The sequence below is a fragment of the Mya arenaria genome, chromosome 5 (genome assembly GCF_026914265.1).
Source record: "Mya arenaria isolate MELC-2E11 chromosome 5, ASM2691426v1".
Taxonomy (NCBI): domain Eukaryota; kingdom Metazoa; phylum Mollusca; class Bivalvia; order Myida; family Myidae; genus Mya; species Mya arenaria.
Window position 1 is genome coordinate 64763832 of NC_069126.1, and position 72089 is coordinate 64835920.

The 72089-nt window shown below is 35.7% G+C and overlaps 1 protein-coding gene across 4 annotated transcripts; it reads left to right on the forward strand.

Annotated features, from left to right (window-relative positions):
- The first annotated feature begins 10770 nt into the window (after nt 1-10770).
- On the forward strand, nt 10771-53839 carry LOC128234572 (zinc transporter ZIP10-like). Of its 4 annotated transcripts, none has more exons than XM_052948866.1 (11): nt 10771-10955; nt 21806-22948; nt 23972-24200; nt 24652-24821; nt 36705-36887; nt 37217-37334; nt 37977-38012; nt 45514-45714; nt 47482-47646; nt 50012-50199; nt 50509-53839. In XM_052948866.1, the coding sequence occupies exons 1-11, from the start codon at nt 10920-10922 to the stop codon at nt 50653-50655; spliced, it is 2616 nt and encodes an 871-aa protein (XP_052804826.1). In that variant the 5' UTR covers nt 10771-10919; the 3' UTR covers nt 50656-53839. The 4 variants fall into 4 exon arrangements, with proteins under 4 accessions (XP_052804826.1, XP_052804829.1, XP_052804828.1 ...); XM_052948868.1 differs by lacking the exon at nt 10771-10955 and adding an exon at nt 14435-14635; XM_052948867.1 differs by lacking the exon at nt 10771-10955 and adding an exon at nt 18066-18200.
- Nucleotides 53840-72089: the final 18250 nt, after the last annotated feature.

Genomic DNA, 72089 nt, shown 5'->3' on the forward strand with positions numbered 1-72089 from the left:
ATTGTAATGACTCATGTTTTGTCTACAATCCTTGAACTTCGAATTTGCTGATTGGTTTTGCTTGTTTTTGTATTGCTATTTCTTTCTGATTGATATTTTTCTAGTAGTTTTTATTTTCTGCTCGTATTTGCTAGAGACAATACTATTACAAATTTTTGATTGTAATCGCATTTTTATTTAAAGTGACCACAAGAAGATATTATCCATATTATCACATGAAAATATAATCATATATGAAGTACTTCAAAGTTCAAATTACATGTATATCAAGCAAGTACTATTAAATACACAGTTAAAACACGTTCAATAGTTCGGGCAGTCGGCTACTTCATCAAGACGCCTTATAACAGATCCGATTGAGACCTGAGAGCCCTGAGACAATTTTGAAGTAGAAACCACTAAATTCACATAATGTGTGTGAAGCTCTGTTCCACCTATCATTTGCTCTTGACTGAGTGCAACCATCATGCCGTGGGCGATACTGTTGTGACGGAAGACTAGACTGAAGTGGTTGCTGTGGGACAACGGGTTGCATCTAATTGTAAACGTTCCCATACTGATGAATATGTGGCTGCATCTGATGCTGTTCCTCGAGTCTACGCAAGCATTTTGTCTCCGTTACATAGAACATGAGGGTGTCAAAGCTTTTCCTCAGATAGTCCTCCCATAGATCCGTGTGTTTGGATGGATGCATTGAGGCCAGGTACTTAGTATAGGCTGTACGTGAATTTTCCATAGCTTGGATCATCTCAGTCACCTTCTCCCGCATCTCTCGACTGCCCTCAGCCCCTCGGTGAGCTTGCTTATAAACTCAAAAAGCTCGATGTCTTAGGATGTCTTCTTTTTCTTTCCCGTTGGGAGTGCCGGTGACGGATGCAGCAGCTGTCGACTGTGTGTGCCCTTTTCTACTCTAGTGGTCGATGGGTGGATCAGATTCATCAGAGGGCGGGGCTGATGTGGTGGAGGAGGTAGGGCGACCAAGCTTGCCCTTCAGGAACCAAGCCTGTCTACTAGCCATCCGGTCGATGTGGCACTTCAGGAACGCAAACAAGAGTATAACCAACCTATCTCGGTCAGTGTAATCATGGGCACCATTACCAGATCTCTTCTCGAAATGTCAGTCAAACTGGGATCTCATTGTCTTATACCACTTACGAAGTTGAGCTTCTGTAAATATATAACGGTAATACAAATGCTAAGTAATAAAAATGATTATGTTATAACAGTTAATAATTGAATTACAGATTAGTAGAGGGAGCTTTATTGTAAATGAGTTATATATTAATTAATAATTACAATGTATCAAGAAATTATCTATTTCAAACTTTTAAGTATCAATTTTAGTGTATTTATCATAATACAATATTGACAGTTATATTTAGCAAGTTGCTAAATACCAGGAATATCCAATTTTACAACATATTACAGGCTCTTGTTGTACAGTAAGGGGTTATCCTGCAACCGTTCCACCAAGAATGCATCTTATCTGATTGTGAAATCGTTATATACCTATTTTTCCTTTGGTCTGACACCTAGGCTACGAGGATCACCAGATTTCTAGATTGTAATTAAAAGTTGATGTTCGTGCTGGAGGTGGTGACTCAAACCCATCATCTTGTTCCAAAGCCAGCTTCTGTTTTAACGGAGCCTTTCCCTTAATTTATCTTCGACTTACACTGAGTTTTAAAACTTGTGAAAAAATTGATTTTGAGTGGTTCTCCAAGGAAAATGATGCTGTACGTATTTAACTCGCCGGACACCGCAGAAATTTCGAAGACATGTCGAAAGGGGCACGCGCAAACTCAAAACAATTCGAACGAATCTCAAGATCGTATCAACATGAATGCCCCATATGTCGCTGCTGAACTCGTAGGGTGTCGAGGGACAAGAGAAGGCACGCCTACCACAATTGTTCGAGTTAGACATCCCCATCGCATGTCTTCGATATATTGACGAGACGATTTTTTTAAACCGTTTAATCTTCTCGTCGCTGCTTCCCGAATGCTCTCCACTTAAAGAGACTTCTCTTCGACATGAACGACACGGCTTTGAGGCCAACGCGACACCGTTCAGGAGACTTGAAACTCGCCACAGCTTGTAGCCGTAAAAATGCTACAGTTTGACACGGGCTTTACCAGTATGTCAAATAAGTGAAAAATGTTTTCACATTTTTTAAACTTCAAATATACATGTATTTATTTCCTTAATTATTTAAGGGATCATACGTTTGACTAAAAGCAACACAAGTGGAAGCCAAAACGGAACTCAGCACGTGTTCTTATGATAGACGAGCGATTCAAATGAACACGGCCTGTCCAGAAGCTTCACCGTACGGATTCATCTAAGAGTTTGCCTCACGGGCGATATGGACTAACAGACATTTAATGTTTCGCGTTAAAAATGCGACTAATGAACTTAGATAAACGTTATTGAAACAGCCTTTACAATGCACGTGTAAGAAAATATAACATAAAGAAATGTAAAATGTGTACACTGTAACAAACATTCTCATCTCATTGCTTGAGAATATTGAATACATCTTCTTTGTGGCTACGTTTTGCCTTACAGTTGGGTTTAATATTTGTCTGCTTGATCCCTCTGTAATGCACACCCCGTCCCATTTCCTCCACCCCGCAAAGAGAAAAAGTATAGGAATAACGTTTAATGATTCCACGAAATTAAATTGAAGAAAATAAAGAAATCGAGACAAGCTGTACTTTGATGCTATCGTTAGACAAAAATAGTGTCCAAAGTGTTCCGATTTAGGTTAACACTCAGTACGTGCTTTTGCCACACTGGATTTCTCCACAGTTCAAACTTTAAAGATGCACCCTTACTCCCAAATAAGATTTACCACAGTTAAAAGAATTGTTTTAATTTACCAAAAAAGATGAATCAATGTTGAAAACAATGGTTCTTATGAAAAATACCGAGTTTAACTTGAAAGAAAGGTGCAGAAAACACGGAATTTCTACTTATGACACGACAGAAGATCGCAGGAAATCTTTTAGCATTCACCAATATTAAATATCTTTGCGTTTTCACCAATTACAAACACGGTTATAATCTTCTTATCAGTAATTAATATTTTCCATAAATGCATTATTTAGTAAGTAGTTAAAGGTTTATCAGTCAAAATTGATGTTTGTTATATATGTGTTTGTTTTGATATTGAAAAGAGTGTCACTTTAAGAAATAAATGTACATTTATGATGTATCAATGTATTATCATGACATGAAAAATGTTTGAACTATGTTTATTACTCGTATCCAAAATATAACGTATACATCCTTAAATGCAGCATGAGTTTCATCATTGTTGCTTCGAAACGTGTATTAATTTGTTTTCTAGTTAATCAAATGCGAAGTCAAAGGGACAACAAAGTTTAACAGACAAGTTTAGAATGTAACCGTCAAAAGATTCAACATTTAAGCTCGACATAAATGTATATAAATTCACAGTGGACTAGTTGGTGTTGATTAAGTCTCTATCAGATACGCTTCTGCCACAATTTCTTGAAACTTTTAAAGTCTCTTATAACAGGATTTAGTTAAACTCACTATTTGTGTTTTTCATTAATTTGCATAATATTTACTTCTTGAAAACTTTTTATACATTCAACCATTTCTCATTAATCAAAATTCAATTTAAGTATGTATTTTAGCTAATTGAAATAAATCTACTTAAGCCTGTTAAAGGGGCTGTACTCCGTATGATAAAATAGCGAGAGAAAAAGAAAATTGTCGAAAACTGACATAAACTTGGCATCGATGTGTACAATGCATTGAAACTTACTAACTGAAGTACCACATAGTTTACAATTAATTTCAGTTTAGCATTTATTCCGTATTTTTCCATTAAAAAGGATTACTGGGTATGTCTACCAGGTATAATTCATTTTTTATGCGTGATTGGCTAGTCAGTGTTATCACGTGATATTACCGAGGTATGTTTATATCTTAATTATGTCACCAAATTAGTGAGTAAGTATTCATAGCTCAGTGGATACGGCGCTAGACTGCAATTTTGGCGACACGGGTTCGAACCCGGTCTCTGACACAAAAAATTTGTATTACATTTTGGTACTTTTTTACAATTATGATATCAAAGCGTAACACATTCTATAAGATAATTGTCCTGAGATTCGTTTCAGAAAAAAAAACTTTTTTTTGTGCCAATCTGGTGTACAGTCCCTTTAAGCTTAAGAAGTTTCGAGAAATTGGGGTCTCTTTGTTAAAGAATTTATCTGTGTAGTTAAATAAAGACGATTCCTCGAATAAAGATACCTGAATCTTCAATATCTTGCAATATACCGTGACCCTATTAATACAAAGACGTGGCATTTGATATACAATCGTCATACAAACCAAGAATAATAATACGAATAGTTAATTGTGATTTTTTTAAACAAACAAAAAACAATGCATGCGATAACTGAACAAAACGTTTACTGATATAAACGATAAAATCAAGTGGATTATGGGTAAAAATGGATTGATTTTCATTGTACAAGCTGAACGGATGGGTCGTTTGTACATTATATTAAGGCAAAAGTTCGAAATCTGTAGGAGTTCTTTAAGGATATGTAAAAAATGATGCAACAAATGTACCACCTATCTATGTTCCTCTATTATCGAGATAACTTGAAACAACTTCAAAAAAACATCGATTAATTCGCGGCACCGGTTGTCCGGTTAGCGCAGTGGTTAGGGCACTCGCTTCTCACCAAAGCGACCCGGGTTCGATTCCCGGCCTGGGCGCATGTGAGTTTGGTCAGTGGTCACCAACCCGGACAAGTGGGGTTTCGCCGGGTACTCCGATTTTCCCCCATTATACAAGACAACACTCTCGTGCAACATCGTGCCAACGAGAGTGACTTGGTATAAGCTATCATAGCTTTCTTCACAATCGTTGTAAAATGTATAATGTTTATACAGGTTCTGTGACACAAAAACTCGTCATTGAACTTGTTCTCGTGTTTCATCGTTGGAACCCGTCTGTGACACAAAAACTCGTCATTGAACTTGTTCTCGTGTTTCATCGTTGGAACCCGTCTGTGACACAAAAACTCGTCATTGAACTTGTTCTCGTGTTTCATCGTTGGAACCCGTCTGTGACACAAAAACTCGTCATTGAACTTGTTCTCGTGTTTCATCGTTGGAACCCGTCTGTGACACAAAAACTCGTCATTGAACTTGTTCTCGTGTTTCATCGTTGGAACCCGTCTGTGACACAAACACTCGTCATTGAACATGTTCTCGTGTTTCATCGATGGAACCCGTCTGTGACACAAAAAGTCGTCATTGAACTTGTTCTCGTGTTTCATCGTTGGAACCCGTGTACCCACCCGATTTTGTCAATACCTTATGCGTACACATTTTAGGTGAAGGACGAGCAATAAAACGTTTTAATACGTCAAGTAGGTGGGCGTCCTTTGTAATGATTTGTTTTTCAATCAACATAAACGTTATCGTTTATATTGAGGTCTTTATGAAAATCAATCGTTTGTCTAGCTGAGCTGGAGTTTAATGATGACCTCAAAATAAAGAATAATCTACATGTGTGTGTTCTCAAATTTGCGTCATTAAATATTACATCGTCATTTTAACAAAAAAGAGACATTTTAAGGCTATGGGATCGGTTCTTATTTGTTACACCTAAACTTCGATCTTTATGATAGAGGATGTAAACGAAAATATTATTATATAGTATTATTCAACCAAAAATGAAAACAAACAAAGAAAACAACTTTTACTTAAACTGTTATGGTTAAACATGGGACGATTTCTATATGAATGCGTCCAATATGACAACATAAATACCACCGGGTCCTTCCAGTCTAGTGTTAAAAATGTTGAAGGTTGACTGATGGTCATCAGTGTACAAATCTGGTGTTTGCTTATGGTAGCATAAGTTTGGTGGTTATTATACGGACTTACCGGCCATAAGTGTTTTTTTCTTAAACATTATTTCCACAAAGTATGAGCAATACCACAAAATATGGCACAAGATGATCACATAACGATAGCGTTTGTGTTTGCAAAAAGGCATGAAAACAAATACTAAGTTGGACGAGCAAATGTTTTAACATTGTCAAATGTGCTGTTTACATGTGCGTATGTACTAAATCTCTATGTGATTATATATACCTTGTATTTACTTCTATCGCTTCTCGGACCTTGTCCAGTTGAAAAATATCCGAATTACGCATCATCAAATTACTGTTTAAAGATTGCTGTATACTGTGAAGTGATCGTGGATTAATCGAGCTTGTTTGGATTGAATTAAATTATTCTTACATTTGGATTGATCTTTTCACTGTTTTTGGTAAGAATTTATTTTCAATACGCATATAACTTTAACCAAATAATATATCAATGGACAAGTTGTCCTACGCATATTTTTTCGTAACACAGTGCCCATACTTTATTAGTGGGATAAAGTGATATTGGAACTATCTATGTTTGAAGGAATCTCTTTTACGGCAGTGTTAAGCCATGCTTTAAGTAATATATTTCGTCTATGGTATGATAATTTGTCCAGTTAAAACGTGTCTATATGTTTTATATACAAATCAATATATTATAATTTATGATACCCTGATACATGTCATATATATAATTTCAGTCATTAGAATCTGTCTTATTTCTTTTATACAGCAACTTTTTATAGAATTAATAATTTAGAACAGTACATTTGCCAGAAAAGTTGTTTATCTTGAGCACATGTGCCTTAGATTACATTTACATGTGGATGAACTATCTAATAACAGATCGTAGATAATTTTATTACCATTACATAACATAAAGTTTTATGGATTCGTACAGTATGCATTATGCAATTCCATTAATTTCTAAATTCATAAAGTTTAAAGCACTTATCTCGTCTAGTTTTTTTTTTTTTCGAACAAGTATTGTGAATCCTTGGTGTCGCGTCAGGTTAGTCGGGCGCCTCATTGCCGGCAATATACAAACACTTTAACCTACGCCATATTTTTTAAGGATTGAAAAAAATTGCGGGGACATTCATGCGATCTTGAATGCCCCACTCAAAATGGCAATTCCCGTGAAGCGCATGAATGCCCCGAAATGATTTACAATCCTTAGTTTATGATATTTACAAGTTTTCTGCACACTAACTGTAATACAGTTTTTTTCATTATTGAAAAAGGTTTCATTTTGACATACGAAGGGGAACTACAGGTTACAAAAGAAGTGAATGGAACAGCGAAGTACCGCTCCTTTTTAACCGATTTACACCCATGTGATTTTATCATTACACAGAAAATAGCTGTATTATTTTGTCTCGTATTTTTATCTTTTTAAACCATTGAAAGAAAATTTACCTCAAATATTTCATTTAGTAATTGCTCATGTTAAAAATATTTCATACTTTTGACATACTTCAGCTTTTACTAAAACTCGACAAGTCATTGTGTGCTCGCACAAGTAAAATAAAAATTAAAACCCCGCTAAATGAGTTTATTCCCTTAAGGTACGTAAAACATTTATATACTTAAATATTATGCGTTACTTTATTCAGTTTCAAGACAGTCCAACTGTGTTTTTTTTGCAAGTTTGCGGTACAGTATAATTCTTAAAGTTTACCTTCACTCCAGTTGTGTTTCTGTCACATTTAAGCTTCACTACGATGAGAAAACTTACTCTCAAATTAAATGTAGGTTTGGAGAGCTAGCCAAGTCGGAAAAAGCAAACAACATTGTGCTTCCAATTTGTTTTCCATCATTTCCATATATGTGTTTGACACCTCCACAAGTCTATCCGAATTTGCTCAGAGCGAATCACAGAGACTTGAATGTATGATGCAGATCCCAACAGCTACACCTGGCTTACTTTTAATAGTTGCCTATGGCCCCACCTGGGTAAAATCAGTCTTGATCCTGAAAATGAAAAAATACAGCATTTTGTGGGCTGCTTATCACGTCATGGACACAATACAACTATTAATCATGATTTGTCGACGATATTTCAACATTCTATAAAATCTAAAAATCCACTACGGTTATGTAATTGACGTCAATTTTAATCATTTCTTTATTAGAAAAACAGTCAATCTTCAAAAATGTTTATTTTAAAACGTCAACTTGTAATAAAATATTTACAGTATTTTGTCAACATAAATATATTACACGTATATCATGTCGAATTACTCGCGTAAGCTACAAATAAAGCTCAGTAGCGAAAAGTTTCAACATAAACCCAGTTAAATGCACTGGGCAAACAACAAAGACATTTAACAAAAAATCACAAAAAAGAAACATGGAAGAACCGCAAAAAAACTCCACAAGCATCACAGTGCATACATACTATATATAAAAGACTAGGTATATTTATCAAGGATTGTTAGGTACCGCCTTGGAACGGTCAGTAAAATATAAACCTCACTCTTATCCCAACAATCCTAAGTAAAGATAAAACGCAAAAGGTAAATCTTATCAAAGTAAGCAAGACAAGTCTTTTTACGTGTATTTCTAGGGACACTGAACATTATTTTCTTAGAGATGACTTATAAACATAAGTACCTTACTCTCCAATCATTTTTTACATAAGAAGCAGTCGGAAAATAATTCCTGTGTTGCTTTATCACTGCTTGGGGATGAGCCTTAGTGTGACAAATATGGTTGGTTTCTTTGGCAATTAATTTGGGATAAGTAAAACTATGTTGTTTCAGTGTTAGCACTTGTTTGTAGTAAATCTAGCTGTTTAAAGACCCTTTTCGCGAGTTTTAAAGCATATACTCTACTCGTGAATTAGGTCGAAGTAAAAATGACGTTACGAAGGAAACGCCTGCATGTAAAAACAAAAATGGCCACGAATCAAGCTAGGTTTGTCGCGATTTTAGGGACTATCAAGACGATACTGCATTCCGTACATTTCGATTTGAAAGCGAAAATTAAATTCACATGAAAACGTTCCACAATGCGCATGTGCTTAACGGGCGGTACTATTTCCCGGTCTCTCCTCGTAAAATCCGGTCTCATAATTCCCTGTTCATCGCATCTTATTGCAATTTTCTATAAACCTTAATATTGATAATTTCAGTTTTAAAGTTTAGTTTTATTGGTCTCATATGATGTTTCGACAAAGTTTGAAGGTAGTACTTCACAGTCATGGGAACAGGGATGTAAGAATACATAAAGAACTTCAGCGAACACGTTGTATATTACCGTTTTGGATGTGTTCGCTGAAGAGAACGCCGTATCCAAACCCTACCAGAATTCGTGGCATTTTTATGTCACGCTGTTATTTCACTTGTATGCATTGTATATACAAAATAACTGTATCCTCAGGTAAATGAAGTCAAATGTAGTTCACAAACACATTTTCAACACCAAAAAAATACTTCATTTAGCATTTCAATAAATCCTATTACAAGCATTCCTTAACTAGGTCATAGTTGTGTTCAAATTTAATCACGTGACACCCAAGATTTTCAGAAAATACCCATGTGACCTACATTTGACCTCACACATGTAGGAATAAATCAATTGTTTTTACTAATCAAAAGGTATTTTCAGCCTTACTGCAATTGGATTCAACTAAATGAACAATGTGATTCCGATACTATAAATGGAATCCATCGACGTCATCATGGTCATGTGATTGCATTGCATCATCACACTCAATTGATTCTGGTTGACTTGACTATGGGGTTTACGCCATAACTTTAATGTGTTGTAAACATAAAAAAAAAAAATACAAACATAAAATTATGAAAGCCAGAACTACATAAAGGCCAATATATATAGAGAGAATATATAATATGTATAATAATATACTCGAGACACTATGACCTTTATATAAACCATTTGCTCTCCCTGCATCCCTGGTGGATAGGCAAGAGTACCGCTCTTACACGGCAAAGTGCTCATTACCATGATGGTGTAATGTTGTGTTCCGGTCACAAATTTTAAAGACATTCAGCGATAAACGAGACAAGCATATCTGCATTCATAAAAAAGAACAATATGTGTCTGTTCTCTTTAAACCGTTTTTATTATTATTATCATCATCATTATTATTATTATTATTATTATTATTATTATTATTATTATTATTATTATTATTATTATCGTACAGCAAAGACTATCATTATTATTAATGATAACAATATTTCATGATACATTAACATTAATTAATTTCGCATCAGAATGAAATATCATTTCTTGCAATTGGTTTTAAATAAACCTATAAAAATTGATATGGGTAAAAACAAGTGCAGTCTTAATAAAAAAGCAACTGTCAACGGTGATCCGGACCAGTATACTTGCTAGCCAGCAGTGGTATCTCATGATCGGCTTATTTAAACCGTGACGTTCGGTAGTAGATCAAAGACGCTGGTCGCCTGTCCTTAGGACAAATTAAGGGTCTATTTCCTTACTAGGCAACATTAAGACTGTGTTGATTGAAACTTATGCAGCTTTAAGCTCAAATGATGTTTGTACCACATCGAAAACTTGGAGTAGGATTTGTTATTGGTCCCAGATCTAGTTTCAAGTTTCATGTTTTTATTTACATCTTTGGAATGCATATAATATATAAATACATGTACTGTATAGAAACAAGTTTGAAACAGTTTAAACAAAACAGTAAAAGAAATATCAGTAATAACATTATAAAAAAACACAGTGAAGAGAGTGTTTACATCACTTTAGGTGAGATCAAACCGAAAATGGTATTCACAACAAAAACAATTATGGATAATATCAGGATATGTTATTTAATGTCGAAATGACTAAGAGCCAAGGGAGGTAACCACTGGAAGCGTAACGTGAATCCTCACGTGGTTTAATAATGTGAAATGTGGCGATTTCCGGAAGTTGCCGAATGGGAATCTTGGTTTTGATTGGCTACGATTGATCCGAGTGAAAACGGGAAAGAAACGCCATTTTCTTCACATGATGACATGTGCACACGGCACCAATGTTTATACGGTAAATATTCATTTGTTCTCTTACATTCCATGCGAAATGTGATAGAGAGAAGCGTAAATTGAGCTGCAGAAACATAATTTGTAGCAAAGTTGAATTGACTTTCGCACTTGAATGACTTATGCCTTAAATTACATTATGGAACGATCAATACAGGTCTATCCGGCTCATTCAAGCCCCCATTCAATCATTCCAGTTCGAGTCGGTGTGACCTTTTAACAGTTCATTGACATTTTAATAAGAAAAGAAACTTGTAAATAATACTTTAAATGTAGAAAGAAATTTGGAAATAATACTTTAAATGTAGACACAAATATCAAACCGGATGGAGTAAAAAAACTGGACAATTTGTAACTGAGACAAAATGACACCATGCTGCAAAATTATCAGGTCTATTTAAAGCTGCACAGAATGAACATTACGACAACTTTTTTATTTTTTGTCTTGGAACAAACAAATTTTTGCGTAAATAATCTGCAAACCATTGATAAAAGACTGCTGACAAAATGTCAGATTGCAGCTTTATGCACCGATCAATTGTAACCCCCCCCCCCCCCCCCCCCCCACACCTTCCAGGTCGCCCTGCAGTGCCAGGTTAATTCGGGTCTTGTCTTCGCGCCGGGTTAATGCGGTGCTTTTGTCTTCGCGGTAAATTGTTTTGTCTTCGCAACCCCCCCAGGTCCGTTGAATAGCAGGGACTTTGACTCGCTCCAGCCAAGCCTGGGTAAAATCTCCCTCCTGCTGGTAATACCCCCGCCAAATAACCCCGCAACCCAGGAAGGCCCATTCCTCGTTATTTTTGGCACGAATACAAAACCACCGCATTAACCCGGCACTGCGGTTCCACCTGGAAGGTAAAAACACAGCCCATTTCTCCGGCTATCCCCGGTATACCACTGGACCTGGGGGGACCATGGTTACAACTGACTGGTGCATTACATATTTCCGTCCCAAAAGTAATGTTTTATGCATTTTTCTTAAACTATTAGTAACGGTTTAAGCCGTAAAACATTAAATTTGGAATTAAAATATGAAAATAATTCCAAATTTAATGCTAACCTGAGTGATGAAAAACTGCTGACAAAAGTTTTCTTGAAGTCTTTTCTTCAGTCTTTCATCACTGGTTAGCAGAACATAACGCATATCCAAGACAAAAAATAAAAATGTTGGAAAAACAGTAAATATGTGATGGTGCAGCTTTAAATTTTGATAGCTAATTTTCACAATATCCCTTAATCAAGTTAATGAGTAAATCGCTAAATGCCACTTATAATTAAACAAAAAACCTGTTATTTTCTACCTGACAAATCTTTCAATGGATAAAATATGATTGTATAAAGCTCAATAAAATGTTAGTTTAGGGTCGACATGATAAATCAGAGGCTGAAACATGGTAAAGCCTGGCCTGGCCGTTGCGTGATAGTTGGCCCAAGTGTCTTACATGTATTATGTTCTGAGACATTGTCGTGGGACAATATTAGAATGAGTGCATTATCCCGCAATGGCCAGCTATGTTCTAAACTCTGAAATACATATGTTGTTAATTCTTTGCATCCTTGTCAATTAAAAGAAATAATGACTCTTAACGACCTACTACCATGGGTGAAAGTTTTTGCCTTAGTAAACCAGATTTCCAGTTTATGAAAGGCTCCATGGATCATCTTTCCAAACCGTGTAAATGGGGTGAGTTTTTCCAGGTGTGAGAGGGTGGTGGGGAGTGTACCCCTATTAATTTGTTCGCAATAGTGATGACAGACTTCTCTGTTTGTCAGTGATTATGAATGAAACTCGTACATTTGATTCTACTACTGAATATGTGTCACACTGTACGCGGTCATCTCCTGCAAGCAACTTGGCATAATAGCTGAATAATTTCCAATAAACTGCAGAGAACTTCCTTCACATTAGCCAGGTGCGCTTTTGTTATAAAGTAACAGTTAAATGTCATGCTACGAATCGAACAAAATGAGGGGAGTTAATATTTGCGACATCGGATGAACGCTTCTCGTTCAAAAATGTAAACAACAGATGAAAACAGGAAATGAAGTTTTGACACTCTCACTCTGTTGTCTTCAACAATAAAGTTTTAGAAAGGGTCTCAGAACTACCCGTAACTAATTGTATCACAGCAGTGATGCCCTTTACAAATTCTCAATTTTCATGGACAACACACACAGGACTCATATTTTTAAATCTTAAATGCAATTTGTGTTTCATTATGTATCGGGTGTAAAAATTTATTTAAAATTTGTCCACTAGGTTCTTAGATAAAAGACCTTCAAAAAATAATTTTTCAAGAGCTTTCTTTGGGCTTTGCCCTCTGGACCCTAAAGGGGCTTTGCCCCCTGGACCCAACGGGAGGTTTTGCAGCCCCCCGCCCTCAGAAATCGTTTATGATTTGTCCCAGCTTTCACCAATTGATGCACTACTTTCGCTTAAAAGTTTCAGAATTTTACTGGAAGTAAACAAGACTGAGCGCATAATGGTGCCTACACATCTTGAATGTGAAATGCTATGAATATTTCTTATTGCACGCCTTTATTTATGTGTTTATGGAATAGAACTTGAATCATAATGACGGCTGACATCAACAACTCGAGTTTTTTATTATTATTACAGTTCTTCTTTCTAGATCTACCTGAGTTTTATAATGCAATGACAGTAATGTCTCTAATGGTTTAATTTTGTGCATTGATTGTGCCAGTTCTACGTATTTAGGCAGCATTTTAAAGGTAAACAAAATGTATGTTACATCAAAGGTACTGTTTGTTTTATGAAAGCACTAAAAAAAGTCTTGATACTAGTTCCCAGAATTGTAGTTGGAATTCTTACAATGTTTGTGCTTTCATTAATATTTTAGTTTTTCAACTTTTTGGCAATTTTTATGTTTTTAATTTTTGTTCAACGCAAAAATTCGGGTGATAGATTCAGGTTTCATTTACAATTTTGCTTTCATCCAAGCTTCAAGAAACTCAGTCAGAATATTTTTCAGCACGACTTGTGTGGTCCCCTCCAAACACACTCCACATTAATAAAATAAATAAATTGTACATTTGTTTCAGTTTACATAATCATAATGCTGATATGGTAAACAAAATAAGCATTAGTTACCTACATCACCTAGAATGCACCATTTCAGACTGAAATCAGCCTTTTTTTTTGGGGGGGGGGCTTAACAAACAGGGTCCACTCAAATATAATCCCTAGACTTGAACCCTCAATTTCTAGACCACATATTTGTTCAATTTAAATAAGCCAATCGCTTGAGGGATTCCAAGATTCTTAGAATGTTTGTATTGACCTTACCCGAAGTATATGAGACAAAATTTTGGACAATTCAAATGATGCTTACATTAAGCTAAAATAGGTTAATGAAGTATTCGTTACAATTATGTTGAATTTACCCCGTAAACTTTAGTTATCTTGATAAATGCTGATAGGATTAAACTGCAGTGTTTGTGGATATGAATACATTGCTGCATGCAAAGTTTACTTAAACTCAGATGCATTACTGCATATTTATTCAGGCAAAATTATTTGGCTATCTCCATGCATTATTTATTTTTTTGTATTAATCTAGAAGCAGCACTAGGATTATTATAACAACTATGACATTTTCTACTTAATGCCATAAAAGTTTAATTCACCTCTGCATTATGTGGAACTTGTTCACATCGTTGTATGTAAGTATCAATAATACATACCTTACATTAAGGGAATTTTAGAAGTATATTACACCAATGTTGTGCCTTAAAATACCAAAATGAAATGCATGGAAGTGCAGAAATATTCAGTTATATTGCTTAAGCTGCCCCGCTAAGGGATTGCAAGTAAATGAAATGTTCATTATTCAAAATTTGCGTGTTTTGACTACATTTTATTGTAACTTTTTTTAGGTATCTTGTTCTATTGTATTATTTTCACAAAAGTATAGTGTTCTGAAAAAAAAAACCAAAAAACTACTGTTGTCTTTGTAGACAGTCACATTTAATATAGGTATTGAATTTCAAATGATATATATGAAAAAATGATATATATGAAAAACTCTCAAATTTAATGTGTACGAAATGTAAATACTTAAATTTTCAAAACCTAATATATTTAAGAATTGATGATTTGATAATAATTTGATATTAATTCTAAATTGGCAGGTTGAAGTGAAATGAATAAAAACTGTGCATTAAGAATATTTGAGATACGGGAAACGAGCCTCGTCAGTACTTTTAAAAAGTACTGAAGAGGCGCGTTCCCCGTAAATCGAATATAATTAATGCACAGTTTGCATTCGTTTTTACGTTTTTGTTAGAAGTACATACATGTACATGTACCTATGTATCATCACTGACTATAGCAGTTGTTTTTCTTTGATGTGTGGCAATTCTGATGCTGCACTCCATTAATTCTGATGCTGCAGTCTCCATTAAAACTTTGCTTGCTGTCTGGATCTGGGTGAATCAAGCTTGTTTATTTGCAAATAGAGTAATAATGTTAGTGAGGCATATAAATTACTTATGTTATTTGTTTCTGTTCATATGACTTTTGTTACATGCATATTAAAGCTGCAAAACCATTTTGCTGAAAAGCTATTGCTGATTATAAAAAATCTGGGTTGTATCCTAAACAGACACTAAGGTCACATTGTCAATTCTAAAGCTAAAAGGGGCAATGAAAATATGTCTGAGATGGGGATTAAAGTGTCTCTCTCCTGGTTTGTAAAATGCACTTTCTTTAATTATGAAATAAAGTGTGGCATATCATATGGAGTGTTAAAACAAAAATACCAAGAGCTGGAACCCTTTGCTCAAATATCGTTCTTGAAGACCACAATTTTCATTAGCTCTAATATAATGGGATTGAAAATTTATTATGGCTGGGGGGGTGCATGATTGGTTGATTGACATTATCATGATGTTACCTTAACAGGTCAACATATCCACCACTTTTGTTAAAGTCCCGATGGCCGTGTGGACTAGCTGGCTGTTTTTTTAATTCTTGACTCTACCTGCGTGTGTTCGAACCCAACTAAAACCGAAATACTTTTGTATGCTATAACTGTATTTTTTCTGCAATTTAGATATCATAGAGGTCTCTTCTTTTCCTACTTTTCCCTACTTTTTTGTTAGCCTCCTCCTTTTCCCTACTTTTTCTTGAAAAAGCCCTACTATCCCTACTTTTTTGTAAAATAGTTCGAGAAATAATAGAAAAGTTTAAACTTAATGCATTGTTTAAAATTATCATAATCTTGATTTTAATAAGGAGCAATTTTTAGGTTTTTTTTAGGATTAGTTTGACGCAGTAGGTCTCCAGTGCTGCAAGAGGGGTTCTATGATGAGAAAGAGTGGTGCATGTTAACAAGTCAGAGACACCATTTCCAGATTCATCTCCTCATCCTGTGGCTGAATCCCTCTTGAATCACTGGTTTCTAAGCAAAGATAGCTACATGTACATTACACTTGATGAATAGGTTTAGTTGTCATTTATTTGCATCCAAAAAGGTAAATGAAGAGCCCTACTATCCCTACTTTTTGCTCTTAATATCCCTATTTTTTCCCTACTTTTTCAAAAAAATCCTACTTTTATCCCTTCTTTTTTGTTACTGGGGCCTAAAAAAAAAATGTTTGGTTAGGGTTACATCCTTTTCAAAAATAGGTAGGGTAGGTAGGCTTTTTTTTTTTTTTATTTTTTTTTTTTATTAGGCTTTATATAAGAATATCATTTTCATCGTTGGAGAATGGTGTTAAAGCTATCTTCTGTATAAGCATTTAAGGTTTAAACTACATATTGAAAAGCAATTTAAAAAAAACAACAGTTTTTCAAAAAAAAATTCAAACTGACTATGAAAACGGTAGGGTCGGCGCCTATTCCGTAGGTAGGGTCGGGTAACCCGAACCAAATGTATTTTTTTTTTTTTAGGCCTGGTCAGTTGAAAGCCTGTAGAGTGATTATGATTAAATAAAGTGTTTCCAGATGCATTACTGGGAAAACTAGTTTTTGCTCCAAAAACATGAGCGAGTCACTTTAAAAAAACTCAGGTATGACCTCTTTGGGGGTTATGCGGGTAGTAGGTTGACTAAAATCAGTACACCACCTCTCATTTTTTAAGTGTACAAATAACCAGGACTGTTACTGATGGATGTTATTATATACCTCTCAAAAATGGTCTTGTAAAGTTTCATGACACCTGGTGTATAAGTACTAATAAATTGTATATATTTAGTTAAGGTGTATTTATAAAAGTATACATTATTTCATAATTAATAAAAAAAAATGTAACAACTATCTACTTCTAATAAGGTGAAGGTAAACTTGAGTTAAGGTTATAAAGTTTGTTGATAAGCATTTTAGGTTAGCATATATCTTACATCTTTTGAAATTGAGAAAAAGAGTGCCTTAACTTGCTATAATGTTTATCAATTTTTGAGTAAAATGATCTTTAAAGCTGCACTCTCACAGATTCCACGTTTTGACAACTTTTATATTTTTCGTCTTGGAATGAGCCAACTTTTGCGAAATGCATGGAAACCAGCTATATAAGACTGCTGACAAAAAAGTAGATCGCAGATTTTTATATTTAAGTTTAAAATTTGATGTTTTATGCATTTTTCTTAAACCGTTAGTAACGGTTTACACCATAAACTATTAATTTTCTAACGGAAATATGAAAATCCGCGAGCTAATCTTTTGTCAGCAATCTTTAGTCGTTGGTTTGCAGATATTTAAGCAAAAATTTGCTCTTTCCAAGACAAAAAATAAAGAAGTTGTTAAAACAGTATATCTGTGAGAGTGCAGCTTTAAACAGCCAAATTACGACTCCAAATACAGCTTGAATAGCTCTTGTTAGTTTTAAGAATGATAAGATAAAATAAATATAAACAATGTTCAGATTCTGGCTTCATTGTCTTACACTTCTGGATACAAGATACAACTGCTAAATTTACATAGTCTATAATATCCTATATAGAAGTACCTTTTAGACTGTTTACATATCACTTTTATTATTTATTTTTCCTTTAACATTTTTGAGAGTCATTCATTTTTGCACACAGTTCAAATTTAACATAAATTTTCACACTGCTCCAAGTTTCACTCCTCTTCCTTTGCCTAGCTCATATTGCTGGCTGTAAGAGGAGATGGTATACACTCAAACTCCTCTTTTGCGGCTTTTATAGAACACATCAGTTTTGATGTTTCAATTTTGATATTGATGTAGTGTCGATCATGTGGAATCTAATTGCAATTATGCTCCAGGTTGGTAATATTCTAATAAAAACTTTATTGCATTTTAATTCAAATAAATGCAATATGATTTTTTATGCAAGTAAAATGAATTTTGCACTCTTAATAAGTTGTTTTGGCTTTGTTTAAATATCAATTTATTTAGGTAGGATTGTGCAGACAGCTATTTATAAAGCTGGAGTCAAGTTGTATAAAAGAACTTTGATAAATATAACCAGTTATCTTTAGGATATATGTGCACTTTAAATGAGTTGATTATAATTTACCTCAACTGTCCTATTAGACGAGAAGTGGGTCTATTTCTGGGTTTGTTTTCCATTTCTGCAATTTAACACTGCTTTCCTTACTTTAAACTAAAATGCAATCTTTCCCGATGAAAAGCAAAACATGCCCGAGGCCATTTGCAAGACTAGTGTCCTACCTACTAAGAATGCTGACATCATGCATATTAATTCATACCGTATCTTAGAATAGTTGGAATATTTAAGTTATAATTACCTAACATGGTCATATCATGTGATAACATCGACTAACCAATCACACATAAGGAATGAATTTTACTAGGTAGACATACCTGGTAATATTTTTTAATGGAAAAATACGAAAAAAAGGCGAACATAAATTAATTGCAAACTATGTGGTACTTCAGTTTTAAAGTAAGTTCCAATGCATTCACAGTACACATCAATACCAAGTTTGTCAGTTTTCCACAATTTTCTTTTTTTTTCGCTGTTTTATCATACAGAGTACAGTCCCTATAAGGTTTCACATTATAATTATTTGATTGTTTTACACTTAAATTATTGGATAAATATCAACCATTTTATGATTATAGAATTATAGCTAAGTACAATTATATTTTACTAAATTTCGCACAAATTGTAAATAAAAATGACTTTGTATATATGGGGTAATATTATAAGGTTTGTGAAAATTGTATCGGGTTGAATTTCAGATCTGCAGTACATTGTCTTAACTTACTGTGAATTTTGACTCTTAAATACCTGTGATGACTGAATAATCAGTGTCTGATAAATGATGGCCTGAGCCTGCAGTTCAATGTTCAAAATGTAAAGATGGAAGGCGCTAAGTCATGTGCTGAATATTTGTTTATTTAATTTAATTACACACATGTCCAATTAAAGCCTGAAGTGGCAAGTAATTATCAAGTGATCAGTTATTATAATTTTATTTTGCTGACAGCTTTTGAAGATTAAACTTTTGGCTTTAAACAGTGCGTGTATACCACGTGATAAATTGCGTCATAAATGCTACGTCGGAAGGCACTATTCACTTCGCTATTTTTCACCTTTTTTAATGAAACATAGCGCAGAGTACCCCGTTACAGAGCCTCGTGTTGGGGGCCTTTTACCAGAGTTGTATTGAGTGTTTAAGTTCATAAAACACTCCAACAAACCTTCTCACAAAACAGCCGTCTGACGGAGCACTGTCAAAACATTGTTTTGGAAATAGGTTTGTCAAAGTGTTTGATGAAACAAATCACCTTTAATATCAAACTCCTTTATTAAAACATAGGAGGGGCTCCTTATGTGGCATAGGCTGCCCTTTGTTTCATTTAAAATGAGTTATGATGCAATTTAATGTCTCTGCCCTTTCAAATATTTTGAAATAATATACATCATGGAATCTAGTTTATTTTTTAATTCTTTTTATAAAATTAATTATTATTGCTCAATTTTAATAAATAGCCATTGCTAGATGTCTCGATATCTAACGCCAAATAAATAACAAAAATAACACATTCTTTTTCAAAGAGGGTAGGGATTTATTCATATATTTATTATGGAATGATGCATATAGATAGAGTTGGTCATGCAGGGTTCCCCCTGGGTTCTAAAAAGTTGTCGCCATTTTATGCGGGGGTGGGGGGGGGGTAAGGGGTTAAGCTCCCTGAAGCTCATGGGGTTCACGCTATTTAAGAGCCTTAAATTGCATTTAATTAGCACATTGTCATGCAGAAGATAATATAACATTGTTGTACATGAAGCACAAGATATTAGCAAATTGTTATTCTATTGACAAAATATATGGACAAGTAGATAAATAAAAAAATAAAAATTGCCAAAAATGCGACATATACATCAATATGTTGATTTCATTTTAATGCCTGCATACAAAAGTGTCATAGAATTAAAGAACACAAATATGAAATTATGAGATAAATTTAAAATAAATGGAAACTCAAAGAAATATAAATGTACATTGTCAAACCAAGCATACCCAATGACTTCTGTAAGTCTTATTTGACATTTTTAACCCCCTAAAATGCTGCATTTATAGCAATTACAAAACCGAGAGCAAATCTATTTTTAGCTAGTAAACGTCATTAGGCCAAAAAAAATAAAATTGTTAAGGGTAACCTTTCTAGGTAGGGTAGGTAGGGATTTTTTTTTTTTTCAAAATCTGTTGTAAGTTCAGAGTGTTTTCTTGACTTTGTTTTATCATATAAACAATAATTCTGATTAAAATCTGCATTTATCCGCCCTTCGTAACTCTCTATTTGCTAACGAATATTTTTTTGCTCAGAAACATAAAAAATAGTTAGGGTCGGCACATTTTTATAGGTAGGGTCAGGTTACCCGAAACGGACATATTTCTTTTTAGGCCTTACGAAATTTGCATATCATGTGTCTTACCGACAACCTAAAATTCAATGATTTGCATTTTTAAACTTAACACGTTAATTACGCAAGAACAAAGTTGTTGAGCTAAATCTTAAAAATGTTTGCTTATAAGAGACATACTGGTTAAAGGCTGTCATTGTTAATCCATGAAAGCAATAAAATTCCGCAATAATTAGCGAGGTGTTGACTCGTGACTGCTTGCCCTAATTATTGGATTTGTTGTCGCACCAGCAGATGAGCTTGATTTATGACAGTGACAGAATTGATTATCATGCAGGCCGCATGGGCACTGCTTATATCATTTTATTAAGAATATATTTTTTTTTTTAAACCGTTGTCCCCATAAATTCGCAAAATTTGAAAAGTTGTCGCCACTTTTGCGATTTTGTCACAAATGGCGTCAATGGCAGAAACCCTGGTCATGTCCAGTGTAATTTAATCATGCTTTGCGGGACTTCACATGAATTTGCACATGTATTCGTTTCGTATTAGGTGATGTGTCAAGTGCAAGACCCATGACCCTGCTTCAAAGTTGAAAGTCAAACTCAGAGTTTTATCATTATTAAATGCTGCATTTATCCATAAAGATAGAGAATCTGTGTAGAACATAACTTTTTCATGCTCAGAGGGATTTTAAAATGATTTGGCACATGCTTTCGGTACATAAAGACTTCAGATGCAAGACACATGTCCCTTCTTGTTGCAAGTCATTCGTGCAGGTTTATCATTCATTTGAAATGCTGCATACATGTACATGTACATATATATAGACTATATAGTTATTCATGTGAACAAAATGTCGACTGAAAAATAAACAGGGTCCGTTTTTACTGATTTATGTTAGTACATGTACATTGTATGTTTAAGATTATTTTAATGCCAGTTTTGTGATATTTTTTTGCCATTTTTTCCCCTTAGGTATTTATTTTAAAGGTCCTATCTTTTTGCTCATAATTTTTGTTTCATTTTCAGGCCATGAGGCCAAGGCTTGCAGGATGTACAAAGGTTTGCCTCGTTTGTCTGCTGATGATTGGGTTGTCTCAGACGGCACGTGGACAGACTCACGACCATGATCACATGGATCATGATCACCATGTTGATAACCATGACCATAAACCTACTAGTGACCTTGACCCTGGAATTGGGTCAATAGGGGAGGGTGTGACCAATCAGAGTGAGGTTTACAAAATACAGTTTGGATACTTTCTTGACAAACTGTTTGAGAAGTATGGAGATGGCCATAAAATGTCTAAGCGAGGTTTGGAACATCTGTTATTCCACCTTGGTCTGGGTGGTAAAATAGTTCTTGGAAATGAAAATCATAGTCTTGATCATTCCCATGAATATAATGTGGAACAACACGAGTCTGAGCATGCCGATGCTCACGATAAGAAAAACATTCCAGAAAGTCATGGAAGCCATGGAGAAGATAATGGTGCTCATTTACATGAACATGATGGTCATGATACCCATGAACATGATCATAATCATGACAACGATCTTATTAACCATGAACGTCAAATGGGCCTGCCGGAAAATTTGAAACATTCTGATGAACATTCTAGTCATGAGAAGTCACTTGGAGAAGAGACTGGTGCTTTATTAGATAAAAGTGTGCCATTAAATACACAGCCTAATATCACTTCCAGAAATCCATCTCAAGAATCCCTTCATAAAGGTGATGACTCTCATGAACATCATGATCACAGTGACACAGGACATGAACATACTAACAATGAACATGTAGAACATACAGATCACGAGCATACAGATCATGAAGACACCGATCATGCACATACAGATCATGAACATGAAGACACCGATCATGCACATACAGATCATGAACATGAAGACACAGATCATGCACATACAGATCATGAACATGAAGACACCGATCATGTACATACAGATCATGAACATGAAGACACCGATCATGCACATACAGATCATGAACATAAAGACACAGATCATGCACATACAGATCATGAACATGCCAATGGCAATGTCACCCACAATGATGATAGTGAGGAGTACAAACTAAGTGATAAAGATTTAGCTTCCAAGCAGAATGAAGAATCGCACAAAGGAAAACGAAGTGTTTCACTTGATCAGCAGGTACAGTTACTTAAATTTGTTACATGCTGAACATGAAGACCTTTAATCAGAAAGAAATGTGCCGTAATTGATTGAATATCATTTACTTGTCTAGTGTCTTTTTAGGTTTATTTTAAAGGATAAATCAATCCTACATATTTGTGGTAGGTTCACTAGACAAGATATTATTTTTTATTGAGAAATAAAGTCATGTTTGCAGGGCGCGACATTTTTTTTTTTTCAGGTGACCTGCACCTACTCCCAAAAATTGGTTACCCGTAAAAAACAGGGTGTCCTGCAAAATTTCGCAAATTTTATTGTTTTAAAATAAACTAAGAATCAATCTATAGTCTTTTTTAAGCCTTTCCTCATCAAGCTTTTATTTCTATGTGGGAAATGGCTCTGGAGCACAGCATACAAATCGCCACATCTCAAATTAATGACATAATTCACATCACAAAAATATGTGGCCGAATTCTCGGTCATGAATACAAAAATTCAACAAACGGAAGGGTCTGTTATTTTGTTTCGACTTTATTTAAATTAATGTCATTATTCATCGATTATTCATAAAATTAAGGGCTGACAGTTATCTTAAATATCCGATAATGACATTGTTTTTAAAGGAGACGGGCTTCTCTATATGTACTTTATCATCCAAACACTGCAGAGAACGCCAACCCGGAATACATTCAATGACGTCGCACCAGGCAGTGTGTGTCTGCTATATACATGAAGAGATTGTTTATTTATCGATATAGCATAGTTTTGTATTTATTTTTGTTTTTCATTGGATAGAAAATTAAAACATATATGATATTACCTGAGTGGCCAAGTGTTTTTATCTGGTGACCCTGCAGGTTTCCTAGCAAATTGGCTGTGGTAATCCTGACAGAAAATTGGGTGTCTCCGTCACCAGATTACTGTTAGTATCGCGCCCTGATGTTTGCATATATATTGAACAATTTCAATAATGTTTTAATAAGATTGAATGTGTGCAATATAAGTTATCTGTTACTAAAAAAATCAGCTTTATCTTTGTAGTGTTTTGATACGGACACGATGCTACGTCTTGTGAACACTGGCGTCACGGATGACATGATCAGCAAGGATGCATTCCGGGACTTGTGTCCAGTGCTTGTGTACCAAATAGATGCGGACACATGCCACAATCTCCACAACAATCTAGATCACCAGCATCATAGCCACCACCATGAACATGAAACAGGGGAGGTAACTTCTGGGGGAGGAATAGAGGGAGTGACAGCGAAAGGTTGGTTTTGTCAACAAATGTTTCAAGTAACAAAATAGAATTATTATTTTTAATTAAAAATGCATCCTTTTTTCATAATAGTTATACAAATGCATTTTTTTAATAGAGGGAATGCCTGCAAAAAGTTGATTTAATATATACAAACAAACCAAAAACAAGGCAAAACCATAAGAGACTTTTTCATTGAAAGAAATCAATACATCAGCAATGTAAAAACTGTAATCATTTGTACATATATTAGCAGAATACCGGTTTTATTCACTGTTTGTATGCATCTAAGGTGTTTTAGGTGAATACAAGACTGTACCTGTCCGTACTAATTATGTGTATTGAAATCTGCATAAATAGAATATTAAATTATAATTGTCTTTACCACATGGTATCTCTTACCTAGCCTTGAAAAAGAATTACTTTCTTCTGCTTAATCTAAAATGTCACATTTAATTTCCAGTTTGGGGATTTAGCTGTATTGCAGTGGTGATAATATCACTGGTTGGGTTGCTTGGCGTTGCTGTGATACCTATAATGCAGAAAGTCTTCTACAACCACATGCTGCAGTTTCTGGTTGCCCTAGCAGTGGGGGCACTGGCTGGCGACGCCCTTCTTCATCTTTTGCCACATGTATGTATTGATAAGTGTGCAGAAATATCCTTTTTCGGTTTGGGTGTCAAAAGTGCTAGATTTCAGGGAGAGGCCTTTTCTATAGTGCCCCAGATTGACTATTGGACCCATTCCCAGTTGGTTTTTTTGGTGCAATTTACTGCCGCCTTCTATTTGAGGCTGTCCTGTCCCCCTTGCGAAAAAATGTCCATTTTTTCCCCCCAATTTTTTTCCCCAATTTGAATACTGTAGATGACGTTAATGAATAAATAAAGTAATGAATTTTTTTAAATATACCGTAAATGACCGCATAAGACGAAAGGGGGTATTAAACGCAAACAAAAAAATCCGTAAAAAATCTGAGAAAAAAACTTTAAAAATCTGAGAAAAAAACAATTAATCCATGTTTTAGGTTAAAGGACGCATAGAAAATATGTCCAAAACGTCTGTCAATTTCGGCCACCATGTTTGTTGACAGTGACTAAAAAAAATAATTGTGAAAATGGCGATGGTTATCTTTAAAACCAAACAACGATAATGCAAAATATGTTTCATTTTAATTCGTTTTGTGTTAGGAAAGGGACTGAAAAGAACTGAGTGTGACCATTCATTTATATTGTACAGGTTTGTTCTCAAAATGTCAACACCTACAGAAAAGAATAAAGTTTGCGGAAAAGTGCGAAAAAACAAAGCCATTATCGCATCAGTATTGGTATGTTAAACAGAACTAAAGGCAGTGTGAGTTTTTCACACCTTATCGTAAAACTGACAAAAAATATTTTGACAGTGCCAAACTTTGCTTTTTTATATGCATGTTTAATTATTGTTCAATTCAATTTATTATTCAAAACAATATTGAATAACTTTAATCGAAAAATATTTTTGTTTAAATTATAAACGTCTTACGATATACCGTATCCCGATCTTCAAACTGCCGTTTTAACCCGTATATACTCGATCAATATGACGTGAGTAACATCCTTTTCTACATAAATCTAAACAAACTCTTGGCTTGAAATCGACCTCAGAAAAAAAGTTCAAAAAATTGTTACTGGGTATTATACGCAGGCATTTTTTTACATCGAAATCTGAGGGAAAAAAGTGTGTCTAATACCCAGTCATTTACGGTAAACAAAATCTTGACAAAACTTACTCTTTCACAGCATAAAAATTAGAACATGTATATTTACCAAATATAATAGCTATTTTGACCTGATTTTTAGCTCCACTGGCCGAAGGCCATGGAGCTTATGTCGTCACAGATTGTCCGTCGTGAGTGCGTGCGTGCGTGCGTAAACTTTTACTTTAAACGACATCTCCTCTGAAACTGATAAGCGGATTTTGACAAAACTTCACAGGAATGTTCCTTTGGTGGTCCTTTACCAAAATTGCTCAAATGGTTCCGGTCCATTGCACAATATGGCCGCCAGAGCTAAAAATAGCAAAATCTTTAAACGACATCTCCTCTGAAACGGTTCGGCAGATTTTGATGAAACTTGACAGTAATGTTCCTTAGGTGGTCCTTTATTAAAATTGCTCAAATGGTTCTGGTCCATTGCACAATATGGCCGCCACAGCTAAAAATAGCAAAATCTTTAAACGACATCTCCTCTGAAACGGATAGGCAGATTTTGATGAAACTTGACAGAATTGTTCCTTGGGTGGTCCTTAACCAAAATTGCTCAAATGGTTCCGGTCCGCTGCACAACATGGCTGCCAGGGCAAAAAAATAGAAAAACCTTTAAAGAACATCTTCTCAGAAACCGATGATCAGATTTTGATGAAACTTAACAGAAATGTTCCTTGGATGGTCCTTTATCAAATTTGCTTCAATGGTTTCGGTCCACTGCACAAGATGGCCCCCAGAGGTAAAAATAGAAAAACCTTTAAACGACTTCTCCTCAGAAACCGATGATCGTATTGCAATGAAACTTGACAGAAATGTTACTTGGGTAGTCCTTAACCAAAATAGCCCAAACAGTTCCGGTCTGCTGCACAACATGGCAGCCAGAGCTAAAAATAGGAAAAACCTTTACACCACTTCTCCTCAGAAACCGATGATCAGATTTTGATGAAACTTGACAGAAATGTTCCTTGGGTGGTCATTAACCAAAATTTGTTAAATGGTTCCAGTCCACTGCACACCATGGCTGCCAGAGCTAAAAAAAAAAAAAAAATTTAAACGACTTGTCGTCGAAACCGATGACCTTTTTTCGATAAAACTTGACAGAAATGTTTGTTTGGTGCTCCTTTACTCAAATTGCCCAAATCATTTCGGTCCACTGCACAACATGGCAGCCAGAGCTATTAAAGTAAAAAATTTTTTTAGATAACTTCTCCTCAAAAATTGATGATTGTATTTCTATGAAACTTGACGAAAATGTTCGTTAGGTGGTCTTTGCTTGAACCTTTTGGCCAGTGGAGCACAGGCACTGATGTGCCTCTTGTTTTATTTTCCCAAAGTCAACTTTTTTCCCAATTTGCAAGGCACAGGCGGTAAAAATAATTCCAAAAAAATTCACTGATTCCCCTAGCAAAATAAATGATATTTTCCCCAATCTGTAGAAAAAATCCAAATCAAATGTAAAAAGAAATATATTTTTTATGAAAATATTTTTACTTAATGGTTCATTCAACATCCTAATGAATTGTGTGAGGTTAAGTTTTGAGGATTATTGAATTCAGAAATCTGTTTTTCATCACATTCAGATAATTGCAATATTTTACTGTCATGATTTATTGAAATAGATTTTTACACCCACACAGATTCATATTTCAGCAATTTCAAGTCTTTTAAATAGGAACAGTACCTCTCTTTTTTATAGTTTTCTCATTTGCAGGAGACAAAAAAGGTTGTTGTTATAACTGTACAATTTCCCAATTTTTTATGCTACACTATTTTTTTTTCTCAAATGGCATATTTCATGACGCAAATTTTCCAAAAAAGTCTTGGGGCTTTTTCCCAAAATGGGTAGAAAAAGGCCTGGATTTGCATGGGTCCTCTGGTACATAATGGGAAAAGCTGATTAACAAAATATTGTGCAGCATGTAATAGAATCAAGGCATTCTACTTGGGTGACCGAGAAGTTAACTTTTGTATGACCTCATTTCCTTGACTAATAGTTATATACACCTGTCCGGTTGACCGAGAACGTAGTTTTTGTATGACCTCATTTCCTTGACTTATAGTAATATACACCTGTCCGGTTGACCGAGAACGTAGTTTTTGTATGACCTCATTTCCTTGACTTATAGTAATATACACCTGTCCGGTTGACCGAGAACGTAGTTTTTGTATGGCCTCATTTCCTTGACTTATAGTAATATACACCTGTCCGGTTGACCGAGAACGTAGTTTTTGTATGGCCTCATTTCCTTGACTTATAGTAATATACACCTGTCCGGTTGACCGAGAACGTAGTTTTTGTATGACCTCATTTCCTTGACTTATAGTTATATACACCTGTCCGGTTGACCGAGAACGTAGTTTTTGTATGACCTCATTTCCTTGACTTATAGTTATATACACCTGTCCGGTTGACCGAGAACGTAGTTTTTGTATGACCTCATTTCCTTGACTTATAGTTATATACACCTGTCCGGTTGACCGAGAACGTAGATTTTGTATGACCTCATTTCCTTGACTTATAGTTATATACACCTGTCCGGTTGACCGAGAACGTAGTTTTTGTATGACCTCATTTCCTTGACTTATAGTTATATACACCTGTCCGGTTGACCGAGAACGTAGTTTTTGTATGACCTCATTTCCTTGACTTATAGTTATATACACCTGTCCGGTTGACCGAGAAGGTAGTTTTTGTATGGCCTCATTTCCTTGACTTATAGTTATATACACCTGTCCGGTTGACTGAGAACGTAGTTTTTGTATGACCTCATTTCCTTGACTTATAGTTATATACACCTGTCCGGTTGACCGAGAACGTAGTTTTTGTATGACCTCATTTCCTTGACTTATAGTTATATACACCTGTCCGGTTGACCGAGAACGTAGTTTTTGTATGACCTCATTTCCTTGACTTATAGTCGGCTAAAACACGGTATTTGTCCACCTAAGTGTCTCACCAAGGTGGAAAAATGAACTTCCATGCAGGGCCATGAAATTTTGTGCATTTTTAGTTTAAAGTTTCAGTCATTGGAAATGATATTTGTTTTCCTACAGTCGCTTTTATAAATTTATTTTTTTGGCGACTTTTACATACAGGTCAGTGTAAGGTTACAGACACTACAACAGGCATATATATAACAACAAAGATTTTAATGGAAACAAGTCTGTATTATTCAGGTTAACACAGAAAACTAACAATTAGAATGTTAACAAACAAATGCATAAAATCTCTGCTTGAGATAAGCATGAAAAAAAACATATTTCATCCCAGTTGCGATGAACTCTAAAAATTGACAAAAATGATCACACAACTTTAACTGTAACTTTTAAAGTTTGTAGAACCAAGTGCCCCAAGCACATTGTTTTTCTAAAATAAACACTTTTCCTATCAAGTATAGTCAGTTTCTGCTGTTTATATCAATAGAACATATTTTTTGTATGAGATAGAAATAGACTGCACTACGGTTACGGACTCTACACATTGTAAGAACCAACACATGCTCAACATTTTCTATTTGAAATACACATGTTTGTGTATTTTCAACAGATTAACTTTAACTTTGCTGAGTTCCTGTGTATTGAATTTAAAATGACCTCTTTCATTGACAAGTTCAGGAGCTTCTAGCTTTGAAATGATATGTTCTGTTGGCTCCTGAGAAACGTCTGACTTCTCAGGCCACACATATGCGTTTCCAGCTTTCTTCATATATTTAAGCCCATATTCTGTTTCAGATTTACTTGTAATTTCAGCAACGTAAACACTTATGGGTCCTTTTCTCGGTTTGAGCCCAACGGTAACAAAATCACCAGGTTGAAAGGCTGTATCTTGTTGGGATGTTGTTGCTGCTGTCTCTTCTATTTTTCTCCTCTTGGCTTTTGGTTGCTTGGTCTCCGATTTTCTTTTCAAAGTTATTTGTTTCTGTCCTTTTGATTGTTCTTTGCAGGTTGCTTTAGGCTGCTCCTTGTTAGATGGTTGTTTCTTCTTTACATTTAGTTTTTCTTGGACTTTACTAATAACATCAAGGTTTCTTTTCTCCCACTTATTAACTATGTCTACATTCTCACATTTTGATGTTACACCATTCACACAAGCATCACAGTAACAACTACGGTAAGTTTCCTTGAGTTCAGCTCATAGCCTTTACCAACAGACTTAACAGAGTGCAGCTTCCGTGTTCCAGTTAATGTTTGTACATTTGTTTCTGGTCGGTTTCTATTCACATTTTCAACAAATACAAATTCTCTTCTCGACAGAGTGCTTTTTACAGTGTCCACTACTTCCATATTCAGAGTTTCTTGACAAAATTGGTAAACGTCTTCAGCATTACCAAGAACTTTCCTGTTACTTATTACAGCACGATAACAAGCATTCTTTACAGTTGCACCCAACCCATCACAGACATTCTTTCCATGAGACGTTTCAAAGTAGTTTCGAGTCATTTTGGGCTGCTTTCTGAGACTGATATCAGCAAACGCCTTTTTCCCCTTGTACTGGGCTGCACACTCATCAGTCCACTCGTGGAGTTCACCAATCTTCACCCCTCTGCTTTCTAGTAATTTAATGGCTTGATTCTCGAAGACAATTGCTAAATCCGCATCATGTTTGGTTTCTTCACTTATTCCAATGATGGCATGTTTTACTGTAACATCTTTGTCATCAAGACTTTCTTTATAGTAGCACATCATTGGATGTACAGTTACCTGGTTTCTATCAAAGAACCCTGACTGCACTTCACTTTGGAAGACACATGCATAGTTCTCACTGAAATCCATTACCATGGCTACAGATCCCTTTGTTAATTTCTCTACACATACACCCATTTGTTTCTGTTGCCAGGATGCTCTAAATGCATGCTCTGGGTACACCATCATGTCTTTCTCTAAAGCTGTCAAAAACACTTTGAAATCAGCTTCTTTGGGCACACAAGAAACGCAGCGCTTTACTTTGTCATATTTCTTTATTTCAATGCTTTCCCATTGATACCATGACACCATCCCATCTCTGTTCTTTTCTTCCATAGTCGCCAAATACTTTTGAAGGCCTTGTACTCCACATTTTTCACAATTTCTTGACACACATTTTAAAGATGGCTCTTGTTCATAGCTGCAGAATGTTGCATCACTCAGACTCTTCTTATCAATCTTAATGTCTTCTGTCATGTCAGTCTCTTTTACAACTCGTTTCAATGTTGTAAGTGCTTCTACTTTCAGGGCTACATTACAACAAGTCTGGCACAGGCATGACCGTCTGCTTGTCTCGGACACTTTCTTTACATTAACTGGTTTTAGTTTGCTGAATGATGTAAGTCCTAATTTATGATTGGGGTTTTTTGTTTTGTATAACTTGTGTGCTTCTTCTAGTGTCATTGTCATCACATGTTTCTGTAGTGTTTCTTTCATACCAGTCTGAGTTTTGATTCTAACAACATCACGTTTGGATGGCACCTCTCTGCTAATTTCAGCACTCAGGTAGAACTCTTTCACTGATTGTTTCACATGATCACTTATCACATCACATCTTGTTTTTCTCTGTTTCTTTTTCCACCATTCATTTCTCATATTCCTTGTCTTGTAAGACACATTGAAATATTTACTAACTGTGATCTTTTTGTATTTCCTTAGTACTGATTCACGTATTACATCATATGCATGTTTCTTTTCTCTGTCTTTTCGAACACCAATGTTTACTTCGGAAATACTTTCTTTCATCAAGGAATTCACTATAGCATCTGCTACTTCAAGTTTCTTCTTACAAGCTGGTGTCATTGTTACTCCTTGGTCAGAAAGTACTTTGGATGTTGAAGGTGACTCAATAAGCTTCTTTAAAATGGCGGCTTTCTTCTTTGGTGTCCTAGGCAGAATGCCTTTCACCATTTGCGCTCGTCTGTATACTGTTGCACGGGATAAGTTACTTTTGTTCTGTCTGCTTTCTCCATGACTGTCATTTTCATCAACTGTGTTAACAATTGGAATTGTAGGAGACTTAAGTTTAATTCGCATTCTCCAGGCTTGTGTTCGCTTCACAGCTTTTTTCTTTTTTTCTTCCAGAGCCGGTTTCTTACTCTTTTTAACACCAGGATCTTCAGAAGAACATGTTGTTTTCATCTTTTTTCTCTGTCTGTATCTTTTCATTTCTTCAGCTTTTTTCTTTCTTAAGGAGGCTTTTAATTCAGGATCTGAATTGGCCATGAGTTTCACTTTCATTCGAGCTTCCTTCTTTCTTTCTGTGTCTTTCTTTTTGATTTCAGAATATTTTGTGGAGTTTTCTGTTTTCTGACGCATTCTCCATGCCTTGACTTTCAGCCTGTTTTTCTCCTTTTGCTTCTTTTCTATGTCTTCATTCTTTTCAGCATTCATTTCAGCATTTTTTTCAAGTTTCCGGGATCGCAGTGATGATTTTCGGCTCTCTTCTGTAAAAAGACATTCTGAATATTAATTAACCTTAAACGGTTGGGTTCAATGTATACCTTAGAATATTAATATATATGGTATATAAATCTTCATATAAAGACAGGTTTTGTGAAAAGAAAAACCTCAAAAGGTATAAATGTCCCTATATGGTTCAATTGTATTGTTTTGGTTCATAAAAATGTTTTTGAACATACTTACAGTAGACTTAGAAACAAGTGGCCGTATTTTGTAGAGTCTGTAACCTGAGTACAAGTACAAATCAAATATTACTTAAGCTTCAATTCTGTACATTTAACAAGTATCCACTGTGTCTGTGATCTGTATATTATAACACTGATTGTATTCATTGGCATACACGCCAATCTTTATGTAAAAATATTTCATCTCGGCTCCGTAATAGGCTACACAAAATGAAATTGTGTGTCATACTGTCATAGGATTTCCATTAAACAACCTGTTAAGACCATTTTAGTTTGTTATATGTTGGGCATGGCAATTTCAACAAATAAGCATCACAACATGTGCATTTCATGTGGACAATTGCATTAATTCAGGGCATCATGTACAGACATATGGTTTTGGTTACGGACCCTACGTAACATAGCATGGAATGTTTAGATAAGGATAATACATACCTAGAGCATCACTGGAACCAAAACCTTTAGTGTTTTCCATTTGAGAGGACTTCTTGCTGGAATCTGACCGACTATTACCCAAAATAAGCCATTTTCTTAGCTGATTCCATCATTACAGCTGGACTGTTGTATTTCTTAGAAAGGCGGTTGTTTTGGATGATGCAATAATTCATCACAAATAATGTTGCATCAGCCGTTTTATTGGTATTTTCCAATAGTTAAAAGATGATGCAATATTGCACAATAAAAAAATTGCTTTTACCATGAAAAAATATAAGGAAATATGCTATTGAAAACAATGGAAATTTCAAATCAAAATTTGAAGGCAGATTTTGTAGTGTCCGTAACATTAAATATGTAAAAAAATGCAACTTAAAATCAAAATATTCCAAAAATATTTCAGCCATTAAACATACTCATACAGAGGTTTTTATTTGTGGAATGCCACATTTCTGTCATTAATACATATGTAGATACAAACCCATGGTTACGGACTCTACAGATTTTTTAACCCTGAAAATCTTACAGGTGAACCTCCTTCTTTTTAAGAATGGGAATCATGAATGCCCAAAGCAACAAAAAATTGGAAGTTTGATTAATAATCAGTCTTACAAAACAGTTATCACTTGTAAATGGGTGAATTTTCAATGTTTTTCATGCATATAACAAGGGATACTTATTGTGATTTTGAAAAATTGGCAAAAGCACCACTTTATGTTAATAAGTCATATTATCTGTAATAATTTGTCTATTTTCTTGATTTACCCACCAAAATTTAGCACTTGAAATTTTCTATAAGCTGAGGTAATGCATTTTTTCCAAATCATCATGCAAAATAGATATATAACAGTTTGAATATATAAAAAAATCAAATGAGACAGCATAACGCTTCAAAATGGCCATTTTTGGGATATGTTTTTTGCTGTTACTCGAATACAAATTGATATTTTCACTTGAAATTTGGAGGCCAGCAGGAGTGGACTAGGTTACATGCTTTGGCTGCAAAGAATTAAGTTTGAAATCACACACTTTCCTTCAATCTATGTATAACAACCAAAACATATAAAATGGACAAATACCGTGTTTTAGCCGAGTAATATACACCTGTCCGGTTGACCGAGAACGTAGTTTTTGTATGACCTCATTTCCTTGACTTATAGTAATATACACCTGTCCGGTTGACCGAGAACGTAGTTTTTGTATGGCCTCATTTCCTTGACTTATAGTTATATACACCTGTCCGGTTGACCGAGAACGTAGTTTTTGTATGACCTCATTTCCTTGACTTATAGTTATATACACCTGTCCGGTTGACCGAGAACGTAGTTTTTGTATGACCTCATTTCCTTGACTTATAGTTATATACACCTGTCCGGTTGACCGAGAACGTAGTTTTTGTATGACCTCATTTCCTTGACTTATAGTTATATACACCTGTCCGGTTGACCGAGAACGTAGTTTTTGTATGACCTCATTTCCTTGACTTATAGTTATATACACCTGTCCGGTTGACCGAGAACGTAGTTTTTGTATGACCTCATTTCCTTGACTTATAGTTTTATACACCTGTCCGGTTGACCGAGAACATAGTTTTTGTATGACCTCATTTCCTTTACTTATAGTTATATACACCTCTCCGGTTGACCGAGAATGTAGTTTTTGTATGACCTCATTTCACTGATTTATAGTTGTACACCTGTCCGGTTGACCGAGAACGTAGTTTTTGTATGACCTCATTTCCTTGACTTATAGTTGTACACCTGTCCGGTTGACCGAGAACGTAGTTTTTGTATGACCTCATTTCCTTGACTTATAGTTGTACACCTGTCCGGTTGACCGAGAACGTAGTTTTTGTATGACCTCATTTCCTTGACTTATAGTTGTACACATGTCCGGTTGACCGAGAACGTAGTTTTTGTATGACCTCATTTCCTTGACTTATAGTGGTACATCCTTCCGGTTGAATATATATATACAGGTGTATATAACAAATTCAACAATGTACCTTTTATATTGTTAAACTAAAGCAAAATGTAAAAGATATATAGCGTCAAGAATTTGACTCTTACGAGGCTTTGCTACAATTATTTATAAGAAGGCCGTAAAACTTAAACATGATAGTGTAATAAATCATAAAATCACATTATATTTGGAAACTGGAAACCCTGAATTTTATTTTAAGGATGAGTGAAATATCAATAGCAAAAAAACAGATTCGTGTTTCATATCATATATCTGAAAAGTATGTCCTCATTGTCAAAGTTGTCCTCTCTCAGCTCTCGTGTATAAATAGGCGTTAACCCTACCGTTTTTATAGTCTGTTGATAAAATAAAACTGAAAAAAATTAGTGTGTGTTTTAATATGTTTTTTAAAACCTTTAAGGCTGCACTCTAAAAGATTGAACGTTTTCACATCTTTTTTATTTTTTGTCTTGGAACATTTTTGCGAAAATGCATGGAAACCAGTTATATAAGACTGCTCACAAAAAATTAGATCGCAGATGGTTATATTTAAGGTAAAAAATTGATGTTTTTTATGCATTTTTCTTAAACCGTAAGTAACATTTTAAGCCATAAAAAAAAAAAATTCAAAAGGAAACACGAAAATCTGCGATTTGATCTTTTGTCAGCAATCTTTTATCATTAGTTTGCATATATTTACGCAAAAATTTGCACTTTCCAAGACAAAAAATAAAAAAAAGTTTGAAAAAAGGGTAAATTTGTGCGAGTGCAGCTTTAAAGCTTTATAAAGAATATTACTTGAACACCTTTCCCCAATGATGACAATAATGTGCTTACATAAAGCCTTAGAGCTGCACTCTCACAGATTTACCATTTTGACAACTCTTTTATTATCTTGGAATGGTACAATTTTTGCGTAAATATCTGGATACCAGTGATATAAGACTGCTGACAAAAGATCAGTTGCTGAGATCGCAGGTCATTACATGCAAACATAGAGAAATGTTATAACAAAAATACTTACAAAGTTTTTTTCATCTGCCATGTTGTTTATAATATCGTACGCAACTCTAATTGTAATACACATATGAAACAAATCAACAAATGGGAGGAGTTTTACAAATTAACAAACGATAACAGGTCTTTATGGAGATAATCCAATAACCGAACAGTATAAAGCAAATGTTTGATCGACTGATATTGATATCAAGGGCTTGTGTATAGATATGTGTCAGCATATATTGGTACAGCACTCGGTATCATGTCATCACTTCTTTGCTTCAGAAATCTGACACTGTCTTAATATAGTGTGTGGTTATGAGAGATACAGTATGACCTTGTGTTGACCTTGATACAGTACGACCTTGTATTGACCTTGATACAGTACGACCTTGTATTGACCTTGATACAGTACGACCTTGTATTGACCTTGATACAGTACGACCTTGTATTGACCTTGATACAGTACGACCTTGTATTGACCTTGATACAGTACGACCTTGTATTGACCTTGATACAGTACGACCTTGATACAGTACAACCTTGTATTGACCTTGATACAGTACAACCTTGTATTGACCTTGATACAGTACAACCTTGTATTGACCTTGATACAGTATGACCTTGTATTGACCTTGTTTTGTGAAAAAATGCATGTTGGAACATCATCCTCTTTATTTAACTGATTGACAACTTGTTTCAGAAATTGTTATGGAAATATGTGTTACTCCAGGACTGGTATAACCTACAATTATTTGTGCATTTCAGGCCATTGCTGGAGGTCATGGAGGGGAGGGAGAGTCTGATCATGGCCACTCCCATGGTGAGGATTCACACGCCCATGACCTTGGCCCCATCTATAAGGGACTTGGTGCACTAATGGGTATCTACTTCTTCTTCGTCATAGAGAGGATTCTTACCATCATAACAGAGATGAAGAGGAAGAGGAAGGTATAGCAGTTGAATGGCAAATCTTACTTGCTGAAATAGCCACTTAATATTTTCTTTTACAATAAACTAAGCAAGGTTTTTTTTGGTAGGTTGAAATTTGTTTCACTCAATCAATTTTTGAGCTTTTCGTAGTTGCTGATAATATTCAAGGGGTGTTTATAATAGGGGAATTACTAATTTAATGCAGATAAAAAGGCAGAATAATTTGAGTACATTAGAATGGAAATTGTTTCAGGAACCCTTAATATTATGAAATTTAACAACATATTTATTAGAATTGTAACTAGTATTTATAAATGATTTAACTCACGAAGTAGCATTAATTACAGAAGCTGAAGAACAGGAAGAATAACACGAAGGAGAGGGAAGACTCGGATCATGTGGGAGAGCGGCTGGCTCAGGCGGACATGTGTGACGAAATGTTGATGAGTATTCACCCTAACAAAGGTAAATAAACCTTCTTAGACTCTCCGTCACACACACACGCACTCGCACACGCACACACACACACACATATGTTGCTTTTCAAACACTGTTATAAAATTCAGTTGTAAGGCTGTTTGAGAACCTAAATAGCAATGGACAGTGTATGACTCTGAAACTTCACAAATTTAAAGCTTATATTGTCATGATTATTATATGGGCCAATAAGTTTGACTCTGCTTTTATTAGGTCATGTATGGCTTTTTCAGTAGGTGCAAGAAAGCATGCATGCAAACTGGTGTTGTTGTCATATAAAATGTATAGTTATGTTTTGTCTCAAAAGCACATTTGTATTGTTCTAATATATGTGCAGACTTGCATGAGTATGCAACACTGTCATAAAAGTCACATCATTATAGAAGCTTTTTCTGTTCTGCTTTCGGCATAAGCAGAGTTGATCAAAAAGTGAATCACATTCATTATATGAGTTCAGTTGCATTAGTCATACTCCTAGTTAATTTGCGTACCTGCGAAGCTAACTAAATACCATTTTACAAAATAAGAAATTTAATGTATAAATTACAAATACTTGTAGACCAACCTGCTTATGCGCACTTGAAAACATGACTTTGTTTGCTTTATTTGTCAGCGTCTTTATTCCTTTAGATGGCGAAGCAGAAATCATTGTTATGAACAAGTCAGGTACATTCCTATATGTATATATACCCTGGCATTTAACTACTCACATAACAAATTATATATATATATATATATTTCATTAGTAATAGTATATCTAGGGCAGTATTCATTAAGTTTCTTAAGTCATTTTCTAACAGGTCGATTTTTTAAAATTTTCATACTGAAAGTGTTTTACATAAAAGTGTGTTTATTTCAACAATGAAAATGAAAATAATGTATTCCAGAATTTCTTAATTTTTTTCTTTGATTTAAAGAGATACTAAAATTAAGAAAATGACTAAAGTTAGGAGATGACTTAAGAAGTCCTTGTTTTTAAGAAAAATGTAATGATATTCATAGCCTTGATGTTGTCAGTATTATTGTTAAACATTTAAACCATGGCCATAATTAAAATAAAAAAGAACGTTCAAGATATTATGCACTAGCCAATTGTAACCCCCCCCCCCCCCCCCCCAGGTCCGGGGAATAGCATCCCTGCCAAATGCCCCCCGCACCCCGGAGACCCTAGGTAAGGACCGCAACATTTGGCGCAAAGACAAACCCATAGCATTCACCTGGTACTGTGGGGCCACCTGAAAGGTAAAAACACCGACCATTTTCCCCTTCTATCCCCCGTTTACTCCCGTACCGGGGGGGGGGGGGGCGTGGTTACAATTGACGGGTGCATTATCATGAAACTTGGTGCATTATGACGTAACAGTGATTATAGACATCACTGTTCCAAGGCAGGTACCTCTGGCTTTAAAACTTGTAGAGTAATGTTCATTGATGGACTACAGTCAAAGCTGTTGGCTCAAACTCCTAAGGACTGGCAAAAAAAACCTTAAGCCTCTGAAGAATCGAGTCAAGCGGGATGGTTTACTTTCAGTATAAAGAAATCAGTCCTTTACATCTAGTTTGAGCCAACAAGGAATTTGAGCCAAGGGAGTTTGTGCCAATGGGATCTGACTGGATATTTAAGAAAAATAGATGGGTTGGCATCTCCTTTTGCGGCTATGTGTTCATTGACATTGTATGTGGTACGCAATGATACTTATTATGTCTTGTTTAGCTGCATGATATCTGTAGCCTGTATAACATGTTTATTGCTTATTCGGTCAAAATATATCTTCAAATATTAGCATGTATATTAGCATCAACTTACTTCACTCTTGTATTTTTTTCCATTTGCCAACAATTCTAACATGCTATTTATTATATGATGTGCATATCAAACGGTATTCCATATTCATAAAACCTTGACCACAATCAATATGTGTGCAAGATATTGCCATGTAACTTAAATAGAAGTAATGTGTTCAAGGCCCATTACTCTGGCTTTAAATATAATGGAGTTGTGCACCTTTTTTGGATGTAATAAAAAAAAACATTGCAAGAGTTGGCATCTGTTTAAAATACTCTTGATTGGCTGATTTTGAGCATTTTCAGCCAGTCAAGTTTTTCAAGAAAATAAGTTGAAGTATTTTCATTGTCTAGGCTAGGCATTGTTGTCATCAGCGAGTTCTTTGATTTGCAAAAACATTTAAACTTGACCACAACTCAAAGAACATTCGAAGATATTCAACTGAAGCTATATTGGTACATCTGCTGCCAGACACGACACAGAGTTACCCACCATGGCTCTTTATTCTATAATCAATTGTAGAGCTATTCCCCTTTTTACTGAAAAACATCAAACAAGCATTGTTTGCTCAATAGTATTCTTGTTCGTTATTAATTCAATAGTGAAACTCTCTGTTTTCAAATGTCTGCTTGTGTCTGAAATTACAGGATTTCCGCTGTGTAAGCTTCCTTATCTGTTACGCAAAAATAGGAAAGTATCTATCCGTGTCGTCTAACCTGATTTGAAAGAAGGTTATTAATAAGCATGTAACCTGCTGTTTTATTTTCAGATTGATTAAGTTTTCCTTATACACCTTTAATAGCATTCAGATAACTCAAGATTCTAGCTGTGAAGTTCTCCAAAAAATATTACTTTTAAAGCGATTTTCGCAACTTGTTTTTATCCCTTTTTGTACAGTCAATTTAATCTGATTCATACGCAAGCTTATAACAAAAAGTGTTCCCCTTTTGGTAAAAAACTGGAATTAATTGCATCACACTTTTGATGATAGACATTTCATTTGATAGTGTATTTATTTAGGAACATTAAACCAGACATATCATTCATTTCAATATCCTGACATTGCCACTCATTAGGATAACTTTCAAAGATTGCATGTGAATAGATGAATAATTTGTTTTCTCTTTTTATCAAATAAAGCACTTACGTGGACTGGTGCACACACAGTTCAGAATATCATTTAAGAGAAAACCAATAGAAGACCAGTGTCTAGGAATGGGACAAAAAATGGTGTTTTGGGATAAATAATTCCAAAAAACAACTTTGCTCTTGAAAGAAACTCTGCTGGTCTTATTTCATATAAATACTCAAATGGATTTTATTAAATAACATTTATATGATATTTAAATTAAGGTGTCTGATTTGGATTTCAATAAAAAAAAAAGTAAAACCATAGAGAAAGTTCAGTGACATTTGCAATTTGGATCAATTAATAATATCAAAAGATTTTGCATTTATAAGTGTTTACTTTTTTATTATATCATCATATGAATCGTGTGTTGCATTAAAGCCGAATTTAATGAAGCAGCGGAATCACACATCTTTTGGAAGATTTCAGTTGCAAAACAATTTTTTTTTACCAAGACGTCACAACACTGTTTTTTTATTGAAAATAAATTATACTCCCCTGGCAGCTGTTCAAAAGTTAACAGAAATAAATTTGATACCTAGTATGATAAAAATATGTGCCTGTAACAAAAGCAATCATTAAAATGTCATTAATATAAAATGTCAAAGGCCCAAAACAACTGCAGACAGGGAACCAAATTATGACGTCATGCTTGTTAATTTGATAAACTGCAATTCTTATCAATTAAGTTAAAGGGTGATAGGCAATTTCATTGGCTGGAAATGTACCAATTAATTTGATTCTTGTACCTTTAAAAAGGATCCTTTTTTTTTTTTTTCTTTTTCTTTTTTTTTGATACTCCTAAATCCTCAACTGCCATCCTTTCGCCCCACACCATGGCTTCCTCTGGTCATCACAGCGTCTGGCTGTACTTGGGAGGGTAAATGGACTGTTAGGGTACTAGCCAGGATCTTGGCTAAATTTTAAGTCTGCGGGTTTCTATTGTCTTGTTATCATGCAGTAAAATGTACTTGCCCAAGCCCTTGTATGCCATTATGTTGCAAAATATATGAAAATAAAAAACTACTTAGAACTCATATATTAGATTAACAGCATATATATTCAGAATTAAATTAAGCACAAAATTAATACTATTGCTTGCATCTTATCATAGCAGTTCACATTGAATGGCTCAAAATGCCCTGCTGCGCAGTTAATAAAGTTGGCTTAAGTCCAGTCCAATTTATTTTCAAGATAAAACTTCCTGTTCAATAAAAGGTGCCTTCAATGTTTTCTATTGGTGATAAAAGCACTAGAGCATCGTTTAGTTATTGGTGAAAAAACCAATACTCATGATAACTGAAGAAATATTAAGTTAAATGTGATTAAATAAATATATTAAAAAAATTATTTAAACGTAATACTACTGTTTTTGGAAGGAAAACAACTGTTATAATTTTCCTTTAACTCCTAGACTTAAGTTTAACTATGTTGGTAATGCCCATTATCAGTGTTTGCACAGACTTGAATTTTAGGCTGGTGGATGAAACATTTTGCCTTGAAACTGCTTGAAAATGGCTTGTATTTTAGGAAAGAGTCCTTAAATTTCCTTTTTTTACTTCAAATGAAATGTTCTTAATAAAAATATCCATCTATAAAAAAATTCTGACTAAGTGGGCACTTTGTTAGTAACTCTTTGCTGTTCAAATCTGTTGGCATGCGTTTGACAGCATTGGTATGGTTAACTATTTGCTGTTCAAATCGTTGGCATGCGTGTGACAGCATGGGTTAATGGTTAACTACTGTGAAATCATTAATGTTCGTGGGCATGAAATTTCGTGGATTACCGGAAAAAAACAATTTCGTGGGTACTTGAATTCGTGGATTTTCATTTTTGAAAAAAAAAATCGAAGATGCGATCGTCCTAGATCGTCTGCATAATATCCACGCGCTGGCCCGTGATTTCCGTCTTCTACGTCACTCGGTTTATGACACTCGCTAATGTGGTACAACATGCCAATTAGTGCATATACCCATGTCACTTATCGATTTAATTGGGAATAAAGGTAATAAAAGAAGATGTACTCTGATCATAAATACAGATAGGGGAAGCCATTGAATGCCAATCAAGAATCTTGCAAACTGTGAAAACACCGAAAAGGTGCGTATATTGTCCCCTTCGGTGCTTAGTAACCTTCAATGTACTAGTAATCGATTAATTATTTGATTAAATAAAAAAAATCGAGTATGGACACTCATCACACACATCTTGTAAACTTGGAGATTTTCATTAACAGCACACGTTTAAACACGTGCTTATAACTGTCATTTGCTGCATAAAACACATTTAATTGATTTGGTTCATTATTTGTTAAAGGCAGTTATAATATATTAACAGAATAATGATCGTAAGTTATACAGTGAGACAGGTTTTAACACTGTATACTGCGACCTCTGTAAATAATATACTAGAATATGTACGTAACAAGGCATTTGAAAAAGTGAATAAAGGGTTTATATTACGTGGGATCTTGAATTCGTGGATCACCCAACCCACGAAAACCACGAACATTAATGCCCCACGAACATTAATGATTTCACAGTATTTGCTGTTCAAATCTGTTGGCATGCATGTGACAGCATGGGTTAATGGTTAACTATTTGCTGTTCAAATCTGTTGGCATGCTTGTGACAGCATGGGTATGGTACGGCTTTTAAACTGTAGTGATCAAATTACATGAGCTCTGGTTCAGTCTATTTCTGTTTTCAGTTTTACTGTCAATATGTCTTGCATTTTCAACAAAAAGCGTTTGTTTGCTCATCCTTTGTTGGTTGATCATAAACACAAAGCAATGTGTAAACATTGCATAAAAAGTTATTGGCAAGTATAGTTGTCTGGTTAACGCAGTGGTTATTGCACTCGCTTTTCACCAAGGTTTGATTCCCAGCCTTGGCGCATATGAGTTTGGTTAGTGGTCACCAAGCCAGACGAGTGGGTTTTCTCTGGATATCCGGTTTCCCCCATAACACAAAACCACACCCTGGCGTAACATCGGGCCAACTTAGTATAAGTTAGCATGACTTTCTTTACATTTGTTGTAAATATTTTTAATGTTTAAACTAAAGGTTATTGACATCAGTTCAATGGGTGTCAGTCTGTACTGAAATCTCACCTTAAGTTTAACAAGTTTCTATGTCACAAATATGGGTTAATTTCATAGCTTGCTATAAATGATAGTAGCCTCTTGTGTGTAATATTGTAGGTAATCAAATCCTTCAAGCCCATAAAATTCATGAGATTGACTTACATCTTTGTAATAAAAGTAAATCAGTTCACATGAATGACCTTGCATACATTTAGATTTCATGAACAATGTCGGTCAAGTTTTGAACTACAAACCATGATAATGTTAGTGGGTAGTTGGTTTGATTCTTGGACTTGAAATAATACTGAAACCTTCAACTCAAAACTTGAAAGGATTGCGGAGTATTTTCTGTAAATATATCAATCGGCATTTTTCTGCCCCTTCTTACCTCATTTACATAAACCACTCCCTGACATGCTTCTTCTCTTTTCATATGAACTAAGCCATCATTAAATTATCATGATGTGACTCTGCATCAATCTATCAAGTGAAGTTCAATTCAAGTGCAACCTCTATAGCCTGTGGGCCGACTTCACGCATTCATGAAACCGACTACCACTATCAGCGGCTTTGTGTATACTTTTTTGTATCACTTTTGGGCTTACTTGTAACTCAGATGAAATGCCATTCCCTTCATAAGCATTCATACACGAACTGTATGCATTGGTTTCTCTTTAAACAACCAACTGAAGTCAAAGCTTAGATTGTTCTCGCTAGGACCACATGGTGAGAAACAAAACTCGTTGAAGCGTTGAAATTGACTGTCTGACACCATTGTTGGTCGGTACCAGTTCACCATCTCTTAGCTGCCAATTCACATTACAATCATGCATAGTTTAATTGAAAGACGTTAACTTTGCAAAGGTTTAAGTACTTTTAGGTTACACAATACTATTAATATACCGTAAACTATAGCTTTGTTGTTCAAATTGTACATGTTGGGTCTAAAAATGACAACTGCCTGGTACATCTGTTAAAGAAATTAAGGTACTCGGGTCTAGCTTGATTACAACTGAGCCAACCTGACTGTTATATTTAAAATAGTGCCAGACAACTCGAGTGACAAAACATACAACAATAATGTTTGGAATATATTAATTAATTGTGGACCATCAAGTTTTACTAATTGATTATCAAAGATTTAACCAATGGTTGAATTTATGCATACATGTATTAACACTTTTAATATAATTGTTGGCTTCATTATTTCATTACTACAAAATTGTAATGTTCTTTAGCATCGTGCACAAACTTCAACCTTGGTCACTACTCAAAAACCGCTCAAGATTTGAATACGGAACTTAGTACAGTCATGTTACCTCAGAAAATATGCAAATGTAATGCAAGACCCATAACACTGACTATAATAAGTGTCCAGTAATAGGCCAACTTTTCCGAAAATAACTACAGACAAGTGTTTAGCATTTGCTCGGTGACACTCTTGTTTTACTTGTCTATGCTTTCATTGATATGGCTTTGACTTACAACATTCATTTCACACTGAGTTTTAGTAAGTGAGTTTGTGTAGATAAAACGTTTATACCATATTTGGTATTGTATAACACCCAAGGAGTTATGACATCATTGTTTACTTCAATATTGCGCTTCGATTGGATAAGCGGGAAGTATTTTAACCAATGACATACGACGTTACAAAAATCAGCTATTCTTTTATACAAGCGTTTGTTGTCGGTTACACTTATTTAAGAACAAATAGTCAATTGAAGAAGATACTGCTAATTTGTAATAGCAAAGAACTTTTTTTGTAAATGTAAATATAAGTATTGATCACATTTTTATTTTCGTTTATGCTGTGTGAGCGCAGTAGGGCAAGTGAGCAAATGACCAAGAAGCGCTAGCGCTTGCATTGAAATTGCTCACGTGCTGTACTGCGTTCATATAGTATAAACGCAAGAAGAAATGCTATCAATCCAATGGTACAAACCAGAATCAAACATAGAGAACCATTTAATTTAACAAAATGGCTGGTAAAAATTTAACACATTGTAATAAAATGATGATTATTTTATGTCAAACCGATAATAATATGTAATAGTGCACAAGAACATTAAACGTTTTTGTTATTTTTAATAAACTTTATTACTGGCTTCTTCCGGCTTAAAGTTTAAACATAATAACACAATGGTTATTTTTTGTATTTTACAGCATTGCAGGGCTATGCAGCGGAGGCCCACAGCGAACATTGCGCAATAAGCTTCGGCAACTCCAAAGCGCTTAACCACCAACATGGCTGTCATGATGCTGAGACTGCGATTGATGGCGAGGAGAATGACACGATGATCTCGCACAATAACAGCGCAAGCCACGGACATGGTCACGGTCACGGACACTCGCACTGTGCTGATGGTAAGTTTATACAATGTATTTAATTAAGCTTCATCCATTTGCTGGTTCGACCAGTGCGTTCAGAATTGAATGAATACAGGGCTTCCGTTCCAAAGTTGAAAGCTAAAAATGGAAGTTCAAAATATCAAAACCTTTTGTCAATATTACTTTAATGGTCACAATTTCAATCAGACTTTCAGTAAAATGATATATATATGTATACATATATTATAATATAAGTCCGAATTTGGCAAGTTAAAGTTGTCAATTATTTGATTTTTAACATAAATTATTATTGTATTGGAGAGATTTAAACTTCCACATTTGAGTGAAAAACTTCCAAAATTGATTGACAGGAAGTTCATACTTCCAGTTTCAAATTCTTAATGGAAACCCTGATGAATACACCTGACATAAATTTAAATCCAGAATGGATTGAATAAACTCAAAAAAGTGGTAGAGAATTTTGAGCTGTTTTCAAGGATGTGTTTTGCACTACCTATAATGATTTTGGTATATCAGAAATCTCTTTTTAGAGTAAAAATTAAAAACAGTTACTGTACATGGGGATAAAACGAAGTTCCACATAAGGGAGGTAATTAAAATGCACACAGTGGTCTGCCCTGAAGAGTGATGGGAATTGTCTGTTTTCTTAATATATTCAGACTGACAAAGCTTTGAAAAGTGTTTGTTTGCATTCCGATAAAGCTACAGATACTGTTTATCTTAATGTCAAAGTAATGCATTCATAGTGATACACTATGGTAATGTAAGAATGTATGTAAATCAAAATATAAGCTTGTGAACTTTGACATTCTTTAAATAAATGTTGACTCATGCATAAAATTCAGTAATGAAAGATGCTTGACTTTTTGATATGAGGAAAGTATACTATGTAAATGAAAAATCATTATATTTTTCATTTCTTCTTGAAAGATAATGTGTAATTTATTCATTCATTAAAAATTTTATTTCACAAACAGAAATATTTAAGTATGAAGATTACTATGATAACACATCAACTGTAAGATAAATGTTTTTTTCTTATTATACAGTTCGATAGGTTAATTGTTGTTAGTGTGTACTTAAAAAAATAATAGTTTGATGTGACGCAACTAACAGCCTCTTTAGTGGTCTATATTATATGGTGTAGACTACCCACTAACACTGATATATATATATATAGATAAAATGTTATGTTGAACACTAAGAGTCTTTAAAGACTTTTAGGAGGGGCCTAAAGAATCACCTAAGAATATTTTCAAATGGCTGTAAAAGTTTACCAAGACTGTATTTGGAATTTGTATTTTCCAGGTTTTCCCGTATATTCAGCATTTGCTGTGTGGAAAAAATAATGAAAACTTACTTTATGTTAAGGGTAAATTGAACTTGCAAGAACGTGTTTTTTCAAATGAAAAAATATCTTAGATGAAAGTGCATGATGTCAAAAGCACATTCAAAACACCACTCTTAAAATACTAGGCTTAGTTTTATATGCCATTTTGTACAGTATTCAAGTCTTGCACATTTAGAAGGTAAAATAGTAGAATTAATTTATTGAATGGCTTGCACTATGGCACAGATATATGCCCTGAATTGTAGAAAAACTGAATTCAGTATCACTACTTATTAAAATTCCTAATCCATGATTCTACCATCAGTCAAATGTTTTGATATTCATTTTCATCACTAATTAGCAACACTTACAATGTTGAGTGAAATCATTTAAGACAAACTATAATTCAGTCTTGGCAATATAAAAAACGTTTATTCCTCATCTAATTCCAGGAGTACCAAACTCCGTGTCTGCCGTGGCGTGGATGGTGATACTTGGTGATGGAATCCACAACTTCAGCGATGGGCTGGCCATCGGAGCAGCATTTGCCAACAGCATAACCGGAGGATTCAGCACTTCCATTGCTGTGTTCTGTCATGAGCTGCCGCACGAAATAGGTCAGTTTTATCTGGAACTTTCCATATACAGTCAAACCTGTATTAAGTGGCCACCCTTGGGAAATGATCAAAGTGGCTGCTTAAGACAGGTGGCCACTTAATCCAGGTTTGACATTTCCGCCACTTTAGCTTTATACAAGAATGAAGTATGTATCTTCTCGCTTACGCTTAATATAAAAAATTGATTTGAGTCCTCCCACAGTTAAATTCCTTGGCAACACTTCTTGCACTGCGGTTGTTTTCTAATAACTTTATACACTCAACACGTTCTTTTAGAGTCAAACACTTTAGATTAGTCTTATTATCAGCCATAATCAAAGTTAAAAAAAATATCAACAGAAGAACAATGCATTGTAAATATCCGTTCATAGAAATATAAATCCACGCACTTTGAAAAACAATATTGAAGTGAATAAAATCGTACCTGTTTCACGCCTTCGAATGACAATGCAAACTGTGAATTCATAATCACTGGTGTTTTTGTTGGTATTTTATAATTAACTTCGTAATCATTTGATTATCTTATTAATTGTGTCATTAATTGTGTCAATTCTGATCAAAACATTTGCCGATGTGTAATAAACATGATTTCTCGATGAGTAAACACGCATGGCAATCGTGTGATGCAATATTCATTTTTGTTGGATGACGGAGATACCCGAGGCCGTTGTTCTTTTCCGTAAACTTCTATACGCAATCAAAGCTGTTTATTGGAAAAAATAAGTGGAAAGGGATTAGTGGCCGCTAATTAGTGTTTATATGGCTTTATGGGGACAAAAATTAGTGGCTGCGGCCGCGTTAGACAGTTTGCCGCTTAATGCACCTTCATTATATAGTAAAAACGTACGGGGGAATTTGGAGTGGCCCGTTAAGGCAGATGGTCATTTAAAGCAGGTGACCGTTCAACCAGGTTTGACTGTATTAAGTATGCAAAACACTTGACAAGTTGACTGTTACCAATCAACCAGTTGATCAATAATAGTGTTTCATATTGTGCAAATAAATAGAAGCACAAATTTGCATTATACTATGATGTTCAGTCAAAACTTGCGATTTCATTATCTTTGGGAACTCAGGATATACTTTGAGATAACGATACTTTGATATAACTGAAAAACAAAAAGTGTATAACTTAAAGGGGCTGTACTCCGTATGATGAAATAGCGAGAAAAAAAAGAAGAAAATTGTCGAAAACTGACATAAACTTGGTATCGATGTGTACAATGCATTGAAACATACTAACTTAAGTACCACATAGCTTATAATTAATTTATTTTTCTCAGTTTTTTCGTATTTTTCCATTAAAAAAGATTACTAGGTATGTCTATCTAGTAAAATTCATTCCTTATGCGTGATTGGCTTAATCGATGTTATCACGTGATATTACCATTTTAGGTATATAGCTTAAATATTCCAACCATTTAGGGTAAGCCTTCGTAGCACTGTGGATACAACACTGGACTGCAATTTTGGCGACACCGGTTTGAACCCGGTCTAAGACTAGATTTATTTTTTTACATTTTGGTATTTTTTTTATAATTATGATATCAAAGAGTAAAACATTTTATTAAATAATTGTCCTGAGATTCGTAACAGAAAGAAACCTTTTTTTGGTGCCAATCTGGTGTACAGTCCCTTAAACCCAACAGATTTTCAAAAGGTTCCACATAATCAGAAAATCGAGATAACAGAGTTTGACATAGCGAGTTTCGACTGTAATTGCTTTCGTGATGGGTCACTTGTCGAACTTTAGCAAGATTTAGTGTCAGACAATGATTATGAATGATGTCATCCTGTCCATTCCAACTTTTTTCTAATAAAATATCCTTTTTCATCTTTTCTTAACAATATAGTATTAGGACTTCTTTATCAATTAAGATAAAGTATTATGATCAACGGTTGCACATAATATTGCATTTGAGCGCCGCCGCCCCCCCCCCCCCCCCCCAAAAAAAAATAAATAAATAAAAAAAATATGGTCTTAGAGTAAAGTTGCCTTTATTTGTTTAAAGACTGGGTACATCAATTGGGTAAGACTGCTACATTTCTGGTCGTCTGTTGTCAAATTTCCTGAACTTTTAACTTTCTTACATTTTTTTACAAAAGAGCTCCCTTTTAACTGAAATGACTAGAAGGATAATCACATTATTTTTACTCTGTTGATTAGCTTCTTGCGTATGTTCAAGAAATTTGTTTTAACAAACCTCCTCAGTTGAGAGCGTTATTCTTACTGAGTATGTTATTGAGTAAACATACTTCAAAATTTTCGAGAAATTGGAACCAGGTAATTGCTGATTGTTATACATATTTTGATAAGTCAGCGTTTGATAAACTTGTGTACAATCGATATTCTGTATTTTACCAGGAGACTTTGCCATGCTGTTGAGGGCAGGAATGTCACCGAAACAGGCCATATTCTACAACTGTGTCTCGTCCATTCTCTGTTTCGTTGGCATGGTGATCGGGGTTGCCATTGGTAACATTGAGGGTGCGAGTCTGTGGATCTTCACCATTGTTGCGGGAATGTTCCTTTACATTGCCCTTGTTGATATGGTATAAAAGCTTGATATCCTTAACTGATCGTTGATGAAACTAGTGTACTTACCATTAAACTAGTGTAGGAACCATGAAACTGGTGCACTTACCATTACACAAGTGCACTGACCTTTGAACTATTTCGCTTACTGTTTAACTTGTGCACTAACCATAAAACAAGTGACTAACCATTAATCTAGCTCATTAACCATTTAACTGGTGCACTTCCCATTAAACACATGCTTTAACCACTGAACTAGTGGCAAACCATTGTAATTATGCTTAATCAAAATATTCATATCAAAATAGTTATTGTTATGATTTCAGTTACCAGAGATGTCTTCAGTGGAAACAAAGAAGGGAGAGAATCCATTCTGTCACCTTCTGCTGCAGTTTATTGGCATGATGATTGGAGGCGGAATCATGTTCTTAATAGCTATCTTTGAGGGAGATCTCCAAACCATCCTCGATTAAGATATAAATTGTTTTAACTTTGATCATACTTCTAGAGAAAATCTGAAAAAATAAGTTTTAACTATGACTTAATCCAAGAAAAAAAGATTTATGTCTCATTTATTAAGATTGCTTTTTACAAGATCAAGTGTTCTTGGAATATAATGCATGATTTTTTAAGTGGTTGGAATGACCAATGGTTGCCATTTCATCACTCATCCTAGGAACTAATGTCTCTGGTGTGGGCAACTGTTGAAAACCTTTCCCAGGTAGGAATATTGATGAAATAGCCCCCAGATGTCTGAATATTACCATTTATCACAGCAATTATCAGAAAGTCCAAGAATTTTTTTTTATCTTTTTTTTACTCAGAATTTTTACAAACATTCCAGAAATGTCTCAAAATCATGTTTTGCAATGCAATGTGAGAGTGGGCCGCTGGGCTGAGAATTGAGCACTTGTAAAGTGAATTATATCGTCTTTTTTCTTTATTGTCACTTGCATATATATGTATTGCTTTATTTAGTAACCTTTTGAAGGATTCGGTTTGTAGAAAAAATTGAAATAGTAAGTTTTGCATAATATCAGTATGAGGATTTTTGAGATTATTGCTCAAACCGCTTTTTTTTTTGTTTAATGTTTGTTCCGTTTTGTTTTTGTGAAATGCAAATAAGAAATGAAATACTACCATTGATATACATATATATGTAAAAAGATATTTTTGTTTTAAAGTTGCTCTCTCACAGATTTACTGTTTTTTCTTTTTTCTCTCGAAATTAGCAAATTTTTGCGTAAATATCTGCACACCAGTAATTTAAGACTGCTGACAAAAGATCAGATCGCAGATTTTCATATTTCCATTTCAAAAGTAATGTTTTATGGCTTAAATCATTACTAACCTTTTAGGAAAAAAGACCTCATTTTTTGAACTTCAATAAAAAAAATCTGCGACATAATTGTTTGTCAGCAGTCATATATGACTGGTTTACATGCATTTTCGCATGAATTGGCTCGTTCCAAGACGAAAAATAAAAAAGTTGTCAAAATGTTCAATCTGTGAGAGTGCAGCTTTAAGCATGGCAATACAAACACTATTGTTGCCTGCTGTTTGATTTTGGGAATTTGTTTTAAAATGGGCCAGTAGTTAAATTAACACAAGCCCGCAAGCCCTGCATTGTAAAATGTCATCCGGGCTTGCTAAAATTCTGAATGGCTTGTTCAAAAATTTGATGCCAAGCAATAGTATTACAATTCGGGCTTGTAAGATCAGATGTCTAATTTTCAGTGACTGATGGAGTCAAAATGAATTCATATTGATATCTCCACAAGGGCCTTAACATGTCAAAAACTTTGTTTCTATTTTCAGTTTTCTTCCTAATAAGCTTTATTTGAATATTCCAAGAAGTTGAAGTGTTCTAACTATAGATCGCTTATATCTATGAAATCCAATTTATTTGTTATGTGTTTAGTATAGAGATTGTGTAGGTTTCATGTAATGAAACAGCATTCTGAACTACAACTGCAACAAGGTTTTAATAACAATATCAGACAAGCTTCTATTACTTTAAGATTTAGTTAACAATTTGAATTATTATTATTTTTTATCAACATCTATTTTTTTTGTTTTCAAAATATTTAGATCATGTTTTTTTTTCTTCTACTCCTTGAAAAGAAACAAAGTCAAAGTATTGTGATATTCATGTGTCATTGTTGTCAATGCTGTCGTGCAAAACCTTTACTCTTTGCCATATCTGTAAAAATGCTAAGATATTTGCATACCGCTTGTATCATTAGTATATTACTGTTAATAAGTGCTGCTAGAAACAATATGCACATGTGTATCACAGCCTATAACTCTATTGCTTTAAAAGGTGTTAAATTACGCCCCTTTTTGACAAAAAGAGAATCAGATGAGTATTCGCGTTGGCTTCTCAATCCTCATGCTAGTGACCACCATTTATACCATGCTAGGGATTGTTGAACAATCATGCATATGTAGTGAACAAATAGTTTACTTTTATGTTGTTTGCTGTTGTTGTAGTTAAGTGTAGCAGTATCGTAATCAATTTATGTTTATTATGTATGTACACGAATGCAATTTCATTTGTTAAGTTTGCAACTGTATTGCAACATCAATATGCCCTTATCACACAAAGGATTTAGGTGATCCTCCCATTTTTGAGTAGTACTATTTGTAGTATCATTGAATAAGATGCCTGGTGTAGCGACCAGGTTCTATGATGGATTAATTGTATGTTTATCAGAAAGATACATTTTTCTTACATGCTCAGTAGATCATAGTGAAACGATGTTGTAATCCATTGATTTTGGTTTTAAATATTATTTTGTCTAAGGCACTCATACATATTTTTTCAGTGCACTATTTTGGTTCTGGCTTTTAAGATACTTAAATAAACATATTTTAGAGAAGTATGTATCCCATTCTTCAATTTGGTTTATTGTCCTCATACAAATTTTAGTTAGGCGTCAGATTTATATTTCATAAGAGGTTTGAATCATTTATTTTTTTTGGTCTTTTTTCTGTGCTTAATTCATTGTTAAGTTTTATCACTTTTTCATCACACAATTTTCTTAATCCATAATTCTCCCATCATCTGTATACAATATTACCCTATATTTCCTTATAGATGTACATACCCTAATAGATGCACTCGTTTTTCTATGGGTATTTTATTTGATTCAGGAACTTGACCAATGCCTTATAAGACAGCCAAGTTACCATGTGTAGTTCTTTTCATGCCTCACTTGCCAGAAATACAATTTCTGTGGTTGTTTTAAGACACGTATTCATGTAACTTTGATTTATGTTAACAAAATATTCCTTTTGTTCACTTGCCTGAAATCAAATTTCTGTGCATCTATTTAGACATGTACGGTATATTAACATTGATATAAGTTAACAACGTTTTTTTTTGCTCTGTTTAATGTGTATAATTCCCCTAGATACTGCTCATGAAACTTACATTGCCATTGAAATAGATCTGTATCATAAAATGCCTCTTTAGTACATTTGGATCGTTTAATTTACCTTTTGCGTTTAATTTACCTTTTTGCGGTAAATTTCTATCAAACAACTTAGACAGAATCATGTATAGCTTTTCTTTGTTTAATGTTTTCGAAATGTGTGCTTTATTAGTTATGATTGTACATGGACAATTATAGTTGCAATAAAGATTACATCAGGCATTTGATTTTGTTTTTAGTATTTTCCAGTAGTTTGAAAGCATGTCATGTTAAGCGGATTTTTTTAAGTGTATTAAATTATTATTAATACTTAGACCATGAAATAATTTTGGCAGCTCCTCCTCTGTTTAATTTTCCTCACTGAGTTGTAAATACACTTGATAATGATGATAGTCATGTATATGAGAAATGGTGCAATGAAGTAAGGTAATGTCATTATTGCTGGGATTAGAGTGAGCGGGATCTAAGATATCTAATCAAAGACGGAACACATTGGTGTGTAAATGTCTATGTTATGGTCCGCCGGTAAGCAATGTCTTGTCGGTATGCTTATTCGGAATACCTTGACCTACGAACATGTCACTTTACCAGTAGGTTGTTTTTAACACGAAACCTAGTTTGACAATCCATATCATTCCTATCATAACAGCTGACTCATCTTATTCAGCGTGATTCTGGTCTCAAGATAAAAGGCATACCCGCTAGATATGAGTGTATGACATTATAGCTAGCCCGGGGTCATCTTTCGTGTGAGTCAAAAGGCATAAACGCTAGATATAAGTGTGACATTATAGCTAGCCCTGGGTCATCTTTCGTGTAAGTCAAAAGGCATATACGCTAGATATGAGTGTGTGACATTATAGCTAGCCCTGGGTCATCTTTCGTGTAAGTCAAAAGGCATATACGCTAGATATAAGTGTGTGACATTATAGCTAGCCCTGGGCCATCTTCCGTGTGAGTCAAAAGGCATAAACGCTAAATATGAGTGTGACATTATAGCTAGCCCTGGGTCATCTTTCGTGTAAGTCAAAGGGCATATACGCTAGATATAAGTGTGTGACATTATAGCTAGCCCTAGGTCATCTTTCATGTAAGTCAAATGGAATATACGCTAGATATGAGTGTGTGACATTATAGCTAGCCCTGGGTCATCTTTCGTGTGAGTCAAAAGGCATAAACGCTAGATATGAGTGTGACATTATAGCTAGCCCTGGGTCATCTTTCGTGTAAGTCAAAGGGCATATACGCTAGATATAAGTGTGTGACATTATAGCTAGCCCTGGGTCATCTTTCGTGTGAGTCAAAAGGCATAAACGCAAGATATGAGCGTGTGACATTATAGCTAGCCCTGGGTCATCTTTCGTGCAAGTCAAAGGGCATATACGCTAGATATGAGCGTGTGACATTATAGCTAGCCCTGGGTCATCTTTCGTGTAAGTCAAAAGGCATATCCGCTAGATATGAGTGTGTGACATTATAGCTAGCCCTGGGTCATCTTTCGTGCAAGTCAAAAGGCATATACGCTAGATATGAGTGTGTGACATTATAGCTAGCCCTGGGTCATCTTTCGTGTAAGTCAAAAGGCATATACGCTAGATATGAGTGTGACATTATAGCTAGCCCTGGGTCATCTTTCGTGCGAGTCAAAAGGCATACCCGCTAGATATAAGTGTGTGACATTATAGCTAACCCTGGGTCATCTTTCGTGCAAGTCAAAAGGCATATCCGCTAGATATGAGTGTGACATTATAGCTAGCCCTGGGTCTTTCGTGCAAGTCAAAAGGCATATCCGCTAGATATGAGTGTGACATTATAGCTAGCCCTTGGCTCTTTCGTGCGAGTCAAAAGGCATATCCGCTAGATATGAGTGTGTGACATTATAGCTAGCCCTGGGTCATCTTTCGTACGAGTCAAAAGGCATATCCGCTAGATATGAGTGTGTGACATTATAGCTAGCCCTGGGTCATCTTTCGTGCGAGTCAAAAGAAATATCCGCTAGATATGAGTGTGTGACATTATAGCTAGCCCTGGGTCATCTTTCGTGCGAGTCAAAAGGCATATCCGCTAGATATGAGTGTGTGACATTATAGCTAGCCCTGGGTCATCTTTCGTGTGAGTCAAAAGGCATACCCGCTAGATATGAGTGTGTGACATTATAGCTAGCCCTGGGTCATCTTTAGTGTGAGTCAAAAGGCATATCCGCTAGATATAAGTGTGTGACATTATAGCTAGCCCTGGGTCATCTTTCGTGTGAGTCAAAAGGCATATACGCTAGATATGAGTGTGACATTATAGCTAGCCCTGGGTCATCTTTCGTGTAAGTCAAAAGGCATATACGCTAAATATGAGTGTGTGACATTATAGCTAGCCCTGGGTCATCTTTCGTGTAAGTCAAAAGGCATATACGCTAGATATGAGTGTGTGACATTATAGCTAGCCCTGGGTCATCTTTCGTGTATGTCAAAAGGCATATACGCTATATATGAGTGTGTGACATTACAGGTAACCCTAGGTCATCTTTCGTGCAAGTCAAAAGGCATATCCGCTAGATATGAGTGTGACATTATAGCTAGCCCTGGGTCATCTTTCGTGTAAGTCAAAAGGCATATACGCTAGATATGAGTGTGTGACATTATAGCTAGCCCTGGGTCATCTTTCGTGTAAGTCAAAAGGCATATACGCTAGATATGAGTGTGACATTATAGCTAGCCCTGGGTCATCTTTCGTGTCAGTCAAAAGGCATATCCGCTAGATATGAGCGTGTGACATTATAGCTAGCCCTGGGTCATCTTTCGTGTAAGTCAAAAGGCATATACGCTAGATATAAGTGTGTGACATTATAGCTAGCCCTGGGTCATCTTTCGTGTAAGCCAAAAGGCATATACGCTTGATATGAGTGTGTGACATTATAGCTAGCCCTGGGTCATCTTTCGTGTAAGCCAAAAGGCATATACGCTAGATATAAGTGTGTGACATTATAGCTAGCCCTGGGTCATCTTTCGTGTAAGTCAAAAGGCATATACGCTAGATATGAGTGTATAAAATCATGGGTCATTTCTGGAAATTTAGTAGGTTACTTGGTCATTTTTTGTTGACGCTTTAGATGAAACATCTCAGTATAGAAAATATCAAGATTGAATCTGTGATACATACGGTCAAACTGGTCTTAGTTTAAACATATTTAGTTTATGAAAATATATAAATGACAACATGAATCTTTATATTTAATTCAAAATATTCTAAAATTTGATCGGAAGCTTAAAGCTTATAAAGTAGAAAGTTGTTAAATATACTTGTATGTCTGTATTTGTAAGGATAATTGCATTTATAAATGTTCCAAAATGCGTCCGGTCTTATTCATAAATGATCGTGTATGTCGCGATGAAAACTCGAACTAGTACCTTATATACCCTCCAAAGTCATGCTTTTTTAGCAACGGTAATGGTTGGTACTTTGAAAGGGCCACTTCAAAGTTCTCCTGATACATATCAACCTAGATTGATGTTCTTCCTGGAGCTACATATAGAATGGCTGAATCCTTCAAAACTCTACTTAGGAATACAGCCTACATTTTCAGCCAATGAAATAGCAGATATGCATTAAATACTTGGCTTAATCATTAAGGTTTTCAACTTTCGCGGATAACATATTTTGCGTTGACACTGTGCCAGCCAATGAGGTTGTATTCTAATGTAAGAACATGGTCTTCGACAGGCGAACAGCTTACCCAGCCCATTCAAGGCACTATGATAACATCAAAGTCAACTACATACATCTTTTATAAGAGTAGACTTACTCAAGTCAATTCAATTGAGTAATTAAAGGCCACCGTTTCCAAAATACAGAAACATACAAGAAAGCCATGAGTTGTGTCAGGGTAATTAATCGATACCAGCAAAGTGTAAATAAAGCATGATTACTTCCCCTTAATCTTAACTATTAATGTTAAAAAGGAGATGGTATACATAATAAGCTAGTTTTCGAAAATCTTCAGATTGATTTGCGCTTAATAACCTTTAAAAATCTTCTTATTCCGTACCATTAGAATACCAATTAAATAAATATTGCGTTCGTATATCATTATATTAACAACATATAAAGAGAACATAGTATTCACAGTTTAAAACCAAAGGTGTTAATATTATCTAGACAAAACCGACAAACGCGTTTTTCTTTTGGCATATTTTTGGCATATTTTTTAGCCTACCAGTTTCAATTTATTATTTGAGCATCTTAATCTTTATGATTTATGTTTTGAACATCTACGTCTAATGATAAATAACGTTACACATTTTCAATATTCCAACTTAACGGAATTTTGTAGAACGATGCAACAGTGAAATTTTAGCCAAAGATTGCACCATTCAAATACAACACAATGTAAATTATTTCACCCATGTAGAAGCAAACAATAGCACGTCTTTTATAGGCTAAAACATATTTTCATCTTTTCTGTCAAAAAAAATGATAATTAGAAATTAACGTCTCTTACTTATTTGCTGACATCGGTTATGAATCGTGGTGACTCATATGAGAACCTATTTGAAGTCATGTGATTCCCCCCCCCCCCCCCCGCCAGGTTCGGGGGTCTACTGGGCGTGTTTTTACCGTCCAGGTGGTCCTGTAGTGCCGGGTGAATGCGGTGGTTTTGTATTCGTGCCAAAAATACCGGGGAATTTACCTAACCTCTTGGGTGCGGGGAGATTTGGCGGGGATTTTACCAGCAGTTCGTCCCCGCAGGTCGTCGTGGATAATTCCCGGGCTTGGCTACACCGACTATCAAAGTCCCCGCTATTCCCCGGACCTGGGTGGGGGGGTGCGTGGTTACAATTGACTGGTGCATTACAATTGACAACACGCCGACAGCGATATGGTTACAGCTACAGTGTCACGTGACTCCTTAGTAAGGGCCCTCCGACAAATATGCAGAAGCAGACGATCATGTCAAGAAATCCTATCCAATTTTCGGTTAAGAAGGAAACCCTTGTTTTCAGGGGCTATGCCTGCATATACCTGGCATATTTAATGTTCCAGTGAATGGTTTTGTGATTTTCCAGGCAACTTTTATCAGTTATGTGCTAATAGCTAAATCATCGAAATTTAATGACCATTACGCCCAGTATGAATTGCATGGGAGTAATGACTCTGGTCAGTTTTTGGAATAGTGCATGATTCTCAGGTTTTACGCTTCATCTCAGTTTTTATATTTCGATACTTGTCAAGCATAACACAAACATTTCAATAATGGTTTATTACTGAATATAGACATGATTTTCTGAACTATAATTAACTAAGTATTAAATCTTTGATGTAGTTTAAAAATCTCATTGACAACGGAGTTTAACCCTCTAAACTAGGCATTTGAGATATGTTTAAAGATTGAAAACATCAAGTACAGGTATATCTTTCTATATTTCTTAACTCCGCAACATCTAAATGTATTGAAAAAACGCATTTAGCTTAGATTGTGTCGAATAATTTATCAAATTCATTACTGTATTGTTGTATAAGAGGCTATTAGGATTTGGCAGGTGTAAGGATGTATTTAAACCCTAATAGAATTACGACCCAGTCCATGGGTCACACTTTATCGACTACTTGGTTGGTTGTCCGGTTAGCGCACTGGTAAGCGCGCTCGCTTCTCACCAAGACGACCCCACGTTCGATTCCCGTCGTGGGCGCATGTGATTTTGGTATAGGGCCGGACATTAGTTTTATCACCGCGTTCTCCGATTTCCACCACTAAACAAGATCACACTCTCGCGTTAAATCGTTCCAACAAGAGCAATTGATGTATTGTTTTTTTCACAATCGTTGTAAAATACATGTATATATGTTTAAACTTATATTTGACTCATGCGCACGACATAAAATGATACCGGGGAGACTTTTTTCGGTGGATGTCGGAAAAAAAGTTGTTTTTACTACGTGCCTTCATCATTATAAGTAAATAAATGAAGGGCCTTCGCATTGACACACAAACGTAGTCCCTTCATCTACAACTTCATAGTTGATTATCGCGAGATTAACAGCAGTACAAGTAGTAATTGGATAGTTAGTAGTTGGAGTCATAGCTGAAGCTGTAGAAGTGGCAGCAACAACAGTATAAACAGCAGCGTCAGTAGTTTCAGGGGAAGCATATCGGTGGTATTGGTGGTTGCGGTGCTGGTGGCGGCGGTGGTGTTGTGGCGTTGGTGATGACAGTAGTGGTAGTATGAACAGCAAAAACTGCAGCATTACCAGCTGTATTACTAAGACTTGAAGCGGACGCATTAAATGACCAAACATGTTCACTTAATTTATTTATTTAAACTTCAATAGAACATAGTCAGTTCTGTTCGGGGTTATATACTTTTTTACAGACACGATCGTGGAGAGTCATTTTATTATTTTTTTAGAGGTGGCGGGGGGAGGGGCACAATATTATTCAGGAAATTAGTCACTCAAGGATAATGATTTTATGTCGGCCCAAATATGTTCCTTCACCGATCAAGGTATGAAGACAATGCAAGATGCATCTCACGGTAATACGAAAATGAATTCACAATGCCACAGAATGTGTTCATGATGATGTAAACACAATTGAAGTAGATTTGACATTCGGAGTTCAGTTTCACCAATATGATATATTTTCAAGTTTCGATTGTATTTTCCACGGTGTATACGTATACAGTAGAATTCCGTTGGGTCTAACTCGTTTTGCTCGAATTCCTTGTTGGCCCGAAAATGTTTCATGATACTGAAGGTAAGCATTTCCGCTTGGCTCGAATTATCCGAGGCTCGATGTATGTTCGCCGGTCCCTATGAATTCGAGTCAATGGGGTTCAAATGTACTAACGAATTTCATTAAAAATAATACAGTGAACAACAAAGCATTTAAAATGAATAATTAAAAGAGTGTTTATATCTTTTATAAAATGCGAAATCAATCTAGCTTCCATTGTAAAATCAATATTTATACGCTTAGTAAAGTATACCCCTAAATACAATTCGACCTATGAAACGACCAGATTCATATAAATCAATATAGGTTACACTTACATTCCAAATAAAACGGTTGTAATAAGCGTACTATTTTAATTAACAGCTGCCACATGTTTAAAACAGTTTAATGTTACTCATTAAAAAACAACAACATATTTTATATATAAGTTTACATTAAGTTTAACTTGTCAATAATTATGTATAATATTTAATACTTCTTCATGTTTTTCTTAGCAAAATTTAATACATAATTCTTCCAAATCTTGACCCAAACCGCAGCAATTCCCAAGACATGATAACACGAGAATTTGACCTTAGATTCTCGGTCAATTAGGTGTTAATGTGTAGCTGAAGTTGACTCTCGTGTAGAAATGAAAAAAAATGGCTTGTATTTCTTGGCATGAATAATACAAAGGACAGATCCGTCGTCCAGTGGTAACACACTCGACTTTCAATCCAGCGGTCGCAGTTCGATTCCCCGTCGCATCACTAAAAATACTAATCATCTTCCGGGAGGGACGTTAATTGGGGGTCCCGTGTGACAGTGTTATACACTGGTGCATGTTAAAGAACCAGGGTAGCTCTAACCAGGGTTACTTACTGTCTGTAAACTATGCTCCAAAAACCTAAATTGACTAACAATTTTAACGGAGCACTCGCCAAATGGGCAAGGCCCGAGTGCGAGTATAAATGAAATTTAAATGCTTACACACCACCATAATAATACAGTAGTGATACTTGACAATCAGATAAAAAGCATGGGACTTGGTAGAACATAGCTATAAAAGAAAATATAACATTCATTTACTTCATTATTATTAATAAAATGAAATGCATGGTTGAGGTAGAAATAATTTAATATCGAAACTTTAAAAGAAGAATCTAAATAACATCGGAACTTTTTTACAGCAAGTTTCTTTTTAAAACTCAAATTTAGGGAAACAAAACGTGTATTCATTTCCTTACGAAAGTCAACAGCTTTTATATCAAATGTCAAAACTCAATGGATTTTCCGGGTTTCTGCCTTTCTCAATTAAGAATCACCAGTTTCATACAAGTTTAATGAAATATTTGTATTGATAAAACTACCTTAATGTTTTCCTCAATGTATTAATATCAGTTTCTGTTTATTGGTAATATCAGCTAAAACATGCATCAGTTTTGGCCAAAATTAACATTAGCATTCACAAATATCCACGATTAAATGAAATGCAAAACTGTTCTAACAAGCAAAAACGAAGTTAGAAATAATCATAGTCATTATCACACATTTATACTTTGATTTGCGTCATTTACAAAGTTTATTTTTTATCTATACGTATATATTTTTTGTGACGTTAGTTGTATACAACTTAAAAGCTAATGTTTATGCTTCGGATTTAGAATTAAACACACAAAAAGGAGACAAATTTCTAAAAAAATCACATGATATCGTCATAATTATACACTAATTATTATGGAGGGTTGAAATAGCCTACTTAAAGGTAACTTTGTTATCACACAGGTACAATGAAATGCATAATTTGAGCGGCATTAAGGAAAAATGTCAGAACTTCGGATTTCCTTAATGCACAAGTCAATTGTAACCACGACCCTAAGATCCGGGGGTATACCGGGGATAGCGGGAAAAATGAGCCTTGTTTTTCCTTTCCAGGTGGCCTCGCAATGCCGAGTGAATGCGGTGGTTTTCACGTAGAAAATAGCGGGGATTATGCGCCTTACCTAGGATGTCCCCGGAGTGCGGGGATATTTGGCGGGGATTTTACCAGCAGTTTGTCTTCGCAGTGCGGGTATTTTACCTGGGATTGGCTGGACCGAAAGTCAAAGTCCCCACTATTTCCCGGACCTAGAGGGCCGTGGTTACAATTGACTGGTGCATGATTGTCTTAAGTATCTGCCAGTTATGAGAAACATATCTGTAAAGTAAAACACGTAAATAGGCTACTGTTGATTAATGCAGATTGTCGGATTCATGGCGGATAGCAACGGGCAAATGATAAGCCCCGCCTAATCTAGACGCTGATTGGTCAGTCGGATATCGACTGGCTAGTTTGACCTACAGGCCGCGTCATGTTAATTCATTTAGAGACTTCACATGCTCCTAATGATCGAAAAGCACATGTACAGCTCCCTTTTTACACCAGAGGGTGCAAGTTTGGAAAGTCATACGCAGACGGACGGAAACTCTCGACCAGAAGCATTTCGTAAACGAATATTTAAGAGGCTTGTATACTATTTAACCCCATCTGCAGCGGTCGAGTTAAGTGCTTGACACATTTGATAAAATATTCATTAATACATTGTCTATACCGGTCGATTAATTTTGTTTGAAATGTTTGCCATTTCAAATGTCACTTTTGGTAATGACGCGCATCGATTATCCATATTAATCTAAAATGGGCTGGCTAAGCATACCACAAGGCCCATGTATTGTGCCTTCACATTTAACCCTAACTATTAACTTTCCCATTGTAGTCTTAACAGTGTCCGGGGGGGGCATGCCCCAGTCCCCCGTATAGTGTGCCTTCACACTTAACCCTAACAATTAACGTTCAATGTAGTCTCAAACTGTCGATGAGGACCTTGCCCCGCGCCCACTTACGTTGTGCCTTCACATATAACCCTAACCATTAACGTTCACCGTGTAGCCTCAAAAATGTCTGGGGGAGGGCATGTCCTAGGACCCAGGTCCGGGACTAGCGGGGACTGTGACTTTCGGTCAAGGCAATCCCTGGCCGTAAAATCCCCACCAATTGCCCCCGCACCCCGGGGACATCCTAAGTAAAGCCCATCCCCCGCTATTTTCGGCGCGAAAACAAAAACATCCCATTCTCTCGGCACTGCGGGGCCACCTGGAAGGTAAAAACACGGCCCATTTACCCCTCTATCCCCGGTATACCCCCGGACCTTGGGGTGGAGTTACAATTGACTGGTGCTTTACTATTACCTATTAACTTTCCCTCTAGCCTAAATAATATTTAGGAGGTTCATGCTCTAGAGCCCCCTTATATTTTGGCTTCACATCAAAGAATTTGGGTACATACCGATAAGACAGTTGTATCTGTTAAGCGCAATTACTTCCGAGAATATCCTTTTGCAACGTAGTCCCTTCATCTTTTAATAACCTTTAAAAATCTTCTTATTCCGTACCATTAGAATACCAATTAAATAAATATTGCGTTCGTATATCATTATATTCACAACATATAAAGAAAGCATAGTATTCACAGTTTAAAACCAAAGGTGTTAATATATTATCTAGACAAAACCGACAAACACTTTTTTCTTTTGGCATATTATTGAGCCTACCAGTTTCAATTAGCAATTTATGATTTGAGCATCTTAATCTTTATGATTTATGATTTGAACATCTACGTCTAATGATAAATAATGTCACACATTTTCAATATTCCAACTTATCGGATTTTGTAAAACGATGCCACAGTGAAATTTTAGCCAAAGATTGCACCATTCAAATACAACACAATCTAAATTATTTCACCCGTGTAGAAGCAAACAATAGCACGTCTTTTATAGGCTAAAACATATTTTCTTTTTTTCTGTCAAAAAATGATAATTAGAAATTAACGTCTCTTACTTATTTGCTGACATCGGTTATGACGCGTGGTGACTCATGTGAGAACCTATTTGAAGTCATGTGATTCCCCCCCCCCGGTTCGGGGGCTACTGGGCGTGTTTCTACCGTCCAGGTGGTCCTGTAGTGCCGGGTGAATGCGGTGGTTTTGTATTCGTGCCAAAAATACCGCGGAATTGACCTAGCCTCTTGGGTGCGGAGAGATTTGGCGGGGATTTTACCAGCAGTTCGTCCCCGCAGGTCGTCGTGGATATTTCCCGGGCTTGGCTAGACCGACAATCAAAGTCCCCGCTATTCCTCGGACCTGGGGGGTGCGTGGTTACAATTGACTGGTGCATTACAATTGACAACACGCCGACAGCGATAAGGTTACAGCTACAGCGTCACGTGACTCCTTAGTAAGGGCCCTCCGACAAATATGCAGAAGCAGACAATCATGCCAAGAAATCCTATCCAATTTTCGGTTAAGAAGGAAACCCTTGTTTTCAGGGGCTATGCCTGCATATACCTGGCATATTTAATGTTCCAGTGAATGGTTTTGTGATTTTCCAGGCAACTTTTATCAGTTATCTGCTAATAGCTAAATCATCGAAATTTAATGGCCATTACGCCCAGTATGAATTGCATGGGAGCAATGACTCTGGTCAGTTTTTGGAATAGTGCATGATTCTCAGGTTTTACGCTTCATCTTAGTTTTTATATTTCGATACTTGTCAAGCATAACACAAACATTTCAATAATGGTTTATTACTGAATATAGACATGATTTTCTGAACTAAAATTAACTAAGTATTAAATCTTTGATGTATTTTAAAAATCTCATTGACAACGGAGTTGAACTCTCTAAACTAGGCATATGAGATATGTTTAAAGATTGAAAACATCAAGTACAGGTATATCTTTCTATATTTCTTAACTCCGCAACATCTAAATGTATTGAAATAGCGCCTTTAGCTTAGATTGTGTCGATTAATTTATCAAATTCATTACTGTATTGTTGTATAAGAGGCTATTAGATTTGACCGGTGTAAGGATGTATTTAAACCCTTTTTGAATTACGACCCAGTCCATGAGTCACACTTTATCGACTACTTGGTTGGTTGTCCGGTTAGCGCACTGGTAAGCGCGCTCGCTTCTCACCAAGACGACCCTACGTTCGATTCCCGTCGTGGGCGCATGTGAGTTTGGTATAGGGCCGGACATTTGTTTTATCACGGCGTTCTCCGATTTCCACCACTAAACAAGATCACACTCTCGCGTTAAATCATTCCAACAAGAGCAATTGATGTATTGTTTTTTCACAATCGTTGTAAAATACATGTATATATGTTTAAACTTATATTTGACTCATGCGCACGACATAAAATGATACCGGGGAGACTTTTTTCGGTGGATGTCGGAAAAAGGTTGTTTTTACTACGTGCCTTCATCATTATAAGTAAATAAATGAAGGGCCTTCGCATTGACACACAAACGTAGTCCCTTCATCTACAACTTCATAGTTGATTATCGCGAGATTAACAGCAGTACAAGTAGTAATTGGATAGTTAGTAGTTGGAGTCATAGCTGAAGCTGTAGAAGTGGCAGCAACAACAGTATAAACAGCAGCGTGCTGGTGGCGGCGGTGGTGTTGTGGCGGTGGTGATGACAGTAGTGGTAGTATGAAAAGCAAAAACTGCAGCATTATCAGCTGTATTACTAAGACTTGAAGCGGACGCATTAAATGACCAAACATGTTCACTTAATATATTTATTTAAACTTCAATAGAACATATTCAGTTCTGTTCGGGGTTATATACTTTTTTACAGACACGATCTTGGAGAGTCATTTTATTATTTTTAGAGGTGGCGGGGGGAGGGGCATAATATTATTCAGGAAATTAGTCACTCAAGGATTATGATTATATGTCGGCCCAAATATGTTCCTACACCGATCAAGGTATGAAGACAATGCAAGATGCATCTCACGGTAATACGAAAATGAATTCACAATGCCACAGAATGTGTTCATGATGATGTAAACACAATTGAAGTAGATTTGACATTCGGAGTTCAGTTTCACCAATATGATATATTTTCAAGTTTCGATTGTATTTTCCACGGTGTATACGTATACAGTAGAATTCCGTTGGGTCTAACTCGTTTTGCTCGAATTCCTTGTTGGCCCGAAAATGTTTCATGATACTGAAGGTAAGCATTTCCGCTTGGCTCGAACTATCCGAGGCTCGATGTATGTTCGCCGGTCCCTATGAGTTCGAGTCAATGGGGTTCAAATGTACTAACGAATTTCATTAAAAATAATACAGTGAACAACAAAGCATTTAAAATGAATAATTAAAAGAGTGTTTATATCTTTTATAAAATGCGAAATCAATCTAGCTTCCATTGTAAAATCAATATTTATACGCTTAGTAAAGTATACCCCTAAATACAATTCGACCTATGAAACGACCAGATTCATATAAATCAATATAGGTTACACTTACATTCCAAATAAAACGGTTGTAATAAGCGTACTACTTTAATTAACAGCTGCCACATGTTTAAAACAGTTTAATGTTACTCATTAAAAAACAACAACATATTTTATATATAAGTTTACATTAAGTTTAACTTGTCAATAATTATGTATAACACTTAATACTTCTACATATTTTTCTTAGCAAAATTTAATACATAATTCATCCAAATCTTGACCCAAACCACAGCAATTCCCAAGACATGATAACACGAGAATTTGACCTTAGATTCTCGGTCAATGAGGGGTTAATGTGTAGCTGAAGTTGACTCTCGTGTAGAAATGAAAAACAATGGCTGGTATTTCTTGGCATGAATAATACAAAGAACAGATCCGTGGTCCAGTGGTAACACACTCGACTTTCAATCCAGCGGTCGCAGTTCGATTCCCCGTCGCATCACTAAAAATACTAATCGTCTTCCGGGAGGGACGTTAATTGGGGGTCCCGTGTGACAGTGTTATACACTGGTGCATGTTAAAGAACCAGGGTAGCTCTAACCAGGGTTACTTACTGTCTGTAAACTATGCTCCAAAAACCTAAAATGACTAACAATTTTAACGGAGCACTCGCCGAATGGGCAAGGCCCGAGTGCGAGTATAAATGAAATTTAAATGCTTACACACCACCATAATAATACAGTAGTGATACTCGACAATCAGATAAAAATCATGGGACTTGGTAGAACATAGCTAGAAAAGAAAATATAACATTAATTTACTTCATTATTATTAATAAAATGAAATGCATGGTTGAGGTAGAAATAATTTAATATCGAAACTATAAAAGAAGAATCTAAATAACATCGGAACTTTTTTACAGCAAGTTTCTTTTTAAAACTCAAATTTAGGGAAACAAAACGTGTATTCATTTCCTTGCGAAAGTCAACAGCTTTTATATCAAATGTCAAAACTCAACGGATTTTCCGGGTTTCTGCCTTTCTCAATTAAGAATCACCAGTTTCATACAAGTTTAATGAAATATTTGTATTGATAAAACTACCTTAATGTTTTCCTCAATGTATTAATATCAGTTTCTGTTTATTGGTAATATCAGCTAAAACATGCATCAGTTTTGGCCAAAATTAACATTAACATTCACAAATATCCACGATTAAATGAAATGCAAAACTGTTCTAACAAGCAAAAACGAAGTTAGAAATAATCATAGTCATTATCACACATTTATACTTTGATTTGCGGCATTTACAAAGTTTATTTTTTATCTATACGTATATATTTTTTGTGACGTTAGTTGTATACAACTTAAAAGCTAATGTTTATGCTTCGGATTTAGAATTAAACGCACAAAAAGGAGACAAATTTCAAAAAAAATCACATGATATCGTCATAATTATACACTAATTATTATGGAGGGTTGAAATAGCCTACTTAAAGGTAACTTTGTTATCACACAGGTACAATGAAATGCATAATTTGAGCGGCATTAAGGAAAAATGTCAGAACTTCGGATTTCCTTAATGCACAAGTCAATTGTAACCACGACCCTAAGGTCCGGGGGTATACCGGGGATAGCGGGAAAAATGGGCATTGTTTTTCCTTTCCAGGTGGCCTCGCAATGCCGAGTGAATGCGGTGGTTTTCACGTAGAAAATAGCGGGGATTATGCGCCTTACCTAGGATTTCCCCGGAGTGCGGGGATATTTGGCGGGGATTTTACCAGCAGTTTGTCTTCGCAGTGCGGGTATTTTACCTGGGATTGGCTGGACCGAAAGTCAAAGTCCCCACTATTTCCCGGACCTAGAGGGCCGTGGTTACAATTGACTGGTGCATGATTGTCTTAAGTATCTGCCAGTTATGAGAAACATATCTGTAAAGTAAAACACGTAAATAGGCTACTGTTGATTAATGCAGATTGTCGGATTCATGGCGGATAGCAACGGGCAAATGATAAGCCCCGCCGAATCTAGACGCTGATTGGTCAGTCGGATATCGACCGGCTAGTTTGACCTACAGGCCGCGTCATGTTAATTCATTTAGAGACTTCACATGCTCCTAATGATCGAAAAGCACATGTACAGCTCCCTTTTTACACCAGAGGGTGCAAGTTTGGAAAGTCATACGCAGCCGGACGGAAACTCTCGACCAGACGCATTTCGTAAACGAATATTTCAGAGGCTTGTATACTATTTAACCCCATCTGCAGCGGTCGAGTTAAGTGCTTGACACATTCGATAAAATATTCATTAATACATTGTCTATACCGGTCGATTAATTTTGTTTTAAATGTTTGCCATTTCAAATGTCACTTTTGGTAATGACGCGCATCGATTATCCATATTAATCTAAAATGGGCTGGCTAAGCATACCACAAGGCCCATGTATTGTGCCTTCACATTTAACCCTAACTATTAACTTTCCCATTGTAGTCTTAACAGTGTCCGGGGGGGGGGGGGGGGGAATGCCCCAGTCCCCCGTATAGTGTGCCTTCACACTTAACTCTAACAATTAACGTTCAATGTAGTCTCAAACTGTCGATGAGGACCTTGCCCCGCGCCCACTTACGTTGTGCCTTCACATCTAACCCTAACCATTAACGTTCACCGTGTAGCCTCAAAAATGTCCGGGGGATGGCATGTCCTAGGACCCAGGTCCGGGACTAGCGGGGACTGTGACTTTCGGTCAAGGCAATCCCTGGCCGTAAAATCCCCACCAATTGCCCCCGCACCCCGGGGACATCCTAAGTAAAGCCCATCCCCCGCTATTTTCGGCGCGAAAACAAAACCATCCCATTCTCTCGGCACTGCGGGGCCACCTGGAAGGTAAAAACACGGCCCATTTCCCCCGCTATCCCCGGTATACCCCCCGGACCTTGGGGTGGAGTTACAATTGACTGGTGCTTAACTATTACCTATTAACTTTCCCTCTAGCCTAAATAATATTTAGGAGGTTCATGCTCTAGAGCCCCCTTATATTTTGGCTTCACATCAAAGAATTTGGGTACATACCGATAAGACAATTACTTCCGAGAATATCCTTTTGCAACGGTGCGACGATATATTGATAATATAACTGACTGATAACCCATTTGCACTATTTTATCTTCCACAAATACAGCCAATAGCATATAAACAGGGTAACCCTAGATTTGGACAAACCACTTAATTGTGATAACTTTGTCGTAAAAAACACATACATATAGTATAGACTTAATGTTAATCTATCAAACGGAATGAAGCTAATGGAATCGGTCTCCACATAATTTCCAGCATTTTGTTTTTAATACTAGATGATCTTGTGCAAGTCTTACATACATTCTGAAAATCTTGGAACGTGTAGGCCTGTCGAAAAGTGATAACTTTTTATAACAAGTTTTGTTATCAAACCTTCCATTTTGACAACTGTCAAATACGGAACTTTTCTTAGTACTTCAGGATGTGGGGTCATCTAAGCTCACTAAAAAGAAATCATAATTGACAATCTGAAGTGGTACCAGCGGATGTGTTCAAGTTGTTTCAAGTTTGGTATTTGCTTCTAGTTTCTTAAGGTGTGCTTTAAGTTACACCATGTTTATTGAAATTAATGGATAGTTATGTGGATTATCATTGAGTGTATATAGTCATAATTAAAAGTCGTCTGCTCCTTAAACATATAACATCTACCAGTGGTGCAACTCGGCTTCTCGCAGATCTGATTGACACAACTGTCATCATGTAATGGACCATTCACCTTGTTGTAGTCAAGAACTGTCTTTGCACATGATAACGTCTTAATTATTTCAATATTGAATGTGTTACAGGAGTGGAACCAGGATTTGACATCAGAGGGGGCTTAACTTAGGGGCGTAACCTTTTGACTTGCGCCCTCCCTCTGAAGCGAAATTTATTTTGTTTAAGAGTATTGGGGCGGGGGGGGGGGGGGTACTTCCCAAGGTAGAATCAACAATTTCTAGTCCGAAATGGTACTTTTCAGGCGTATTTTAATACTTTTTTCTCCTTAATTGAAATGAAAAGGAAAAATGAAAAATTGACGATTTAAGGAGGGGAGGGGGTGCGCTACCCCACCACTGGATCTGCTAGTGGTTACATGATTATATGAATAAATTGATAATTGGCCGAAATGTACGAGTAAGAAAGCAAGACATCCAAGTCAGAATGCAAGACATCCAAGTCAGAATGCAAGATATTCAAGTCAGAATGCAAAACATCCAAGTCAGACTGCAAGACATTCAAGTCAGAATGCAAGATATTCAAGTCAGAATGCAAGACATTTAAGTCAGAATGCAAGATATTCAAAGTCAGAATGCAAGACATCCAAGTCAGAATGCAAGACATTCAAGTCAGAATGCAATACATTCAAAGTCAGAATGCAAGACATCCACGCCCACGGGCGAAGATAAAATGCCCGTATGGAACTCCTTTTTAATGGTCACCACATTGTAATTACCTCCCTTGTTGAATACTGTCGTCTATAGCATCATTGAAACCTTGTCTTGTGGCAATATTTAGAACGCTAATCAATTATTTCTCGCTTCAAATGTCATCATAAAACAGTTTTCACACACCTTTCAAGAAATAATGCTTCACTCTCCTTAGAACTATTTAAAGACCGATTTGACTATCAACATAATCTGAATAACTGCGCGCATATCCATGACAACCACGAATCATCGCATATCCATACGCAATTATTTTCACTAAGCACACAGAGTTCAAGCAAAAAATACATGTTTACTTTATTTTGTTACACTGAGGTGGGAGAAAAAGTATCCAGCAAAGCCGCTCGTGTAAGATAGGTTCATCCCGGTTCAAACCTCGTTTCCGCAAAACACCCTACGCTCGGGTCGGAATGAACCTATCTTACACGAGCGGCCATGGAAGATACTTATATTCAAGAAGATGTCATTAACTTCTGCCTTGATGGTAATAGTAGCTCCGGATGGGCACATATCAGCCTTTATCATTACTTAAAGGGCGATGACTCTTGTTGTACTGACCATATGAAGACGAATCTTGCGCATGCATCCTACGCTACAGCCACACACGCACACGCATACGCGCACCCGCACACGCACACCAGCACACACACACACACACGCACGCACGTACGTACGCACGCACGCACAAAAACGCACGCACTCGCACGCATGCATGAAACACACACACGCACGCACGCAAACACACGTTTAAGTAATGTTTACAAGGCATTTAGTTATATAGTAATGGCTTTGGACAGAAATATTTTAGCTTTTTTTCATTTATTAAAGGGAAATAAGTTTTGTGTGAAGACCCAATGAAGACAATTGCTCCGGAAGGACCTTTTCATTAATCAATTGGCAATAACTTTTGTGTTTCTGACACATTCTAGATTAATATTGCGCGTGCACTTGCGCATTATGATTATGCAAACTTGACCA

Bases quoted from the DNA above. Each gene is read 5' to 3' on its own strand.
- LOC128234572 (XM_052948866.1), top strand. From the start codon at position 10,920: ATGATGACATGTGCACACGGCACCAATGTTTATACG. The intron at 38,013-45,513 runs GTACATTCCTAT...TGTATTTTACAG, and splicing joins CATTGTTATGAACAAGTCAG to CATTGCAGGGCTATGCAGCG. The intron at 47,647-50,011 runs GTCAGTTTTATC...GTATTTTACCAG, and splicing joins TGAGCTGCCGCACGAAATAG to GAGACTTTGCCATGCTGTTG.